The sequence below is a fragment of the Oncorhynchus nerka genome, linkage group LG19, assembly GCF_034236695.1.
Source record: "Oncorhynchus nerka isolate Pitt River linkage group LG19, Oner_Uvic_2.0, whole genome shotgun sequence".
Taxonomy (NCBI): domain Eukaryota; kingdom Metazoa; phylum Chordata; class Actinopteri; order Salmoniformes; family Salmonidae; genus Oncorhynchus; species Oncorhynchus nerka.
This window is the reverse complement of record NC_088414.1, coordinates 9,518,637-9,590,725: the sequence shown is the minus strand read 5'-3', so window position 1 is coordinate 9,590,725 and position 72,089 is coordinate 9,518,637. Positions and strand designations below refer to the sequence as shown.

The 72,089-nt window shown below is 43.0% G+C and overlaps 2 protein-coding genes across 5 annotated transcripts; both read left to right on the top strand.

Moving 5' to 3' along the window:
* Positions 1-28,565: 28,565 nt before the first annotated feature.
* On the top strand, positions 28,566-40,500 carry LOC115147174 (tubulin-specific chaperone A-like). 3 transcript variants are annotated; one of them, XM_065004697.1, is made up of 5 exons: positions 28,586-28,741; positions 30,755-30,926; positions 32,851-32,977; positions 37,890-37,976; positions 38,959-40,500. In XM_065004697.1, the coding sequence occupies exons 2-5, from the start codon at positions 30,901-30,903 to the stop codon at positions 39,037-39,039; spliced, it is 321 nt and encodes a 106-aa protein (XP_064860769.1). In that variant the 5' UTR covers positions 28,586-28,741; positions 30,755-30,900; the 3' UTR covers positions 39,040-40,500. The 3 variants fall into 3 exon arrangements, with proteins under 3 accessions (XP_029545102.2, XP_064860769.1, XP_064860767.1); XM_029689242.2 differs by lacking the exon at positions 30,755-30,926 and having other exon boundaries at positions 28,566-28,741; XM_065004695.1 differs by lacking the exons at positions 28,586-28,741; positions 30,755-30,926 and having other exon boundaries at positions 31,188-32,977.
* Positions 40,501-45,445: 4,945 nt separating this feature from the next.
* On the top strand, positions 45,446-50,808 carry LOC115146988 (homeobox protein orthopedia B-like). Of its 2 annotated transcripts, none has more exons than XM_029688979.2 (3): positions 45,446-45,482; positions 46,079-46,479; positions 49,429-50,808. In XM_029688979.2, exons 1-3 carry the CDS (start codon positions 45,446-45,448, stop codon positions 49,954-49,956), a joined length of 966 nt encoding a protein of 321 aa, XP_029544839.1. In that variant the 3' UTR covers positions 49,957-50,808. The 2 variants fall into 2 exon arrangements, with proteins under 2 accessions (XP_029544839.1, XP_029544837.1); XM_029688977.2 differs by having other exon boundaries at positions 45,446-45,521.
* The last annotated feature ends 21,281 nt before the right edge of the window (positions 50,809-72,089 follow it).

Genomic DNA, 72,089 nt, shown 5'->3' with positions numbered 1-72,089 from the left:
TCCTAGGGCTCAGGTCAGTTGAAACTGGAACAGCAGCATGGCCAGGTGGACTGGGGACAGCAAGGAGTCATCATGTTAGGTAGTCCTGGGGCATGATCCTAGGGCTCAGGTCAGTTGAAACTGGAACAGCAGCATGGCCAGGTGGAGAAATGATATTGGGAACAAACCATTAGCCTACTATAATTTATAACACAACAAGCTCTCACAGTCTCACTGCTGAATTATCCAAATGTCTAATTGAGAAGGTTAAGGTTTTGTTTAACCTTTCGGTTACTGGCCCAACACTCTAACTGCTAGGCTGTCCACCTTCTGATCCAGAATGGTTAAGGTAAGGGTTTAGGTAAGGGTTAAGGTTTGTGATAAGGTTAACACACAAAGAAAATGTTAAACCAACATACAACCTTCTGATCCAGAGTCATGAGATCACGCCCATCATCCACCCCATCCACAACACTCTTAGCAAAACCCAAGCCTACTTGATGGTAATAGCGCTCACTGTTGCCACTAGTGGCCGGTTTTGAAGACATTTACCGATGTCCTCAAGACATGGATAGACGTCCAATTTCGAAGTCACTCGAGTGAACTGCCTGTGGGAACAACCAGCTCAAACAGTGCCAAACCCATTCCAAGCACAACCACCCACCAACCTCGCCAGATCAGAATATGTTTTACAAATTGCCTATTTGTGTGAAAACTTTAGAACCGATCCAGCAGGGGACTAGGCTGTATAGCGTGTCCATGGCGGAGAACTCCATTTTTAGCATGGAGCGGCTGTAGATTATGTCACGGAAGTGCGCGCAGTCATTAATATACCTCCTCCCTGCTCCCTCTCTTTTCAGAGGCGTGAGGCCTCCCGTCCCAGTGCCTCTCTCCATCCATGCAGCTCTCATCTGAATGCTAATTTCCTATTTAAAATCCACCCTCGCGCGCGGGGATGGGGTGTGTAGGGGGGACTGAATGATTCTTCTAGAAACCACAGATGTAGAGTATCAAACCCTGGCTGCTGCTGGCCGCTCCTCGTGCTCTGTCGCATTCAGGACCAATTAATTAACCCGCGGGGCGAGCAGGTACCCTACTCCTGCGGTGGCCACAGGCGGTGGACTTGCTAGCGCTCTCAGATTTAAATGCACATCTCATTTTCACGCGATGAGCACGCGATGAGCACAGCCAGGCACTTTTGTGTAGAGGGAGAGAAAAAAGCACAGTTTTGATACCCCTCCATCCCTCCTTATCCACCCCTTAATCCCTGAGGTCCATGGCCTGCAGTTTCGAGGATCTCAGAGGCGGCTCGTGGGACGGTCCAGTCGATCAGCAGTTTTGGAAACGCTTTTTAAAGGGTTCTATTGTTCTCTCCACGCACCCGCCTGGCTCTCCATAGCACGGCTCAAATAGAAAGTGACTGGCCTTTAATTGAAGTGGTCGGTAAGCAGTTGTCATATGGAAATATTTGAATAGAGATTATGTACGGCACTTCACTCAAATCCACTCCGTTTAGAGAATTAGAAGTAACCTATTTGGAAGGGCAGCGGCGAAGCCAAGGGGATTATATAAATGGACTATATTCAGACAATTAACACTTTAACGAGATCAGGAACAGGCTGGTTAACATTTGAAAGGAGTTCGGGGCACTTCGGTAGAGACCGTCTCGCATGGTGAATGACAGATGTGTCATAATAGCCTACCAGGGATTACTCGCTTTAATAGTTGTAATTGTGTCACTCATCACGCCTATAAATCCTGTTTCCAAATCACATATAAATGGACAACCAGAAAATAAGTCCACTGTAGCCTAAATAAAACAGTAGCCATATTGAAAAAAATGTTACTAATCGTCAATTTCATCTAGTTTTTATTGCAAATGATTTCATATCTACTTTTCCAAACAACAACCAGGAAAAGCGGAAACAGCAGGCGGTGTAGTTTATATCGGGTTGAGTTTATATGGCATCTCTAATCATGGCGTTTCCAATTGTATGATTTATGTTGGGTCTCTAAATGTAGGCTATGATTAGGGGGCTTGGTGGTGGCGAGGCTTGGAGCCGAGTGCAGTTTGGATGTCTCCATGAGGCGATGCAGTAAATGGGCGTTTTATTTATTGCCGTGCCAGGGCCCCCCTTAGCGGAAGAGCGCTCTCCCAAATTGAAATATAGCGGAGTTTACTCTCCTGATTAGGGCCTCACGCAGCCCAAGGCTATCATCAAACAGAGAAGCCCCGCGCGCTCTGACACCTAATTGCGTGTGGATTAATGTGGTCGAGAGTGACAGCGGTAAAGCCTCAGTCTCATTCCCTCCCTCCTCTCCACCCCTCCCTCCTCTCCACCCCTCGCTCCGACACAATAACCACCAGCCAGACAGCAGGACCCTAAATCGAGGACTGGCCTTTTTGATAAGGACTTGTGCTAAAAAAAAATCCTTGGGACGTCAATACTCAAAACCCTAACCTTAACCCCTACCCTAACCATAACCATAACCATAACAATAACCCTTACCTAACCCTAACCTTAACCCCTACCCTAACCATAACCATAACCATAACAATAACCCTTACCTAACCCTAACCTTAACCCCTACCCTAACCATAACCATAACCATAACCATAACCATAACAATAACGTTTACCTAACCCTAACCTTAACCCCTACCCTAACCATAACCATAACCATAACAATAACCCTTACCTAACCCTAACCTTAACCCCTACCCTAACCATAACCATAACCATAACAATAACCCTTACCTAACGTAATAAAACGATTAATCCATCTCCGATTGGTAATTTATTTGATTAGGCTACATTACGTTTTGAGAAGCGATTATGAACATTTTTAAATATAGGCCACAGACAGACCCATTGTAATTGCCAAATTCTGTGAATGGCCTCTCCGAAAAGGCACACGTTTCCCAAGAGCCAATGTCAGGTGGAGTGTCAGGAGACACTTGAATGCTCAGATGATTAGAGTACATTTTTCTATATACATTTCTTTTTAAAGACTGTGATATAAACAGCACTTTGGGGGAAAAGACGGTTCAGATCCAACTCTGACCCGCCACTGTTATGACAGGTTCCTTCATTAATTCAGCAATCTATAACAAGATGATTAAAAGCAGGCCCTACGACCGTAATTACATAATCAACTTAGAATATTGTTCGCTTCAGAGCTCGAGCCAACCGAAACGACTGCAGGCTTACACGTGCAATATTGTTATTTTGCTACTTTTGATTCAGAGTTGTTTATTGTGGGCACATGGTGGAGATCCCAAGTGGTACATTTTTGTGTGTTGAATCATCAAAAAAGGCAAGCGGGGTTGCGTTCAATTCGTTGTTTTCCATTGAAACGTTTCAGTAGTAGGCTACCATTTCTGAACCACGACCAGCGACAGAATTGGCGTCTGATGTTCAGCACCACACGGCAGTGGACAGCGACGGTCTCAGGTGAAGCTGCAAATTTACTAGCCTCTCTGGAAAACCCCATTTAATGGGAGAAGAGGCCTACACAACCAGAAGGAGTTGGCTCCCGGTGCTACTCTTTTCATCCATACTGGCTTAAACCTCCGAATTGTAAAAAAGGAATAGGCCTATATCTGCGAATAATTGCAACAGACGTCTCCAGTGAAACTGCATCTACAAATAGCTCAAGTTCATTGAAAAGCCATTCAGAGCTACCCTGCCTGCCTCTGTCCCTCCCGGTGAGAAACACCGTTACGGAAATGTGTCTGCGGCGCGCGGCCCTGGAGGAGCTCACCTGAGCGTTGCTGTGCAAACCGGAGAGGGCTCCCATAAAGTCGCGGCATGCTGTGACCTTTACCGTAATTCATCAGGCGCCGCGGTGACAGGGAGGCCCTTCACGCGCCGATAATTTGATTACTATAACATCTGTAACATCAATAATGTCTGATGAGATTGTTTTGCGCAACCAAACATGCAGAGGCCGTAAAAGAGAGAGAGAGCGAGAGAGAGACCGAGAGAAAGGTACGGGTAAGCGAGAGAGCGAGAGATAGAGGGGGAGAGGGGAGAGATGGGTGTCATATCGTCATTGGCGTTGAAGCCACAGCATAAGGGCACCTAGCCATTAACGTTGAAGAGGGTAGGATTTTAAAGGTGACGTCTTCCTCAGACCATGATGACGACGACGATGGTTATGATGATGATAGTAATGATGATGTAATGGCACACGTCATGAAAATGTGTGTGTGTGTGTGTGTGTGTGTCCCATTATGCATGAATCTAAACTGTTTGGCTCGGCAGCAATTAAACATTTATCCAAACCAACATTAATCAATGAAGCATTATGCCTGATTACCATCAACATGCTCTAACTGGCATGGACAGACAAGGAAGCATCGGACAAGAGCAAACTAACTAGCCTATCCCTGCAAAACAAAGTGCATTGAGAGCGTGCTGCACTCAGGTCTTATTTTGGGCCTCATTGTGCGCACGTGCATCTCCCGAAGCCCAGTTCCCCGGTTTCCCCTCACACTCAGAGAGAGAGAGGGAGAGAGAGAGGGAGAGAGAGAGGGAGAGAGAGAGGGAGAGAGAGGGAGAGAGAGAGGGAGAGAGAGAGGGAGAGAGAGAGGAGAGAGAGGAGAGGGAGAGAGGGGGAGAGAGAGGGAGAGAGAGAGGGAGAGAGAGAAATGTGGCGGATATAAATGTTTTGCCTAACTAGAGGAAACATCGCTGCAGCTAACCGATCGCCGGATCCATTAAGCTAATTTATTAAACGCAATTTGCCTTGTGTCATTGGGCTGTGTAGCGCTGCAGAGAGAGAAGGTTGAAAACGGGGAGACAAGGGGCCGCTGGCGGGACAGCGGGGGAACACGGTTCTGACACACAGAATTAGAGGGGAATTAAGAGCCTCAACGAAGAGGTGGTTCCAGGATAAACACAGAGGAAGAATAATCATTTCACTGTAAAGGTCTACCTACACCTGTTGTATTCGGCGCATGTGACACATGGCATCTGATTTGAGAAGCGATAGACAGAGAGGAGGGGACTGAATGGCTGTTCAGGTTTTACCAGAGGATGGGTGTCAGACACAGAATAGCCCCCACCTGTAATATATTCAAATAGCCTACATAGGCCTATGCTATTAGCAATCGGTGACATTGGTCCGTCTTCTGCAGCCTGTAAACCTGCATGGCTTATTCAGTGACTTTAGGCCTGCAGGTATAGTCTATTTATCATAGCCTACTTCAGAATCCTGGATACATATCCACTGTGACTTGAGCTCGTGCTTGGCAGCGTTCCCACTTGCAGGTAATCAGGATTAGCACGTTTCTCTGCTGGCTAATGTGGTCCTAGTTGTTTTCCCCAAGCATACAGCATTAAATCATCCCGCAGTTTGTTTTGCAACCCCCTTTGTTCTGCTCGGAGGGTTCCACTCATGAGGGTTCCCATCGCTCTGGTTCCACTATTAGGCATATTTAAGGCGCTCTGTAACAAGGCTCCTGCCTCATTTTTCCAAGGTTGCCTTATTTGTTGTGCAAACCCACACCAGCTTTTTGTCTCAGCAGTCATAACTGTTAATGTTACATTGGGTGTTTGATATTTCATCAGTTTAACCAATATTGTTCCGAGATAACGAATGTAAAATGAAACCGCATGGAACGCGTTCGAATTCCCTCAGAAGGTTTCAAGGAGAAGAGTAAAAAAAAAATCCCATTCACCGTGGCTATTAGCTTGGGTGATTTATTTTGTGTATGTCAGAAAACAAGAAGGCAAGAAACAGAATATGGGCTTTATTTTTCTATTACCAAACATTACAATCGTATTTCCATCACTGCACCGTTAAGTAATTTGCGAGAAGAAGAAAAAAGCCGATGGACTCTGGCGGCATGCTCGTGGCATGTGTTTAAACCCATTACTTTGCCTTTTAATCAAACCGCGCGCTCGTGTCAAAACGCGCTATTTTCGCAATGCATCTCCTCGCGCTCGTTCCAATTCACCAAGTGACCTTGAAAATGTTTGCTCTCCTAAACGTCTTCTCCCGCTCCTTCCCTCTCTCTCTCTCTCTCCCTCCTTCCACCCTCTCTCCCCCTTTCCTCTCCCTCAGCCTCTCCAAACCTCTCATCCATGTCTGCCTACCGGGGAAATACACATCCGTGTGAAACGGGAGAGCGCGTATTGGCAAAGTAATCTATTTTTATAAGGTGATAATGATAGCGATGATGGTGCATGGGGAAGAAAGCTTGGCTGTGTATGAGAAACTTCGAGCACACTGACACTGCAACAGACTGTAACAGACTCCTTCCCGCCTGAACTAAAGTGCCATATCGAAACCAGAATTCATTCACACCTTGAGCCTGAGTGCCTCGAGTCTACATTTCACGAGTTTAATCGAGTTATCTAGATGTATTTATGTTACATAAATCATGATTAACAGAAAGAATTAGATTAATATTCGCCATAATTGTTCCACCGATGTTATCACCCCAGTCTCCAGGCCTTGATAATGGATGGGCCTACTATATTAGTAACAATTACACTGGTGATATCAATTGATTTAACCCGAGCGGACATGGGTTAGTGAATTCAAGCAACGCAATGTGAATTAGGCTTATAGAACATACTTTTTTTGTCTGTACGTGGTTCTCAGTGGGGATAGCTAGTGTTATTGGTATGTTTCACACCGACAAAAAACGCGCCTCTAAAATAGGGTATTGTTGTTCCAAGAGCTTGCCATGCACGGTTTGTGTGTGTGTTGATAGGGTGGGGGGGGGGGGGGGGGGGGGTAAACAGCAACATTCGGCCATATGATTTATCGCAATCCGGGGAAGGCAGCTCCAGTTTTGGGCCTGCGCTGTCCTAACGCATTTCGCCTCAGCCATCAACCGTGATTAAACGCCTGCTGTTGCCGGGGAACAAAACGCGCTAATCCAATATGTATTTCTGACATATTAAATATCACCCAATCCCCTGACATCACGCGCCGCTTTTCCGCGGGATGGAATTCTAAAACATATTTTTCTAATTTATGGACGGACGATAAATCAAAATTAAGCTTGCGGACAACGAAATATACATCAGTGCAAACTGACGCTGAAGCAAGCTCATAGGTATATAGGCAACGTGCCCGGAGACAGCGGGAACATATGCTCTGTTTTGTGGTAGCAAGCTGTGTGTGAGCTGAGCCGAACTATGTTCTGTTCTGTGGATACACTTGTATGCCGAGGCCACTCTTGTTAAGCAGATGGCTTCTCTTGAAACTCGTGTGTTAAACTAGGAGGTTATTGCAGTCCTAGTCCTACCTACATCTGTAAGAGACCGTGACAATATATCTTGAAGGTTAATGTCATTGCATATCGACATTAATTAGGCTTACTGAAATATCAAATGGGAATCCCTCTTAAAATAAGCGAAAGGTCAAATTAAAAAAACGTCCAATGTTTTTAGAAAACCTTACCGCAGAAAAAGTTCAGATGCTTTGAATTGCCTCCACGTCTCAGGGAAAAAAAGGCTATTAATCCGCCTTTTTTGTATTTAGCCTAATTCATTCAGTTGCATTGTAATGTATTAAGGCATAAGCATCAGCGCGTATTTTTGTGAGACCGGTCCCTACACACAGGCCCGAGTTAGAGGCAAGGAGGGAAAATCAAATGGTGTAAACGTTATCATTGGAGAATGTCTATAGAGCCCTGAAATAATGCATCCAGATATAGGCTCATACCCACAAACAAATAACATGTTAGTCCAATATCATGGATCCGTATTAAGCACAGTGCTTTCCCTTTTTCAGTAAAACGATACAATCCGCAGAGAAGTGCAGTTTCCTTCTGTGTAATATAACACACTCAGCACAAACACACTGCTAAACCTCTACTACAGATTTGTCACTGATGTTGAGATAGATCCCCTGGCCTACACTCACTTTCTCTCTCCCTCTCCCTCCCTCTCTCTGTCCCCTCACCTCAGAATGTTGTTACCATGATGACAGACACCAAAGAGCACGCGGCAGGGTCCACTCTCCCCCTCCGCCACTGTCCTCCGTGCGGTGTGACACTCATTGTATGTGACTCCTCAATTCCGCTGCTTCCCCAAATCTCCTGCCCATTCCTAACGCGCTGTGAGCTATCTGGGCAACTAGCGTTTTTGTCGCTTCTCTGCCCACTGTGCCCAGGTAATGGATCTGCCGGACCCGTCTGCCCGTCTGCTTTGCGGAAAATATCAGAGAAAGACGCATACACACATGCCGGAAATGATACAGGCCCCATCAAAAGGCAGAATTGTATTCCATTTGTTGCATCTCTGCCCCTTAAGGTAACCGAACTATGCTAAAAATGGCCTCCATATTAGTGGGCATGTTTAAAAATGATAGGCCTGCTGTGAAGTTTCTTCCGTTACCACAATGACCCATTACAGGATAACGGAAAGGCGAACCTGGGTAATTGTTTATAGTGGCCTTTAATGAATACATAATGATCGCATTTCATGCTTCCTAATGAAAATAAAGTATATTTTCAGGCGTACAAAGTTTGTGGCCAGTATGGCGGGTAATTCGCGTAATGTTTTGTTATTGATATTTATGTAAATAATCAACTATTCTTAATTCAATCATTTAAGAGAGATGAAAACGTTTGAATAGCACACGGGAATTCATTTAGCTTGTGGAAAATGAGGGCGACAGTAATTTTCAGCACCATGGACAACATGCGTGAAAAAAGAGACGTAATTCCGGGTAAATTTGCTCACTCAAATCTCGCATTGTGTAGTCATAAATCATTCGGTGTTATTTGAATGCTTTTGAAAATAAGTCCACGTTTTTCCACATACGCTCTGTCATTTTCTTTTCTCAATATTCGATAAGGGTTCTTTCTATATCTACATGCCAAGCCTATTATGTTGCGTAATGAAAATGGAGGAACTTTTAATGTGAGATGAGCAGTTGACGGATAACCAATTCATCGGGCAGTTGAACATGGAACGATGATATTTGTCCCCCAACGGGTGTTCAAAAAACACATCACCATGTCAAAATGTAATTGCAGAAAACAAAAACAGTAGGCCAACAAAAAGATAAATAGAGAGAAGGAGAGTGAAACATGTAGACATTCCTATCTGTTCAGCGACTTTCATGTCAGACAGCACAATTTAAAGGCGACGTCAGAGACGTCATGTCCAGAAAATGAATGCTTGCTTCATATATAATATTCATTTCCCTGACAAATTGCCTTCCTTTTCCTAACATGCTTCCCCATGGCTTCACTTACCTTCTAGGAAGCAGGGTGCTATTTTCTATTTCGCAGTATTTGTGAAGCAAGCCATAACAACGCAAGCTCATTATGTGATGGGCAATTTGCATACACAATACAAGTAATTCCTTCCACTTTATATTTTCTTATTTATGTATCAATCATTTGTATGAATTACAAATGAAAAGTCCTCTGAATAACAGAAATGGTGCAGGACATTCACTAAGGGCCTATATTTCCTGAATGTGGAGACTTTGTGTAAGACCGACAAAAATGAGGCATCTTAATGAAGCCAGTGTGTGTATATGTTTTACTGCCTGACCGTTGTCCTTTTTTTCAGTAAAGTATCTTATCATGCCTCCTGCTTCTCTCAGAGAATGGATTCATGGAATATGTACGGATAATGTGTTTCAAAAAAAAGTGTGTGTATGTGTGATCCGCGAGCATATATACAGTTGAAGTCGGAAGTTTACATGCACTTAGGTTGGAGTCATTAAAACTCGCTTTTCAACCACTCCACAAATTTCTTGTTAAGACACTGTCGTTTTGGCAAGTCGGTTAGGACATCTACTGTGTGCATGACACAAGTCATTTTTCCAACAATTCTTTACAGACAGATTATTTCACTTCTAATTCACTGTATCACAATTCCAGTGGGTCAGAAGTTTACATATACTAAGTTGACTGTGCCTTTAAACAGCTTGGAAAATTCCAGAAAATTATGTCATGGCTTTAGAAGCTTCTGATAGGCTAATTGACATCATTTGAGTCAATTGGAGGTGTACCTGTGGATGTATTTCAAGGCCTACCTTCAAACTCCGTGCCTCTTTGCTTGACATCATGGGAAAATCAATAGAAATCAGCCAAGACCTCAGAAAACAATTGTAGACCTCCACAAGTCTGGTTCGTCCTTGGGAGCAATTTCCAAATGCCTGAAGGTACCACGTTCATCTGTACAAACAATAGTACGCAAGTATAAACACCATGGGACCAGGCAGCCGTCATACCGCTCAGGAACGAGACACATTTGTCTCCTAGAGATTAACGTACTTTGGTGTGAAAATTGCAAATCAATCCCAGAACAACAGCAAAGGACCTTGTGAAGATGCTGGAGGAAATAGGTACAAAAGTATCTATATCCATAGTAAAACAAGTCCTATATCGACATAACCTAAAAGGCCGCTCAGCAAGGAAGAAGCCACTGCTCCAAAACTGCCATAAAAAAGCCAGACAACGGTTTGCAACTGCACATGGGGACAAAGATTGTACGTTTTGGAGAAATGTCTTCTGGTCTGATGAAACGAAAATATAACTGTTTGGCAATAATGACCCTCGTTGTGTTTGGAGGAAAAAGGAGGAGGCTTGCAAGCCGAAGGACACCATACCTAACAGTGAAGCACGGGGGGTGGCAGCATCATGTTGTGGGGGTGCTTTGCTGCAGGAGGGACTGGGGCACTTCACAAAATAGATGGCTTCATGAGGAAGGAAAATTATGTGGATGTATTGAAGCAACATCAGTCAGGAAGTTAAAGCTTGGTTTCAAATGGGTCTTCCAGATGGACAATGAACCCAAGCATACTTCCAAAGTTGTGGCAAAATGGTTTAAGGACAACAAAGTCAATGTATTGGAGTGGCCATCACAAAGCCCTGACCTCAATCCTATAGAACATTTTTGGGCAGAAATTAAAAAGCGTGTGCGAGCAAGGAGACCTACAAATCTGACTCAGTTACACCAGCTCTGTCAGGAGGAATGGGCCAAAATTCACCCAACTTATTGTGGGAAGCTTGTGGAAGGCTACCTGAAACGTTTGACCCAAGTTAAACCATTTAAAGACAATGCTACCAAATACTAATTGAGTGTATGGAAACTTCTGACCCATTGGGAGTGTGATGAAAGAAATAAAAGCTGAAATAAATCATTCTCTCTACTATTAGTCTGACATTTCACATTCTTAAAATTAAGTGGTGATCCTAACTGACCTAAGACAGGAACCTTTTACTAGGATTAAATGTCAGGAATTGTGAAAAACGGAGTTTAAATATATTTGGCTAAGTTGTATGTAAACTTCAGACTCCAACTGTAAGTACGTATACTGAGTGTACAAAACATTAGGAACGCCTGCTCTTTCTGTGACATAGACTGACCAGGTGAATCCAGATGAAGGCTATGATCCCTTATTGATGTCACTTGTTAAATCCTCTTCAATCAGTGTAGATGAAGGGGAGGAGACAGGTTAAATAAAGATTTGTAAGCCTTCTGACAATTGAAACATGGATTATGTATATGTGCCATTCAGAGGGTGAAGGGGCAAGACAACATATTGAATTGCCTTTGAACGGGATACAGCATTCGGTGCCAGGCACACCGGTTTGTGTCAAGAACTGCAGCACTGCTGGGTTTTTCACACTCAGCAGTTTACTGTGTGTATTAAGAATGGTCCACCACCAAAGGACATCCAGCCAACTTGACACAACTGTGGGAAGCATTGGAGTCAACGTGGGCCAGCCTCCCTGTGGAGGCTTTCGACACCTGGTAGAGTTCATGTAGACTGTCGTTTTAAAATAAGAATTTGTTCTGAACCGACTTGCCTAGCTAAATAGAAGTTAAATGTCCCAACGAATTGAGGCTGTTCTGAAGGCAAAAAGGGACAAAAAGGGACAAAAAGGGACAGAAAACAACTCAGTATTAGGAAGGCGTTCCTAATGTTTTGTACACTCAATCTGTAATTTTCTGTTTGCATGTGAATGCGTGCTTGTGTGTATACTTACATACATGTGTGTATTTGTTTCCAGTTTTCTATTAGCGCACGTGCGTATATATATATACATATATATATATATATATATATATATATATAAAAATTGGGAGGGGGGGCAACAGGTAGCCTAGTGGTTAGAGTGTTGGGCCAATAACCAAAAGGTTGCTAGATCGAATCCCCGAGCTGACATGGTAAAGATCTGTCGTTCTGACCCTGAACAAGGAAGTTAACCCACTGTTCCCCGGTAGGGCGTCATTGAAAATAAGAATTTGTTCTGAACTGAGTTGCCGAGTTAAATACAAAAAAATATACAGTGCCTTCAGAAATTATTCAGACCCCTTGACTTTTTCCACATTTTGTTACTGTAAAATGGATTTGTAAAAATCCTCAGCAATGACAAGGTTTTCAGACATTTCAGAAAATGTATTAAAAATGAAGAACAGATACCTTATTTACATAAGTATTCAGACCCTTTGCTATGAGACTTGAAATTGGGCTCAGGTGCAGCCTGTTTCCATGGATCATCCTTGAGATGTTTCTAACACTTGATTGGAGTCCAGCTGTGGTAAATTCAATTGATTGGACATGATTTGGAAAGGTAAGTCTATATAAGGTCCCACAGTTGACAGTGCATGTCAGAGCACAGATCTGAGGAAGGGTACCAAAAAATGTCTGCAGCATTGAAGGTCCCCAAGAACACCGTGGCCTCCATCATTCTTAAATGGAAGAAGTTTGGAACAACCAATACTCTTCCTAGAGCTGGCTGCCCGGCCGAACTGAGCAATCAGGGAAAATAGCCTTGGTTAGGGAGGTGACCAAGAACCCGATTGATTGCCACTCTGACAGAGCTCTTTGGCCTGAATGTCAAGCATCACTTCTGGAGGAAACCTGGCACCATCCCTACGGTGGAACATGGTGGTGGCAGCATCATGCTGTGGGGATGTTTTCAGAAGCAGGGACAGGGAGACTAGTCAGGACCGAGCAAATATGAACTGCGCAAAGTACAGAGAGATCGTTGATAATAACCTGCTCCAGAGAGCTCAGGACCTCAGACTGGGGTGAAGGTTCACCTTCCAACAGGACATCGACCCTAAGCACACAGCCAAGACAACGCAGGAGTGGCTTCGGGACAAGTCTCTGAATGTCTGTGAGTGGCCCAGCCAGAGCCCGGACTTGAACCTGATCGAACATCTCTGGAGATACTTAAAAAAGCTGTGCTGTGACACTCCCCTTCCAACCTGACAGAGCTTGAGAGGATCTGCAGAGAAGGATGGAAAAAACTCCTCAAATACAGGTGTGCCAAGCTTGTTGCGTCATACCCAAGACTCGAGGCTGTAATCGCTGCCAAAGGTGCTTTAACAAAGTTCTGAGTAATGGTCTGAATACTTATGTAAATGTGATATTTCATTTTTTATTTTTATCAATTAGACAACATTTCTAAAAACCCTGTTTTAGCTTTGTCATTATGGGGTATTGTGTGTAGATTGATTGAGGGATGCAAATGCAAAGTTAGAATAACAAATGTGGAAAAAGTCAAGGGGTCTGAATACTTTCCAAAGGCACTGTATACGCTCACAATTTGCTTAAGCGTGAGTGCCAGCTTGCCTTTCTGTGTTTCTCTGTGTGTCTAAGTGAAAGAGAGAAATAGTGTGCAAGACCAGAGATGATTTTTCACACGTGTTTCGCTCCAGCCTCTTCCCCCTCCACTACAGAGGATCTAATCAATCTGCCAGCTATTAAGTTTCTTAATTGATAATGCATACTAATTAGGCCGGCCGCAGTTACTTTGGAGACTCTGAGGAGGTAATTGTAGGCTCAGGTCCAAATGGAGTTTACGGCAGGCTGTGCCAGGTAAAAACCCATTAGGGGGAGGGGGCGATGAAAGGAGGGGGGAGGTTGAGAGGAGGTTGAGAGAGGAGGGGAGGAGGGAGGAGGTGGGGGGAAGAGGTTATGAGGAGGGGGAAGGATGAGATGGAGAGGAAGAGGAGAGAGAAAAAGGGTGGAGGAAAGGGAGGATGGGTCGACTCCTATGTCGGTCTACAGGTACAGAGATCTCCTCTGAACTAGATGCTCTAATTACGGTTTTCCATTGTGTCACTAGATGAGAGAGTGTAGCTACAGTTGAAGGCGGAAGTTTACACACACCTCAGCCAAATACATTTAAACTCAGTTTTTCACAATTCCTGACATTTAATCCTAGTATGTTGCTTCAATACATCCACATAATTTCCCCTCCTCATGATGCCATCTATTTTGTGAAGTGCATCAGTCCCTCCTGCAGCAAAGCACCCCCACAACATGATGCTGCCCCCCCGCTGTGCTTCACGGTTGGGATGGTGTTCTTCGGCTTGCAAGCCTCCCCCTTTTTCCTCCAAACATAATAATGGTCATTATGTCCAAACAGTTCTATTTTTTTTCATCAGACCAGAAGACATTTCTCCAAAAAGTATGATATTTGTCCCCATGTGCAGTTGCTGGATTTTTGTCTGGATTTGGATTTTCTGTCTGGATTTTTTATGGCGGTTTTGGAGCAGTGGCTTCTTCCTTGCTGAGCGGCCTTTCAGGTTGTGTAGATTTAGGACTCGTTTTACTGTGGATATAGATACTTTTGTACCTGTTTCCCCCAGCATCTTCACAAGGTCCTTTGCTGTTGTTCTGGGATTGATTTGCACTTTTCGCTCCAAAGTGCGTTCATCTCTAGGAGACAGAACGCGTCTCCTTCCTGAGCGGTATGACGGCTGCCTTGTCCCATGGAGTTTATACTTGCGTGCTATTGTTTGTACAGATGAACGTGGTACCTTCAGGCATTTGGAAATTGCTCCCAAGGATGAACCAGACTTGTGGAGGTCTACAATTTTCTTCTGAGGTCTTGTCTGATTTCTTTTGATTTTGCCATGATGTCAAGCAAATGGGCACTGAGTTTGAAGGTAGACCTTGAAATACATCCACAGGTACACCTCCAATTGACTCAAATGATGTCAATTAGCCTATCAGAAGCTTCTAAAGGCATGACGTAATTTTAAAAAATGTTCCAAGCTGTTTAAAGGCACAGTCAACTTAGTGTATGTAAACTTCTGACCCACTGGAATTGTGATACAGTGAATTAGAAGTGAAATCATCTGTAAACAATTGTTGGAAAAATTACCTGTGTCATGCACCAAGTAGATGTCCTAACCGACTTGCCAAAACTACAGTTTGTTAACAAGAAATGTGTGGAGTGGTTGAAAAAACTAGTTTTAATGACTCCAACCTAAATGTATATAAACTTCTGACTTCAACCGTATTTAAGTCATAAAGACTGGGCTGTCATCGGTTTACAAATTTTAAAAAAAAATGTGTGGCGTGTGTGTCCTGCTAGAATAGGCAATAGGCAAGTCCAGTCCTCGGGGTCTGATTGGTATCCTCCCCCCATCCCTAGCAAACACACCATTTGAACTAATTACATTCTAAACTGAAGATCATGGTTGTTGATTATTGGAGTCAGGTGTGATAGCTGGGGCTGGGGCAAAAGTGTGATGTGTGTGTATTTGAAATGTGGATCAGAGGGCTGCTTGTTAATTGAGACGGCTGTGGCGTGTGTTTACGTCTCGCTCAGTGTCAGCCTGACGACCCTGTAACCCCTCCGTCAGTCCTGGGAACAAACAGACAGGCACTGAGGGAGGAACTTGTTAAGAACATATTCCACAGCACCGCTCACTCTCTTTGTCACAAAGAGAAGATGGGAGAGGAGGGAGGAGAGGAGAGAAGAGAAAATGAGCAAGGCAGTTCTCTCTGTGATCGGTGTCATGGTTCGCGTCGCAAAGAAACATCAGAAAAGCAGTACATTTATTTTCACAAAAGCTGTATGTGGTGGGACTGAAGGACCTATTCGTTCAAACAGGAAGAGAGGTTTTGGAATAGGAGGAAGTGACATATACAAATCAAATATTTTTTACTTCCTGAGAGGGAACTTTGTGACATAACGGGTTGTTATGTCAGGCCAGCAATCCAGATGTCATTTTCTGTAACCTGCGGCTGTAACATGCCAATCTTGTCACTTTTCCTGTCTCAACAAACTGTAGTTGGACTGTTAATTAAATTACATGAGAATGGATGTGATGGAAAAAACACCATCATGGCTTTTCCTCGCTCCCCCAACTATGTGATAGAGCTTTACAGAGAATTATGTGTAAAACACTTTCTGTTTCATTTTCAGTCAGACAGATTCTTTTTAGTTATTCGATTTCACAACATTGTTTTTGCGGGTGACAAAATGTATTAGTTATCCACTTGAAGTCATTTGAAAAAGCGGGACCATTTTTTTGTCACATCGAACTCGATGAAGAGAGAGAGAGAGAGAGCGTGTTGAACTTACGCCAGTTAGTTTGATGTTGTCACATCATTTCACAAGCCCTCTCCTCCATTTAAAATGACACAAACCCTTTGTGGATTTAATCATCCATTTTGAGAGAGTTCACTTGCAATGTAAACTCTCTCTGGCCACTTGTTAAATCTCTCTATCTCGACTCTCTCCTACCTCTCTCTTTCAGTCGTGTTTGTTTCTCTCTGGCCTTGCGGGACGCCCTTGAAACAGACAGCTATTTTGCCAGATTCATTTTCTGATCAAAGCTGTTTCATTTGGTCAAATGTGCCACGTTGGAGCTGATCTCGATTACTGAGATAAATAGCCCCGCGCTAACTGTCAACGAAAACTTGTAAGCTAATCAATTATTCCAATTTCTTCCAGCTGGATTTCTCCTGGGAGTCGGCCTCTAGGAAATACACTTTTTGATTAGTACATTTCTGTGTGTGTGTGTCTGGACATTCGGATGTGTCGTATTTGATTAGTGTGCAGGCTGTTGGAGTGAGCAGGGAGGCAGAGGGAGGCAGAGGGCCTGTCAGACAGCAGAGGAGAGGAGGCCTCTAATGCATTATGCATTGACAGAGCCCTGGAACCTGGATGCTGCTGCCACCTTGGCTGGCACGCCTGGGAGAAGAGTGGAGATAGGAGAGGGGCTGGATTGGCCTTCTTACCTGTGGGGGCCTTAACTGGGATCTGGACTGTTCTCAGCTCCTTGCCCAATCTCTCCTGGGAGGGGAGAGTTTGACAGAACCAATAAGACAAGGCAGGCAGTCCCGTTGGATGGCAAATGCATATAGGCACGCGCACACGCACACACAAAAACGCACTCGCTAACAAATGCATGAAAGCACACACACGCACACACACCTTCCCCTCCCCTAGCTCCTGGCCTGGAAATGGGTGCCTGGCCATAGAAAGTGTGTCATCAGCAGAAACAGACAGAGTGAGAGGACGTGACTGATAGACTGGGAGAGAGAATTGATCGGCTCCCACGTCCCCTGGCCAACCCCTGGTCCTCCATCCCTCCATCCATCCCTCCAACTCCTCTCTCCTCTCCCCCTGTTCTCTCCTCCATGGCCAAACAGTTTGTCCTCCTTTCCATCGCTCCATCCCCTCCATCTCTTTCTCACACCCTCTTCCTCTCTCCTTTCTCTCTCTCTCCTCTCCTTCTCCTCCTCCCCCCTCTCCTCTCCTCCCTGGTCTGTCTCTCCGCTCTGCTGGTCCTGGTGACTCAATAAGTCCCAGCATGCTCCATACCTCCCGGCGCTGCTCGGCTGCGTTCGGACCAGCAGCAGATAAATAGCTGTGTGTGTGTGTACGAACGCCAAAACCACACACACCATTCATCAAGCCACCAAAACTGTCCCTAGATGATTACCTCTTCCAAACCAGCCCAGAACCAGGGGGAGGGCCAGGGGAGGCAGGGGGGAGGACGGGGGATGCAGGGGGGAGCCAGAGGGAGATAGAGGGGAGACGGTAAATGAAACTTTTGAGGGGTCAGTGGTTTTGTACTTTGGCTATTCATCTTCTCTCCCTCACCTCGTTGGGGCTTGCGGGCGGGCGCAGGGAGAGGGTGCTTCTGGGTAATTACCTCTCGGAGCGCGGCGCTGCTTCATTATGTCCCGCTATTCCAATCCACTGAAACATCTTTAATTTAGACTGCTGAAGCAGCTAGTGCGCGCGCACACACACACACACACACAGGCCAGGATATGGAGGAGGAGATGTGTGTGTGTGTGTGTGTGTGTGTGTGTGTGTGTGTGTGTGTGTGTGTGTGTGTGTGTGTGTGTGTGTGTGTGTGTGTGTGTGTGTGTGTGTGTGTGTGTGTGTGTGCGTGCATCAGCAGGGGCCTTACCTCTCAGGGTAATGTGTGTACGCATATTAAGGGGTTGGATCACTTCTATTTCAACTCAGCCCATTTAGGAAATGAATCGAAATGCAATTCATCAGCTGCAGAGATTGCCCATTATTTTCAATGAGTATTGTTTTTCAGCTCAGGAATTGGATTTTCGTTGTTTGACCCCAAGCCGGGTAGGAAGAGAGCGAGTATGTAAAAGAGCTCGAAATGTAGTCATTATTGAATAGGACTAATTCACGATAGGTCAGGGATATTGAATAGCAATCATATGATTTGTTTATTACTAATTCATTGTGACATTTAGTTATTTTGTGCAAACTTAAGTAGTCAGCATATTGGTGTAGGTCTAGGTGTTTATGTCTATAATGACATGACCTCTGTTTAATCCTTCTTGAGCTCATTTGCATACTTTGACTTATTCTTTACAGTCATTCAGAGTCAGACAGTCAGACCAGTGACAACTTCTGTATGTATGAAAAGACCACCGGGCCAGATATGACAACATGTCGCTCTGTCCTGGCCAAGTATGTGTGTGTCTCGGCTCTGGAACGAGACAAGAGGACGGACAAGGACAGAAAGAGTGGCCTTTGTTATGACAGAGCCTTGGGGACCAGGGTTACAATCTCTGGGAAGATGTTATTCTCTGTTCCCAGATCAGTCAGCCATTGCACACAGTACTGTCACTCACACGCACTCTGTAGAAGAGCCTTATGACAGAGACAACTGTGTTGGGGGTGGGATGAAAACTAGACTCATTGGGAAGTTGTTTGATTTTCCTTTGTGTACTTTACTTGCCTCTTGTGGGGATTTTGTATTTTTAAGAAGTAGGCAACTGTTTTAGGCATGTTTTAGTTCAATCAAACTTGTTTTTTTGTAGGCTTGAAAAATATGTCTTAACCTGGTTGTAATCTTGTCATCTGATGTCGATCCAAAACAAATTTTAACCAAGAAAGGTACCATGCCAAATTTTGACCGCTGGGGTGTCTCTCATATGGCTTCTCTAGCCTCACCATATCCTGTTCCCAGCACCTTCACTTCCTGTTTCTGTCCTGGTGTTCTGAGAGGCTCCTCTAACTAACTAACCAGGCTTCTAATAGACACAACCCTGTTAGAGACTACTGGCTGGCTGGCTGGCTGGCTCTGAGTATGAGTGCTAATCAGAAAACACATTTCCACACATACACACAATCAGGCGTGGGCATACACACACACACACACACACACACACCTCTTCCTGTATGAGGGACCTGCGACAGAAATGGAAGTGTAGGGAGAGAGGGAGAGATGGAGCGAAGGAGAGATGAAGGGAGTGTAGGGAGAGAGGGAGAGAGGAGGGAGAGATGGAGCGAAGGAGAGATAGAAGGAGGGATAGAGGGAGTATAGGGAGCGAGGGAGAGATGGAAGGAGTGAGAGAGGGAGTATAGGGAGAGAGGGAGCGAGGGAGTGTAGGGAGGGCAGGAGCAACCAGCTGGGTTGTAGGAGTAATAAAGAAGGAGAATCAATAGGCCATGCAATGGAGCCAAGGTGCTGCCATTCATCATGCCGCCTCCCTGACTCCCATCATTCATCATGCTCAATGAGGCAGCAAATAGGAAAATGACTATTTGTATCAAACACATCTGCACTCATCCACCGAGGTATTTCATTCCCATTAACTCTCAGAGTAAAATACGCACAGGGTTCGGGCTTTTCTGTGTTGTTGTTGCTTGTGATTGTGTGTGTGTGTGTTTTCTTTGTGCTGTGGTGTGTGTTTTTGTTTGTACAGGTTGGCGGTGGAAAATGTATCTGGCAAAGAACACATTTATGGCTGTTTTTTTTGGTGTCGTTATGGAGGTACATTTTTACAAGGGCCTGCTCATCCCTCCAGACAACTATCCCTCCCCCAATTCCTTCCTCCTTCTCTGCCTCCCTCACCCCTTCCCCTTCCTCCTTCCCTCAGTCCCTCACCCTCCCTCCTACTCACCCACCACCCAGACCCACGCCCTAGTCATCTTTTATGGGCTGTCATTGGTGAGTTTTTGTGTATGTCTTTATCGCCGTCTATCCTTTCAACTCATCTCTGCTTTGTCTCCATGCACACACACACACACACACACACACACACACACACACACACACACGGCTGCTCTGTTTGCGTTTTGGGTTTGAGAGCACTGTAAGAATGGCTTGTATTATTCCAGGACAGCGTCTTCATGTCCTCAGCCTTATAAATCCCCCAGGCTGCCAGGTAAGACAGAGGTGCTTCTCTTCACCGCAGCCGCGGGAGGCAGGCAGGCAGGATGAGATGCAAATGTAGAGGGCTATCATCATTATAGAGTAATACCCCATGAAATGGCTGGATCATTACTGTCTATGGCAGCAACATTATCATCTACTAGCTTTATGGGCTGCTGGGGCGTGGTAGAGAGGCTGTATAGAAAAGAGAGATGGAGGTGTGTGTGTGTGTGTGTGTGTGTGTGTGTGTGTGTGTGTGTGTGTGTGTGTGTGTGTGTGTGTGTGTGTGTGTGTGTGTGTGTGTGTTACTATAAACCTTTGCATTAAGCCAGTGTTGTGCATTTTTATGCGTCTCCCCTGGTGGTAGTCCAGTCACATCAACAACAGCCACTGTTTTAATTGCGTTTCAAATTCTGATTAATGTGGACCATCTTCAAAGCAAAAACATAAACAACTGGATACTCATTAAAAAGAGAATTATGAGGCTGGAGAACATTTGTAAGATAATGGAAATATCAGCCAATGCTTTGCTTATAGCCGACACATTCAACCAAAAACGACATTCTCACATTTCAGCAATGAGGCAAAAATAACATTCCTCACACAATTTGACTAAAACAAGAATGTTTACAATGCTCACAAAGAAGTGACTGTGTTTCTGGCGTGCTTTCTAGATATATATATATATATAGAGAGAGGAAGGTTTGAGCTCAACACTTCTGCTATGTTATCTGTGCATGGACACACTTCACGATCGTGAATAAGTATTTGTCCAGACATGTAAACAAAGAGAGCAGATCCATCTTCTTGTCAGATTTGCTGAGCCTTATTACATTTCAAAACATGCCGCCAATTGCTACGTTCGCACATCAAATGCTTGTGTGTTCTCGCTGAGAGATTTACGCAATTGACTAGCCTTTTATTTCTTCACTTTAAAATAGTCCAGAAATGTGCAAGGTATTCTGAACTAAGTTTGCTCTAATTTGCTGGTGGTCAACTAAAAAAGGTAGAACAAATCTACTCCCTACAAAGTTCAATATCACTCCGCTGGAGGTAAGAATGTGTGTATTGCTGCCACCCACTACTACTATCAGTCATTCTAGCGGAGCGTGGAAGGGAATAGGCAGGGAAGGTTAATAGCACTGTAATTTAGGATTTAGTTGAACGAAAAATACTGTGATTTTGCAAATGACTGAAATTAGATTATTTATTGCCAATTACCCACACCTCACTTAGCCTGCTATGGCCTCGTTCACTACAGTGTCATTCATCGCAGTATGTTAAAAAGTAATTGAGGTTCCTAAGACCATTTAGACCACGGCATTTAAGAGCTGGCCGTATGCGGTTTTGAAACCACTTAACTGCACTGTAAGTGACCGTGTCTCTGCTCTGCCCCTATAACCATATAACGGCCTATACCTGCCTTCTCGCACATTAACCCTCCTGCAATGTAGCCAAGTCTAGAAGGACCGTAATTCAATCAAAATAGATCCGCGGGTTTTTCGGGGTGATAGAAAAACAACATTCCTTTTGTGCTGCGAGAAAAAGGATGTTTGCATTTTCCTGTTTATAATATTTTCACACAATAGTTTGATTATACCCAAACGTTCCAGAGAACCCGGAGTTCACATAAAATAGCTCAAATCGTGAAACCTAAAATCGATAGGCCCTACTATTTTGACACTTAAAAGTTCCACCTGACAAGACATTCTTGGCTTGACGCGAGAAAAGGCCCGCTTCACATAGCTTCACGGTGCGCACGCATTTCCCTCTTGATCGTGAGTTGAGATTGTCATGTTCCACTCCTCGCGCTTCTCCTCTTCCCGCTCTCATTCTCCTCCTCATCCACACTTGGCGACGTGCCTGCGCCCTACTTTCCAGTCGACTCCTCCGGGATCAGCCAGCCAAAGTCACAGGCTGCGGGAACAGACCTTTCAAATTCATAAAATTCATAGGATTTTTCACAAATGAATGAACACAATTTTATACCAATTTCCTCATTATGCAAATATGCAAAATATCACATTTAGGCCAATTACGGTCCCGCACAGTTCCAAATTCACCCGTTTAAGCCGTAATTGCAGAAACTATCAAATAATTACTGCAGCTAATTGGGGATATTTGTGACAGATACAACAAATTCTAACACAAATTAGGCCTACATTTTATTCAAGGAGCTTCTGAATGCCACTGCATTTTTTTGTTGTATTGAAGTCTAATTCAACTTAGGCTACATAGCTAACGAAGTGAATTGAGTGCTTGTTATCAAATTTGAACAACTCACAACGCTCTAATGCAGAATGATGAAATAAATAGGTTCAAGGTCTATACAATATTTTCCGGATTTCTTTCTTCGGCCTCTCTATTTGAGGAAAATTAGGCCATCCCCTGCTATGATTTTAGGTGTCATAGACCTCCCATCCGAGATCTGGCTGTCGTTAAAGCTGGTAAAAGATGATGGCCCACATTTTATTTTATAACCAAGTTATGGTTCCTCCTCTGAACCGGGCTTGCATGGATTTAACGGTGAAACGTAGTTGGCGTTTTTACACATATTTGGCAATTTGTTCAAAATTATAGCAAAGCTAATAATGGAAGAAGAAACAAGAGGCAACAGAACATACATACCCCCCACCACCACCACCACCACCACCACCACCACACACACACACACACACACACACACTTTACCTGAAAGCGCCGGTGTTGTGCGCTGCGCCGGGAAGGTCATTTTTGGACACGGACATCTATCCCACCTAACCAGCAGACACCAGCATTTATAACTGTCTGGCGGGTGACCTGTTAGCGGGTTATGGGTCTCCCCTCGGGCAGTGATTAGTTTAATCCAGGGGAATGGTTCTGGCGCTATGTAAACAAGACCAGGGCAGAATAAAGGCGGCCACCCAAGTGTAGCGCGGAGGTCTATTTGTCAGAGAACCTTCATAGAAAAAGTCGGCTGGATTGGAGAGTTGACATCTCTATTTTTACGCAGAGGGCACGAAGAGGCTCAGAGGGTAGACCGTTAGAGGACAACATTAACTGGGAGATATAGGCCTACCATCATTTTTTTTGTAATAGGCCTAGCAGTATGTTAAATGGGGAAAAACAACAACAATCAGTCATAGCCTAATGTGTTGTTAACCCCAAGGCTTGACATGTATGTAGGCCTGTATGCCCAAATAATCACGCGCTTGGATTTGACTGAGGCTCGAGGTAATAGGCCAAAGGTTTAACCGCCAATTTAAGAACTCAAAACTTCTCAAGCTGCAGGAGCATAAATCATCCTTTCACATATAGACATTTAAAAGCATGCACGTGCATTTTAATTCACCACCAAAGTCGCTAAGTAATTTCTAATTGAAAAATTACTGAGTTCTAATGAACTGAAATGTATTCTTAATGACTTAAGTGTTTGCATAGGTTCAGAAATTACTCTCTTCATTAGAAGGTACATTTTATTTTATTTGTTAGAAATATTTCAGATTTAGGCCTATTGAAATAAAACTGGATATTTGTCACTGCTTCTCAATGATCTAGCGTTGACTGATCTAGCGTTTTTTGGTATAGGTCAATAATTATAAATCCACTTTGATACTAATAGGAATAATTGTCCTTTGATTGACTTTTATAAAATGTAAATTTTCACTGCATTAATAATTTATATATATATATTTTAAAAAAATTTACTAACCATATAGACCAATATCCCCATGTTCCTCTTCAACCCAAAATACATTTAGGAAGAGAACACATTTTTATAAGTTATGTTTCACTGTGATGGGCCAAATTGTTCTACTTTATTTTGTGTTTCATTTTTATGGAGCTTGAGAGGAACCGGGCCAGTGGTCCCTCTATCCAGTTAGTCCATGACGTCTCAATAAAGCGCAGATAGGCTTACATGTCTTGTCCAATATCTGATATTACTGTTTCTGAGTCTCTCTCTCTCTCTCTCTCTCTCTCTCTCTCTCTCTCTCTCTCTCTGTCTCTGTTTCTTGGGGTGTCAATGCGTGCAGACTCCAATCCTCTTCCTCTTCCTCTTCCCCCTCCCCCAGTCCAGACCGCGCGGCGCTTGGCCCTTATGGAGAATCATTCTGGGAGTGAATAGAGATGAAGGAGGGGATATTAAGTGACTCTATATAACATCCAGGACACAATGACGGAGTGATTGATGGCGGACAAAGTGGGAACAGCAGGACAGGGGGACCCTTGGAGACAGCGCACGCTGTCAACACGCGGGGAAAAAAGGAGGAGAGGAGAGAGGGAGGACAGGGGAAAGAGGAAAAAACGCATCTCAGGAGGGGCAGGCAGGCAGGCGCGTCCTGGCGGAGTTTGCAGTCTATTTGTATGAGTAATCAGCCCCCCCTCTCTGTCAGCCGTGTTTACTCACTGATTTTCTCAACAAGACAGGCATTGACACTGGATGGATGGGGCTAATCCGCCACAGAGAGGGACGGCTCTGCCGAGGTTACAGGTCTGAGATAGAGCACCACCGACACACTCCCCTCACCTAATCTTCCGGCAAATATTTATCACTATCAATTTGGCTGACTCCCTGACATTAAAATACCGCGTATAGATAACCTCTTGCTGGGAGAATCGATCGGGTTCCAGTCAGCCCAGCAGCCAGCCAGCCAGCCAGGCAGTTGGCTCTCACTATCAGGCCGCTGTGGAGGGAGGGAGGCCGGGGAGAGGGGAAGAAAGAGAAGGTCACTTAGAGAAGCATGGAAGACAAACGCCCAGATGAAACAGGTCACCCATGCTGCTTTGTCGTTAACAAGGGGAGTATGAAGAGAAAGCCGTGGCCTGCATTTTAATTCGATGGAGTGATTATATTCTAAAGATAGGCTATAATGTAGCTCACAGTTGTATTGAAATTGGTAGGCTATCATTATTATGTGTTTGTCTTTTAAACAGATGGTGGTTGATATTCAAATTAACACTTTTTTAAATTTTCGTGGCTGCGGGTCATGAAATGTATGTTATTCACCTGTCATATCTCCAACTTTACTTACTCTGAAGTAGATAGAGAGGGAATTAGAAGGAGAGAGAGGGAGAGAGAGCAGTAGACGAGAGAAGAGAGGGGAGGAGGGACATCGAGAGATAAACAACAGCAGGTGCCAGTGTCCTCGCGGCTCCACGGGCAGATGCGTCATGTGCGCGTGCATACAGCTGATTTGCTCGTCCCCTTCCCTTCGCTCTTTCTCTCTCTCTCTCTCTTCCTCTCTGTCCCTCTCTCTCGCTAATTGGCCTTCCACGTTCATACACACAATCTCACTAATTTCACATTTGCTATTCCTGAGGTATTCCGAGGCACCCTCAGTCACCGCGGACTCCATCAACGATTTTTCAGATAAATTAGCTGCTTTGTTTGATAATCAGATCTCCGTGATTCAGTCTAGTAGTTCCCCTTACCGAATATGTGCCCCCGCGCTAGCAAACGAGGACGAGAACACACACACACAAACACACACACCGCATCAATATAAACGTATACAATAATAAAATATATTTCCTCTTACAAACACCAAGGTAAGAGCAGGCTTATCTTTAGGCCTAGGCCTACCCAACATCCCATCCCATAATAATGCAGCAGGGTATTGGTTGCAGTGCTGGAGTCTGCATACCTGCACGTTTGTAAAAACCACTGTCCGTGGTGCTGAAATGATTGGCAGTAACACCGCAAGATTAGGCCAATGTACTGTATCTGACAAACATTGTACATTCCAATGTCAGGGGTTTGTAGAGCTACAGAAAAATGTATGGTTAGGTATTTATTTTTTAATATCGCATCATGTCAATGCTGTAGGCTAGACCAATGCGTGTGGGGTGAATAAGTAGGTCTATCTTTTATTTTTTTGTTGCTTTACTTCACATAAATCTTGATGGCTAAACACACACACACACACCGCACTGCACACACAACGCATTAGAAAACTCCAAAGTCATCCAGTTTGCTCTAATCATTACAATTAGTCCTGAATTATCACCGGACTCTGACAGACGTTCCTTGTAACTCTCTTTTATTTCCACCCCGTGCTAATCAGCCACTCTCATTACAAACGCTGATTAAACTGCAAATTACCCAGCAGTGGCCCCCTTCCGCGCCTACCAGCGCCTCGCTCAATATCAATTAAGTTTAGCAGCCCGTCTGTAGTCTCCCAGCGCTTCCAAATGCTTGATAGTGCCACTTATTAGTTTGGAAAACTCGGAAAATACCAATAATCAACGGTCATGGAGCTAGAGGGAAAACCGCCAACGGATTTTTTTTCTCTTCGCCCCTTGCAGTTTGAATAGATTAGGCCTACTGTAAGGCCTGGCTATTCGACCTTTGACCTTTTTTCTAGAGCTTTCCCTGTTTTTTTGTTGTTGTCGCTTATTGGAACCATGTACCAAGCATGCTGCAGGCCTCAGGTAATAACCACCGTCACCTGCACGTACGAGCACGCGCGCGCGTTCCATTTGTCTCTTGTCCATTTTTGAAATCTCCCAAAACGTGTCAAGTGCAAGGGAGGAAAAATGTATTCGACAAGGTAATATCTCTGGCTTTTTGGAGTCACTTTTGAAAATAATGAATCGCATTAAGGCATGACAAATCTAAAATCTTACATCATTAGGTCGTTACAGAGGAAGAGGGAATGGATACAGTTTTTTTCGCTGGCTTTAACCTCTGTAGTCTGCTGGAACAGAAGTTAATCATGGCTGATTTTATTTATTTATTACATTAGATAAAGATTTCCTAATAAGACTATAATTATTTCTCTCTCTCTCTCTCTCTCTCTCTCTCTCTCTCTCTCTCTCCCTCACCACATGTAAACCTGTCCAACCGGTGGAAGTGGACATGATGGAGGGATTGAGGCACAACCTAATTTTGTTTCCTCTGAATCGTGGATTGTTTTTGACCACAATCATTTGTAATAATCTAATTATACCAGTGGTTTTGATTGCGATTGTATTAGGCTACAACAATAACAATTGTGATTATAAAGACTTCAGGCCTATTGTCTATAACGACCTTTTGCGAATGTACTTATTACTATGTAGGCTAACAGTGCTATTGTTACATTATTATTTGTAGTAACCTCGCATAATTTAGTTTTTTTAATGCTTTCACGAAACGACGATAGTCTTATAGCAAATAAAGCCTAGCAGTTGTAGTAATATAAATAGTAAATTCTTATTATAATTGATCATGATAATTATCACGAGCCTTCGAATGGATACCGTAAAACAATGACGAGTTATCAGAACAGATTTTGCATTCATGATACTGTTCTTGCACGTCCTCAAATGATTTTACTTATATTCTGTGTCAAAAAATGATACAATGGGTTAAAACATGCAGGGGGTATATTTGAGTGACTTCTCTGCAACTGTTAAACAATTAAACAAATAGCAGAACATACATTACGATAACATATTGCATTGAAGGGTTTGGAGAATTGGTCCTTTGTAATATACGTTACGCTAGAACTTGTGGCTGCTGTTGGTGAAATATAGACAATGCAGCTATTCAATTATATATACGTTTGAAATGTGTGGCCTATAGATCTTAAACGGCACGCATTGCGACTGTATAGAGGCTATGAAACAAGATTTGCTGACGTGCTTGCATTTGTGATGCAAGTCAAGGGGACCTTGAGGAATGCTATGAAATTAAATGATTTTTCATGGATACCACAAATCAATAGCAGACGAGGACACAGAGATTCAAATGGAATCTAATGGGCTGTTTTGGAAGACAAACACAACCATTTGTTTATGCCCCAACTAATCAACTAGCCGCGCCAACAAATAAATGTATGGTGTATCTTGACTTTTAAGGTTCTCAGACTGAGGGCTTTGAACATCTCGGCTGTAGAATCTAGAATCTATACAGTTAAGGCGAATTCGTTGTTACAATAATTTACATGACACATATAAACTTAGCCTTTGAACAAAGCTCACGAGGCAACATGGAAGCAACCCATGCGCAATGCGTAATAATTCAGCAGTTTAAAGTTTCGCTATTGCATCTCCATACTAACATTATATAGATGGGTTTTAAAAATCGCCGTCCATGATGCTGAAATGCTCAGCCTCAACACATGTACAGCGCACATACACACACGCACACGCACACACACACACAAAAGCCCAAACCCCAAAACTAGGGGTTTGGGATTAGGCCTAAATCCATCTGCTCAAAAATGCCCACCTCCTCTCCCGCGGTACACAGTGCGCATGCCCAGGATCTCATGAGCGATATTGTTGTGCTGTGTTGGATAGCAACCGTTTCACAGTATTTAAGTAAACTAGTACTTTATTGTGTCGTTTAAGAATATCAGTTAACATGGCAGATCCAAGAATACGACAGATTCAAATCAAGACTGGCGTTGTTAAGCGGTAAGTGCAGTTTTTTTAACTAATACAATCTTAAAAGATAGCAGGCTAGCTAGTTAGCTTGCTAACTGACTAACATGCTACACCCACTAGGCCGTGGATACCTACGGATCGAGACAGAAGTCAGGCTGGGCGTCGAGAACACTTCGCCGGTATAGATTTAACTATACACCGGTACTTTAGGGAGGTGCATGTATTGTCAATCAAAATAAGGCAGTAGCAAGGACATAGGAACCTGTACTCCATAACATATTTAAATATACATTGTATGTTGTTGAATGACATTTTCGCCTTTTTATACAATGTTTTAACCATTTATAGTAAGTGCGTGTGTCACGTTAGCAAGTCATCCCGGTTGTGTTGCCTATCACGGTAAAGTAAAGCGGCTAGCATACAAGCTAGCATGCAACGTACGTTTGCATTCTCTTCTCGACAATTTATTAAGGATGCAAATCTGATGTTATGACAACCCCTCATGTACTGTTGGCCTACTTTTTAAAATTGTTTTAATGTATCTTATTATTTTCTATGTACATCTTGCTCAGGCCTTTTGTTGCGAATAAAAAAACAAAAAAACAACTTTGGCATTCTCTTGGCTGGTGCGCAATAAGCAGTTTTCTCTTGTCGTCTCTGTCTGAGGTGCGAGCGATGCACTCATCAGAGCCAATAGACCAGGCTTTGCTAGCTAAGTTTTCAAGTGAATGTAGGCTAAAGGCCTGTTTATGGTCAGTGACTGTGCAATTGTAAACATAAGCCTCAATGCAGGCATTTGATGCACTGCAGCTGATTTTCTGCAAAGCTCATTCTCATCTCAGCCAGGTTCTTTTTTGTTGACAAGGCAATCAGTTTGAGCTTAGAGTTGCACAATTAGGCCCTTGCTGCAAGTGACCGATGTTTTCCCTGACAGGGCATTCCGTTGCTACAGTCCAACATCTGACCACAATCTGTTATTTATTTCGGAAGGACAGAACAAGAATGTCATATTTTAATACATGTTCTCCTGAAAGCTGTTCAAGAGCTTCTATTCATCGAGAGATTCCCACACAACACTGGACATCATCCATATATACATCCATAAATAGAATAGTTGGCCTAAGCATGGAAAGGATTTAGTTGTTGTTGCTCTCTCCCTCTCTCATCACCTCCAGGTTCGCTCCCTCCGTGGCCCTTTGTGTAAATGTGCTATCGATTGTGTTTTGATTAGGGTCACATTACTAACGGGCTCCCTGATGATTGTGGGTAATGGCGCTGGCGGCTGAGACTTCTCCCTCAGAGGGTGACGTCACAGACAGGGTGTCTGATGTAGTGGGGAAACTGCAGGCCCGCCGGTGTAATGAGAGGTGGTGCTTTATCAAGTTGGTTCAAACGCATCTCCATTCTAGAATGGCTGCATTTCCATTCTAAAACGTCTCTATTCTCATTCCTTCCCATGCGGCCCCATTCGGAATAGGTTGACTTCATCATCGGTTGTCCTAGGAATGGTATATTTCACTGAGGCAAATTAAGTAAGGAGAGATCCATTACCCATTCAGCAGCTGGGGCCTGTAGCATGACCTTGGCATTGGAACCTGCAGCCTCTGTTCAAGGTCAGATGGAACAGACTGCCTTTTCTCTCTTTTTGTCTGTTTCTCGTGTAATTCTGTACCCTACTATGTCCTTCTGTCTGTCCTTTCCCTCTTTCTCTCGTGTCCCCCTCCCTCTCTTTCATTCTCACTCTCTCTTTCTCCCCCTCTCTCATTCCTTATGTGTTATTAGCAGCTCCCTGTCCGCTCTCTCCCAGTAAGGCCTGTTCCATTGGCTTTGTGGCGTTGTACATTCCAGTCAGTGCCTCCTCTCTGCCCTAGCGAGGCGGATGCCCTTAATAAAATGACAACAGTAATTTGGCTTTGTCATTCGGGCCTTGGCATAGGGCTAGGCCGGTGCTCAAAAATGCAGTGCTGCCGGAGGAGGAGGAGGAGGAGGAGGCGGCCGAATGTGTGTCGGATCTCTAATTCCCTTTTTTTCCTTATTTTCCAGAGAGATGCCTTTTCCATTAAGTCCTGGGTGGCAGGTCTATTTAAAACCAGCCACGACGACCCCACCCCTCATTCACACACGCACACACACAGCCAGCGTTTCCAAGACCCTGCCGGAGAGAAATAAGAAATGAACATCGGGACTGGATGAGAGGAAGAGGAGGATTGACGGGGTGGGGGTGGACATTTAGTTATTAGACTGTCCTTCAGTTTTATTCAAATAATTTCAATCCCCCTTTCTTTTCCTTCCTCTCTTCCCCTCTCTCTTGTTGCTGCCTTCTCTCCATCCAAATAACCTCAGAGGTGACATCCTTACTGTGTACAGCCTGAGAGAGAGGAGAGGAGAGGAGGAGCGCTCCTCTGCTGTTCCTTGTTGCATATGCCGCCCGTTTAAACAGCGTCTTGATGGAAACGTATTAAAATGAACGGTAATTGACATAAAATATGACAGAGTGCCGTTGGCTTCCTCGGCTAAGCAAGGCGCCACGGCAACACTGAGGGAGAGGGTGTTTCTGGGTAATGTGCCTGATTAATGAAGGATCACTCACACACACGAACCAACGCACACAGCTGATTTTATGAAAAATGAATTCCGCGTCGTCATCCCGACAAGCAAAGCTGCAGCCGGAAAAAGACTATTAGTCAGGAATCATTATCAATAGTGATATTTTCAAACTCCATTATGCCAATCAGGATCTGAATTTATTTAATAGATTTAGTTCCATTTGTCCCGTAATTGATAAATAATCAAAATGTATCAATGTACTCAAACCCATTTTCACTAACAATCAAGGAAAAGTGGTCCATTTACCACATGACTTGGTCCAAATTAGGGACTAAATTGATGATCAATTAATCGTAGAAAGGGCCAGTAGAGTGTGTGTCCTGCCAGAAGTGGCAGTTAAATGGAGAGCGTGGTGATCAGGCAGAGGAGGAAGGCAAGGCGCTGTACTGTAGTAGATCCACAGATAACCAACACACAGACGACATTGTTACATTATACCCATGCTGTACACATCTGGGACCAATGGGACAAAATGGTCAGGACTATTTTTGTTGTTTGTTTGACCATTACTTTACCTGGTGGTAAGTTGAATGAGAACTCCTCCTCATTCCTATTTGACATCTTGGGGCCTGAGTTTGTACAGCTTTGGGTTTTAGGTGTTGTTTTTAACATCATCGAGCGAATGTTGTTCACCCACACCAGACCGATCAGGACACACAGGTTGAAATATCCAAACGAACTCTGAACCAACTATATTAATTTGGGGACAGGTCGAAAAGCATTAAACATGTATGGAAATGTATCTAGCTAGCTTGCTGTTGCTAGTTAATTTGCCCTGGGATATAAACATTGGGTTGTTATTTTACCAGAAATGCACAAGGTCCTCTACTCCGACAATTAATCCACAGATAAAATGATAAACCGGGTTTGTTTGTAGTAATCTCTCCTTCAGGTTTCTTCTTCTTCTTTGGACTTTATATGGCGGTTGGCAACCAACTTTGAGGTGCATTACCACCACCAACTGGACTGGAGTGTGGACCTCAGTTCATCTTTCAATCACCCACGTGGGTATATGCCCCTAAAATCCAATGAGGAGATGGGAGAAGCGGGACTTGTAGCGAGTCAAGCATCACAAATAGAACCAAGTTCTATTTTAACGCCTGACTAAGCGGACGCTCGTTGACGAGCTCGAGCCTTGTGGTCAGAATGTTATTTAGCCTTTCTCCATTGCCAAGCTAGTCCATCCACCTGTCAGGGGTGGCATATCAAGAAGCTGATTAAACAGCCTGATCATTACACAGGTACACCTTGTGCTGGTGACAATAAAAGGCTACTATAAAATGTTGTTTTAGAGGATTTGGCAGTACGTCCAACCGGCCTCACAATCGCAGACCACGTGTTACCATCATCTGAGACCAACCACCCAGACAGCTGATGAACCCGAGGAGTATTTCTGTCTGTAATAAAGCCCTTTTGTGTGTGTGGGGGGGGACTCATTCTGATTGGCTGGGCCTGGCTCCCCAGTGTGTTGATTTGTTTTTGTACGTTTGTAACTACGCTGTGCTGTGTCTTGTCTGTTATTGTCTTCCCAGGCTGGTGAAGGAGAAGGTCATGTACGTCAAGGAGACCAGGCAGCAGGAGGAGAAGATCGAACGACTGAAAGCAGAGGCCTGCGACGAAGAGGCCGACGAAGAGGCCAAGTATGTCATCAAGAAACAGGTGGGTGACAACTCGGCAGAATAAGTAGCCTACATGAAGTTGTAAAAACATGCTTTACATATACAAACACTTTACATTAAGTTGTAAAAACATGCTTTACAGAGGACAACATATACAAACACTTTACATTAAGTTGTAAAAACGTTTTACAGAGGCCTACATATACAAACACTTTACATTAAGTTGTAAAAACGTTTTACAGAGGCCTACATATACAAACACTTTACATTAAGTTGTAAAAACGTTTTACAGAGGCCTACATATACAAACACTTTACATTAAGTTGTAAAAACATGCTTTACAGAGGCCTACATATACAAACACTTTACATTAAGTTGTAAAAACATGCTTTACAGAGGCCTACATATACAAACACTTTACATTAAGTTGTAAAAACATGCTTTACAGAGGCCTACATATACAAACACTTTACATTAAGTTGTAAAAACATGCTTTACAGAGGCCTACATATACAAACACTTTACATTAAGTTGTAAAAACATGTTTTACAGAGGCCTACATATACAAACACTTTACATTAAGTTGTAAAAACGTTTTACAGAGGCCTACATATACAAACACTTTACATTAAGTTGTAAAAACGTTTTACAGAGGCCTACATATACAAACACTTTACATTAAGTTGTAAAAACATGCTTTACAGAGGCCTACATATACAAACACTTTACATTAAGTTGTAAAAACATGTTTTACAGAGGCCTACATATACAAACACTTTACATTAAGTTGTAAAAACGTTTTACAGAGGCCTACATATACAAACACTTTACATTATGTTGTAAAAACATGCTTTACATATACAAACACTTTACATTAAGTTGTAAAAACATGTTTTACAGAGGCCTACATATACAAACACTTTACATTAAGTTGTAAAAACATGCTTTACATATACAAACACTTTACATTAAGTTGTAAAAACGTGCTTTACATATACAAACACTTTACGTTAGGTTGTAAAAACGTGCTTTACATATACAAACACTTTACGTTAGGTTGTAAAAACGTGCTTTACATATACAAACACTTTACGTTAGGTTGTAAAAACATGCTTTACATATACAAACACTTTACATTAAGTTGTAAAAACGTGCTTTACATATACAAACACTTTACATTAAGTTGTAAAAACATGCTTTACATATACAAACACTTTACATTAAGTTGTAAAAACGTGCTTTACAGAGGCCTACATATACAAACACTTTACATTAAGTTGCTTTTAAAGCTGTGTAGTTATACTACATATATGTCATACTATTGTAACTACGTTGTATTAAGTTCATTATGATTTAGCAACTGATTTGTGATTGCATATTCATGGATTTGGAGCCATTTTTGTTATTACACAAGATAATACAATGTTGCTACCCACTTGGTTACTACACAGGAAAGAGTCGGCCTGATAAAGTAACGCATACAAATAATCTTGTCCTCCGATGAGGTGCGTGCTTTTGGTACCGTTTTATTTGGCATTCTAAATGACCTGTTGTGTTTTTCCTCAACTTTTTCTTTGTCACCTTCGTGGCTAAATGTGTAGAAGCGTTCTAATGTGTTTTAACACGCCTATTGTAAAAGAGAAGTACAGTAGAGAACGGATGATGCCAGTAGCCCTACATTCACTGTAATGAGGTCAGCGTAGTATCATTATGAAGAATTAGGCTTGGGGGAGGTTTAGTGATTTAGTCATTAAACCATTTCTGATTTAATGACGTTATGTAACTTTGGAGGAGTTTGATAATTACTGCCACATGCTGGTAATTTACAGCCGCTAGGAGAGCGCTGGCCCATATCCTCGTCTGCTCCCTCCCTCTTCCTCGCTCCCTCCTATATTTTCCCTGCTTAGAGTAGAATGAGTGAGGGATGAGAGGCTGTTAGAAGATAAAGACCCAGGGTGACCTCTGTCCCTTGTGTGCCCTACCTCATAACCTTTGTTTTCATCTCAGCTATTCCTGGGATTTTACACCTTTGTGGAGGGGATCATCTGTAACGGTTTCATGCCCAATGGACAACTGGTTCTACTCTTGCAGTATGCACATTAGATAGCTCGTGTACATCTGAAATCAGAGTCAAATAAACACCGCTTTTTCAACTGTCTTGTGTTCCCCCCCCCGCTGCAGAATGACAAGTTCTCTGGTTCGACCCGTTGTTAGGTTTGTTCATTTAGTGTGGATCGGTGAGGGAGCTTTAGGTCTGGGGGGGGGGGGGGGGGCGTCCCACATGGCATCCTATTTCTTATATAGTGCACTACTGTGGGAATAGGGTATACAGTGGGGCAAAAAAGTATTGAGTCACCAATTGTGCAAGTTCTCTCACTTAAAAAGATGAGAGGCCTGTAATTTTCATCATAGGTACACTTCATCTATGACAGACAAAACTAGGGAAAAAATCCAGAAAATCACATTGTAGGATTTTTAATGAATTTATTTGCAAATTATGGTGGAAAATAAGTATTTGGTCACCTACAAACAAGCAAGATTTCTGGCTCTCACAGACCTGTAACTTCTTCTTTAAGAGGCTCCTCTGTCCTCCACTCGTTACCTGTATTAATGGCACCTGTTGGCACCTGAACTTATCAGTATAAAAGACACCTGTCCACAACCTCAAACAGTCACACTCCAAACTCCACTATGGCCAAGACCAAAGAGCTGTCAAAGGACACCAGAAACTAAATTGTAGACCTGCACCAGGCTGGGAAGACTGAATCTGCAATAGGTAATCAGCTTGGTTTGAAGAAATCAACTGTGGGAGCAATTATTAGGAAATGGAAGACATACAAGACCACTGATAATCTTCCTCGATCTGGGGCTCCACGCAAGATCTCACCCCGTGGGGTCAAAATGATCACAAGAACGGTGGGCAAAAATCCCAGAACCACACGGGGGGACCTAGTGAATGACCTGCAGAGAGCTGGGACCAAAGTAACAAAGCCTACCATCAGTAACACACTACGCCGCCAGAGACTCAAATCCTGCAGTGCCAGACGTGTCCAGGCCTGTCTGAAGTTTGCTAGAGAGCATTTGGATGATCCAGAAGAAGATTGGGAGAATGTCATATGGTCAGATGAAACCAAAATATAACTTTTTGGTAAAAACTCAACTTGTCGTGTTTGGAGGACAAAGAATGCTGTTGCATCCAAAGAACACCATACCTTCTGTGAAGCATGGGGGTGGAAACATCATGCATTGGGGCTGTTTTTCTGCAAAGGGACCAGGACGACTGATCCGTGTAAGGAAAGAATGAATGGGGCCATGTATCGTGAGATTTTGAGTGAAAACCTCCTTCCATCAGCAACGGCATTGAAGATGAAACGTGGCTGGGTCTTTCAGCATGAGAATGATCCCAAACACACCGCCCGGGCAACGAAGGAGTGGCTTCGCAAGAAGCATTTCAAGGTCCTGGAGTGGCCTAGCCAGTCTCCAGATCTCAACCCCATAGAAAATCTTTGGAGGGAGTTGAAAGTCTGTGTTGCCCAGCAACAGCCCAAAAACATCACTGCTCTAGAGGAGATCTGCATGGGGGAATGGGCCAAAATACCAGCAACAGTGTGTGAAAACCTTGTGAAGACTTACAGAAAACGTTTGACCTCTGTCATTGCCAACAAAGGGTATATAACAAAGTATTGAGAAACTTTTGTTATTGACCAAATACTTATTTTCCACCATAAAAAATCCTACAATGTGATTTTCTGGATTTTTTTTCTAATTTTGTCTGTCATAGTTGAAGTGTACCTATGATGACAATTACAGGCCTCTCTCATCTTTTTAAGTGGGAGAACTTGCACAATTGGTGGCTGACTAAATACTTTTTTGCCCCACTATGTATGTGTATGTATGTATGTATATGTATGTATATATATATATATATATGTGTGTGTGTGTGTGTGTGTGTGTGTATATATATATATATATATATATATATATATATATATATATATATATATATATACATACACACACACCAGGTGTAGGTTAGTGGTGGGACTGGGAGAGCAGATTGATTATAGTAGGAGATGGTCAGGTTGAAGGGCAGGATGGATGGACGGATTAGAGGTTTTCATTGTAATAGAATCAATAGGCTTCTAAGTGTAGTCTTTATCCTGCTGCTGCTGATGGGATCATTCCACTGCACTGGTACTGGGTACTGGTACCACTCTCCCACCTCACTGTGTGTGTCACAGCCTGTGTGTCTCTCCACCTCACCACTGGAGTTTCTTAGAAGTGTGTCTGACTCCTCTGTGCTTTTTAGGATGCCAGTCAGGGGAATTCCCCATTCGCTTTGCCTGTTGAGACACTCAGTTCTGCCTGAACCTCGGGCTCTAACTCCGCTTCCCCACAGGCGTAGCAATACCTCTCCATGCCTGATCACCGTAGTGCTACCTACCCTGGGCGTAGTAATACCTCTCCATGCCTGATCACCGTAGTGCTACCTGCCCTGGGCGTAGTAATACCTCTCCATGCCTGATCACCGTGCTGCTACCTCTCTGCTTTACTCTTCTCCACTCACCCAGGTGTGCCGGAGGCAGAGCGAGGCGAGGACCCCTGCTGCTGCCCAACTCCCTGCCCGATCAATAACTCAATAAAAAATGTCACACAGGCAGAGAGCTTGTTGTGGGACGTTAACCTTAACACAGCGTATGTGGGATACTAAACCAAGACATTGCCTATTGCCAGGAACGACACAGTGGTGCTACTGAAGCTGTAACGGGTTGTTTTTCAACCTTTTAATACATTAAGTTCTAAAGCAGTGTTTCTAAACCTTGTTTGTACTATGGTTCTTCTGCTTGGAGGAGCCCTCGAAGAAAATCGAACACACACAACTGATATGCTTGTAAATGGTGTAGATGATGGTGCTGATGAGTAGTATGTGTTGTGCTGTCTCTGGGTTCCAGTTGGAGGTGCTACAGGAGTCCAAGATGATGATTCCAGACTGTCACAGGCGTCTGACCATAGCACACGCAGACCTGTCCCAGATACTAGTAAGAACAGCTCTGTTTTCTTTCAGGGGAAAAAAATAAAAATAAAATAAAATCACATGGGAGCAATCCTAGGGCAACAGTGGCCAAGATGGACTCTGTTGGGAAGGAAGAAACGTTAAGAGGAACCGGACTCTGGAGGTGGAGCCAATCCTCCTTGGTCTTGGTTGCTACAGGTTTATCCGGGTGTTAATAGTTTGGGCTTCCGTGTCGGGAGTGTGATTTTCAGTGGCACTCTCATCATGCAGGTGCGTGTGACTGTCTGTAGTGTTGTCTATCCTGACAGATCTAAGAAGCCAGAGAAAGGAACATGCACCCTTCTTCCACACACATGCATGTCTCAGGGTCCTCACAATTAGCAGAGAGCAGGAGTCAGGCAGCCGTGGCCTCGGTGAGACACACGTGCAGAAAGAGGCGGAAGGGAGAGAGGAAATCACAGATGACTCCTCTGAGGGAGGGTGGGGAGACGTGACAGTGACTTGTCCCTCTCCACCTCACACCAAAATCCCCTCTCACCCACCTCAACCCCTTCCCGCACGCACGCACACACACTCATTACAGTTCATTAGCAGTTCTGTCACTGCGGTGGGCCACCATAGGAACCCAGCAGCACTCGATTAGCACAGATGTGACCCACACACACACACACACTCTCTCACACATCCACCCACACACACACTCTCTTCTGCACTGACTAGAAATGTTACACTGTGGAATCAACGTATGCAGATTGTTAATGTACATTTTTATTTAAATTGACTATGTAAGGGACGTGTTAGAAAAACAGGTTTTGTATGATCATTTGGTGAATAGCCACGTGATTGGACCGTGGACTTTTCATGGCTAGGTTAACTATGGGTTGATTGTGGACTGTAAGTTAGATTTGGTGTTATGCTATTTGAAGGGTTAGTCATTTTTTTAAAAGTTGTGTGTATGTGATGGGGTTAGTATTGATATCCTGTATGTGCTGTGTGTGTTTTTTCAGGAAACGGAAGAGGACTTGGCTGAAGCAGCGGAGTACAAAGAGGCCAGGACCGTATTGGATTCAGTGAAGCTTGAAGGATGATGCTCTCACTCTCTTAACGCCTCACTTAGATGTCCATTCCGTTCGTCTGGGCTTGTTTGGAATCACAGTCAAACAGAATCCTTCAGCACTTATTTTTCTCGCTCTTTTTTTATTTTTTTTTAACTTAAAAAACTTCTTTTTTTTTGTTGACTTATTTCTACAGTTTGAGAACAACGTGTCGTCTGATCTGGACATCCTTCTCTGGAGTGCACACTCTCACACAAGCAGCAAATGAACACTTCTCTTCTTGTTCTTACCACGGTGGATTTGCTTGGCTTCCACCGTGCAGCTGCAAATGAAGCCTGATTGGGTTGTTTATCTCGTATTCAAGCTATTGTACTTTAGCGTCTTGCATCAAGCGATTTAGAAGTGTTCCTCAATTTGTTGATTTGAGCATAGATTGTTCTTTATGATAACTGATACAATATTTAGTATGTATGTATTGTCTCATAACAAGCAAGGTGTCACCAGTGAACATAATTATAGAACCAAAGAATTTAACAAGAGGAGAGCTAGCTAAACCGTTATCACATAACATCCATCCTATTGTCTGTGTGGGGTTTGATGGAGAGAGAAATGTAGCACTGTTTTTGACATGGTTAGTGCTATCTGGGAGCCTTGGGCTGTCCCTACCATAGCCCCTTATTATAAACCATGTTCAATTTCATCTTCAATGGTGTAAGGATGGCCCAAGGATCCCAGACAGCAAGGACCGTTTTGGCATCACTCCGCTGGTAAATAACATCCATGCGGCCTAGTGACATCATCAGCACTGTCATCACCAACTGGACATAGCCTGTCACATCCACTGTATAAGCATGGGGTACACTTGGACACACTATTTTCAGCCACTACGATACAGCTACGACCAGAATGTGATTTTCGTAGCAGGTTTTGAGAGCATTTTCCTAATTTTCCTAATCTTCATCAAATGATCTTAAGCTGCTACGTGAATTATCTTAACCTTCTGTGTAAGATCTAACACGCTACGAAAAAAATCACTTCCGGTCGTAGCTGTCTCGAAGCAGCGTGAAAATAGTGTTGTTTTTTTTTTCATATAGGCGTAGACTGTTTGCCGAATGACCAGTAAAGCATAGTTGTTGGGCATCAAATCACTTATTATTTTGGTCCACAAGTGTAGACTTTTAAAAACTATATTATTCAATATTTTATTTGGGTTAACATATATAGTTTTTATGTTCCACTATGGAATTGTCCAAATTGTTTATTTTTACTGGACCATAAAATGTAGGCCTATCCATAGACCCACCAGATAGAGGAAACACCTATGGATCATATAAATACTATTATCCCAAAGGTAAACTAAACTATGCTTGAAGATGTTCAATGTAGGCTATATGTTTTTATAGCCGACAAAAAACATGTATTAGGTTGTGCTCATGTTAAGCCTGTTAATAACATTGGATATGAATAATATAATTGATTAAATGTTCAAACAAATCTCATGGCCTATAATTTCTTTCCGAATAAATTCAGACTATTTCGAGGTTAAGGCATCCAAGACACATGAATGCCAGTCTAATAATACAAGACAAAAAAACCTGACTGGGCAGACATTAAGAGTTGGCTTGATCCTTATTTTACAGATTTCGATAATTATCGGGATCGCCCCGAAGTCTCATTATCGCCCTAATGAGACGCGCGCCTCTCCGTGACATCCAGCCTATCCATCTCGTTAAGGAAATCGCTCTTCAATGCTGATTATTTTATTTGGAACCATAATTATATTTCTTTCGGATGACTCACGGTCTAATCGAGTCCTCGCATAGGGCAGCGGCGCTAATTGAACCATGAGATGCGGTGGCGGGCCGCAGGCGCTACCTGGATATGTGGGCGAAGGACGCGTGTTAGCGTTTTTTTGTCATGGGTCTTGTTCTGGAGGCAGCTTACAGAGTGGCCATTACCTGGCACAGCCACAAAGTCATAAAAAAGCCCAACCTTTACCCTAACCTGCTAACCGTATATGTCTAACAATATACTCAAAAAAAGAATGTTCTGGAAGGGCCAACAAGGGTTTTATGCTTTGTTCATATATGCCACTCTTTAAGGTTTAATATAGAACCGAAATTGGTTCCATAGAGAACCCTATATATATGGAACCCAATGGTTCTAAAATGGAGCCAATTTTAGTTCAGTGAAGAAGAACCCCCTACAGAAGGGTTCTATATAAAACCTTTAGGGGTGCCATAAATGAAGCAAGCAATATAACCCTTTTTGGTTCTATCCAGAACCTTTTTTTCCTAAAAGTGTAACCTTAAATCAAGACCAAAAAGCACATTTTTGTTTTCTTGAATGTAAGGGAAATCGCTCAGTTCTGCCTCCAGGACAAGACTCATAACAATAAACGTCAACCTGCTGAAGGATGCGGCAAGGCGACGCACCTGATGGATGGAGCCCTTGCGCGCACCGCGCCTCTCTATTTCCTCGCTCCTCTCTCCTCCCCAGAGCTCAAACACAACAACTTATTACTTCTAATCCCCCGACTGTCACCAAATCACCTGCACGAAACAAGAATATAATTTGTTAAACTGGCATTTCTGCAGATGGAAGATCGATTTTCTCTTTAGAATTCTCTAATTGAGTGAATACAGACGCCTGATGACTTAGATTCACCCCCAGACCTGGGAGGAGAAGAAGAAAAAGAGTCAACAAAAATCATCCTCCGTGTTATCTCTCTGCACCGTGGCCCGAGACGACAATGCACGCGGGAGAATGAAGGGCAGGCGGAGACGACCGGCAAAAGGCAACACGCGGTGTCTCTAGCGTGCAACTCCCGATGCGCGAGCGAATGCCCAAGGCCCCTGTTGAAAAGAGAGAGGTGCACTGGAAATCTACAGCTCCAATACTGCGTATAGAATTACATTTGTTTTTCTTGTGGTTTTATTAAAAGTCACTCCTCATCTCCAGAGCGCGTGAAAATGTCTACTTTCCACTCAGATGCGCCGCATTAACTTGCAGGTGGCGAATTTGTTTGTTTGTCTATTTTTATTTCTGTGCTGGATAAGATTGATGTTGTTATGGGGATCTCAGCCAGGAGAGAAGCCACTCTGCTTTGCTCCTCGTTGTTTACCCTAATTACAGCCTTTTCAATTCAGTGAAACGAGGACCTTCATCTGACACACACACACACACACACACACACACACACACACACACACACACACACACACACACACACACACACACACACACACACACACACACACACACACACACACACACACACACACACGTACATACACAAATTATAGGTTACAATTTCAAATTATAGGTTACAATTATTTCGTTGGAGAAATAGGCCTAAAAGTGTTCATAACATCGATGTTCCTAATACGAAAAAATAAACACAGTGATAATAATGATAATAATAATAGTAACAATTATTATTATTATTTTTATTATATTTACAGCGGTTTTTTTTCTTGTGTACTATAATGTGCTTTCGATTTTATGATTTCAATGTTTTCAAACAAAGATGTTTCTGTATGAGTAACTCGTGATTTTTTTTCCTAGAAAATGGACTAACATGCTAACAATAAACAATAGCATATATAGGCCTATTGGAGAGAAGCTATTCATTTTTGTTCCGTTTTTGTTCCGTTTTTATTATTATTATTAGGCTATTGTTATTGTGATTATAATTAGCATATGGCTATTATTATATTCAGAAAGGGTTAGGCCTATGGTGATACAGTGTAGGTTACTTGCAACATTCCACGGGTGTAAACCCACTGAAAAGAGGACCTTTTGTTGCACCAGGAAATTGTTACATTTCTTCCCACAAATGAATTTGATAAAATGCTTGGTTTTACTCCACGTTTCGCAAATAAAGCTTGAAATCCCTGTGCTTAGTTCTTGGGGCAGGTATTGGCTTACAGAGATTCAATCTATAGCTATTGTACGAGGTAAACTAGCTGAATAAATTGTATTAGAGGGAGCCAATGTGTTTTCAGCCGAGCTAGTGTCTTTCTTTGTCCCTGGTCAACAATCTGAAACCTATTTATTAGGGGAAAATAACTTCATCCGCCATGAAAAGTCCAACGTTGGCCATTTGCAGCACTGTAAGAAAGGAATTTAATACAGGGTCACTTTCGACACAAAGACACATTTTCATATAGCCTAAATGTGTATTTTGTAGCCTACATGGTATCAATAAAAGTGCAGTTTAATGCATTCTTGGAGCATCATGCCACTGCGTCTGCCTCTTGGCGTTTTCCCGGGTTAAATATGAGATGGCGCACGGAAATGAGTCATTCACTTTTGTGTACAGCCATAAAAGCCATGAGCTATCGAAAAGTCGTAAAAATAAGCGCGCAATCAATCACACGCAATGGTGCAGTTCTGACGGAGTGGCGAACACCGAACAAAGTAATGATTTTAAATGATCGTTATGGTTTCAGCGCACAATCCAAGACTGCCTAAACGGACACAGGTAAACTGTTAACATATTAAATAATAGTATTAGGATAATTGATGCTGAATAGGTATACGGCAAATACAATTAATATGCTCTTCGAATAAAAATAGGGAATAAACAACACAAACCCGGACATCTTGAATAACGCACACATTCTCTGCTCGGGCGCTTTAATCCACATTCTGCGATATTACAGGTATGAAAAAGAAGAACTGACAATTGTTTCCAAATTTAATCCACACTCTTCTCCTTTTTTTCTAATTTTCAGGACGAGCGGTAGATAGTTACCCTGCGGTTGCGTGGCGCATAAGGGATTGCTGTGACCCCAGTGTGTCCGAGATTGTCTGGTGCTCCCCGGTCGGTCGTGACACCAGATTGCCACTAGATAAAAGATGAGCCGAGCTAATTCAACCCGGGATGGGCTGGGAGAGGACCCCAAAGTGCCCCAAGTTTACGCTCGGACGCTTCCTTTGTGTTACTTCCAAAAAGGCACCATTCACTATAGAACAAATGAACTAGCTTTCACAAAACGTTCCAGCATCTGTGTGGAGCCTGTTGGAGTCTTTTGTCTCCCTTATATATTTAGAAAACGTGGTGTGTGACAAGAAGCTAGTGCTAATTGGTATAATGGCGGTTTATTTACAGACTGCATTACAGACCTTTTTATACCTGCTTTGTCTGACTGAAATGAATACGCTTAATTTGGGCAGATTAAAAATCAATACCGTGAAAAGTAATTGGCCAACTGCAAAGTGTTTAGAACATGATTTTGTGTTCGTGTGTGTCTGTTCTAGTGCGACAGGTTTGCGACCCACGCCTTCAGCGGAGATCTGCTCTCTCCTCTATCAAAAGGAAACATTCCCAGATCATGTTCAGCCACAGCTCAGTTTCCACTTTCCGCCGAATTATGCACTTAATTTGCTCACATATCATTTACAATAAGTCCCTCCCTGCGTGACAGTCGAGCCTCAACAGTACTAAATCACCTCTAATTTATACTGATTTTACTCTAATAATCGTAATAAAAAGCTTATAGATTTGGCACTAATTACATAAAAGCCTAATGATGTGGAAAATTACTCTGGTTAGAAATATATCGCTATTCTAAACTTTGTTGGCTGACTGAGGAATCAGAGGCATTAGCAGAGGTTCACTTCGTGTCCAATAGGCAGGACTGACTAGGACACATTGGATATAAGAAGTCGAAAATGTCTGGTGAAACTAAAAATATCCACGGCCGTTTACAATAAAATAAAAAAAAACGGAGAAAAGGGCCGTGCTATTAAAACAAAAACCATTGACCCACTTCAACAGACTCACATTACATAAACCTGACCTTAAATTTGGTTATAAGATGTAGTGTAAAATGCACACTCAATGCTTTCATACTCGGGCTATGTGTATGCTTAATCTAATTTGAGGCATTTGTTTGTGTAAGAAATATGTTGTGTCATTCACACGCCAGAAACGATGTTTATGTAGCCACAGAGGCTGTTACACGCGGCTAAATCGGTCGTTGTTCAAACCTGGCCCATATACTATAGAGGAGGGCAGAAACAGCACGCACAATTAAACAAATAGCACACTGATCCAGCTTCTCAATATTAAATCATGTGATTTTATTGGATATAATTTGGAGTTGAAATCAAAGCCAATTACAGAAATTTGGAGAAATGAACTTGTGAATGTTGCTGGATTTGGGAATTGGCGTGGCTGGCTGCTCAGGGTTCTCGAGGTGGCTGACATATCTCGAGCTTCAAATCTGATTGGCTTTCCTTTGAAGAAGCTCATGGGTTCATTCGGTTGTTAGGCGCCTCCCCGTTTCTCTAAAGGACATTATAATGCAAGGAACCTTCTTTTTTAACCACAAACCGAATTTGCTTTCATTTAGGCTATATATATTTTTTAAATAGGTTAAAGTCATAGAGATTTTTTTTGGAATAGCATTTCGCCCTGGAGCGGTGCGCAATGCTATCGCACGCCGACCTCCTGGATGCTCGCCTCGGTGAGTTATCATCGCCAAACTCCGGTCTTCAACTCTACTGTAAGCTGGAGGCACTTCTAATCTAAATCAAGCAGAGAGAATTGACAATTTGTTTCTTATTTTATCTTAATGTCATTTAAGTGAACTAATTCAATGGAAAAGTAATTATTATTATTATTATATTACTGCGTAATTTGATTTAACCGTTTTCTAAATTATTGACGTGATGGAATGGAATTAAGGAGTCGATTATTCGGTGTATGCTAGTTGTGTGCTTGTTTGAATGGCATTTAGTCTCTGGTTTTATCCATACTGCAATGTCCACTTCGATGTTTTCACCGTGTTTTTAGAAAATATCATTTTGTAAAATAACCAAATGTTCAACCTACTCTTTGCATGCATTGGCAAACTATAGCCTGTATTCCTCTCTTGCCAGACTTTGACAGATTCGTGAAAGTGTCACTTGCAATAGCTTAACTAAACAATGTATTTTCAGGAAATATCTTATAAATATAAATGATATATTTTTTTCCTTTAACACAGGGTAGGCAAAAAATTATGCAAAAAATAATTGTGACATTGCCTTTAAATTCTGACCGGGTGTTGTGTCTATCCAGGGATGAAGGATGCCGCGGCGGAGCTACTGGGTCACAGGGAGGCTCTAAAGTGCAGACTAGGCGGTGGAGTGGGATCTGACCCCGGCCACTCCGGCGAGCTAGCCCCGGGGCCAGACACCGTGGAGGGGGCTACCATGCTCCCTGGAGACGATATCAACAACGGAGGATCCAACCCTTCCGGCATGCAGGTCAACAGTAAAGAGCAACAGGACAAGCAACAGCAGAATAACTCCAGCCAATCCGGAGGAAGTCAGAGTCAGAAACAGAAGCGCCACCGGACCCGGTTCACCCCGGCCCAACTTAACGAACTGGAGCGCAGCTTCGCCAAAACGCACTACCCAGACATCTTCATGAGGGAGGAACTGGCACTACGGATCGGCCTAACGGAATCTCGCGTGCAGGTAACGGAATCTCGCGTGCAGGTTTGTTTGTGATACGGGTTGGGAAATGTGTGTCTCATAGAAAATTATTTAGAAGCAAGAATAATACAGCTGTAAGAGTAGTGTACTAATACTGCATACAAATATATAATGAAATGTGTAGGCGTATGTATTAGCCCTTTTAACCAAACAGGAGAACGTAGGCCTAAATATGAATAGTCAATGGCTATTATCATTTCGCTTTATGTAGGACCTAAACAATAACAATATTTGATATTTGTAGCTAGGCACAACGGCTAATTGCAAAGTAAACCTACATTATAGTCTAAATTAACATGAGGAAAATATCCAACTCACAGCTGTTCTCACATAAGTGCCACTATAACATAAGTAGCCTGCATCTAAAGCATATACAGTGTAGCCTATAGAAGCAAGTACAATAATATATACATTGATACTGTGTGATAAATATCTCAATGGAAATGTATAATAATCTAAAATATTTGCCCTTTTATTACCATCGAACCAAAACGACAGCGGAAGAATAATTAGCCACGCCTTGTGTTGTTTCATCTTCCTCGAAGCAACCATTTTTTTTATTTCCTTGTATCAAAAATAATAATATCATACATCTGATCCACGATTGTATTTTGTGAGTGTTTTGTTTCTGTTCAAATTATTAGAAAATGCAAAATAGGCTAGAAGGTAAAATCCCTCCCTGACAAAACTGCTTTGGGCGCGCGAGCTGTCCATGGTGCTGAAACGAACGCGCCAGGTCGATTCGCCTGAAACCAGATGCATGTGTTTGATTCATACAATACATTTGTCCCAAAAATATGTTATTCAAGACAGAAATGAGAAAACTACGATTTTAAGAGATATCATTTTCCAGAAACAAACGGAGGGAAATACAAATAAATATTAAAACAGCTTTTAACTAGCCTATTATCAAAGTTGCATTAATAAATTGATTTGGATACAATTTAAATGTCACGAGGGTACGTAGGCATATTTATAATATCTGTCAATCACAGATTTGTGGGCTACATGTGGAAAAATTAAGGACATCCAATGTAGGCCTAGGTATTTGCCTATAATTCATGAAAATAAATCATTCACGAAAGTAAGATTTGTATGTAGGCTATATTTTTGTATAAATATGAGTGTATTTTTTCATGTATGCCCCACTCATTGTATCCAAATAGATATTGCATTTTACATGGCAAAAAGTGACTTAATTTAAGATATTAGGCATGGTAAAAAAAATGTAGGCCTACTACCTATGGAATAAGGCACTTAAAACTCGGAATTGGCCAGATAAAAACAAGAGGCACTTTATTTGGGAACAAAATTGGTTCTTAAAATCTAATAACGTTTCGTGTCATTTTCCTATTGGAATTGGCACGTTCTCATGCGAGATGAAAAGGAAACGATCTTGCTTTCTTATACCCTCACAATTAAACTCAATTAAAATGTAATTACTTTATTTTATTTCCCGTTACATTCCATAGCTCGCCAAAATAGCACACACGATGACTTCAAGAACAGCGCGACATTGCAGTTGTCTTTGGTCATTGTCTGATGCATTGTCGTTCATTACCAAGTAGCCATTCTCAGGGTGATGGTGCAATAAAACCAAATCCATTATTATCCACCAATTTCAGAATAGTTTATTACAATGGGGGCTTATGAACCAGCAATGAAAAATGCAGACGAGTCGTTCACATGTGAAACAACCGTGATAATCATCATTATTGCACGGATCAATTCGGTTAGGAATAGTTGATTTACATAAAGTAAGAATTAGCGAAACGACGATCCCTTTATAAAGCCCATCACCAATGATAATAATACTTCTGAACCAGCGGGTAAAAATAGATCTGGGATGTTTCGAATGAGGAGGCGCACGCAGCTCGCGCTGTTCTCTTGTGGAATGGGCCTGTCAGAGTTCCACGTCTTAATGGCGGACTCGCTGAAAGTGTACTCTGTCTTTTAAACGGAATGAGAAATAGCATTTTTTTATTTATTTGAAGTGTAATGCATTTGAGGCTGGATTTCACGGCTGGCTACTCTGGGGGAGAGATTGGCCTCTTAATACAACGGCCCAGTTTCTCAACCAAATCTTCACATTAATCATCGTCGATAGCCGGGTTACTATAGTCATATATGAGATCTATATAGGCCTAGAACGTCTCTCCCAAGGACCCGCGGAATAAACACTGGTGATCCGTTTATAACGCCTTTATAACGCATTTACTTCCGAAATACTGATATTATTGTTGTTTTGTGTAGGCCAATAGTCAGTGTTTATATCCATGTTATTCATCAAATTTGTTAAAGCAGAATATGTGTTGATATATCAAATAAACAGATCTACTAATCATTAAAATAATAAACTGGTTTCGGATATTTTAAATTCACAACAAAATAATGATCTATAATAATAGTTGCAATAACATATTTTCAGGTGAGATGACCACCTCCCCCATAGGCGTATTAGTTTAGACTTCATGGAAATGAATTTGTGTTTTCTGACGTAGCCATTTTTATTTTATGATAACCTAGAGGTGTTTCGGTTATGCACTAAAGTAGGCATGCCACAGACGATTTACTGAAATGGATTTTGGCGTAATGACATAGAAGCTATCAAAACCTTCGTTTATGGCATATAATTTAATCAGTTATATCATGTATAGTGTTATCCAGGGATTTCCCCTGGTAGAAAGAAGACGTGTAATGGCAATATCTGAGTTATGTGCTACCTGCTTAAGAACATAAAACGCTTTCCCGTGAGTAAAAGTGAGCATATACAGAAATGTACAGTAGACCTATTCATTGTGTCTCAAACTGATGACACTGTAGCCAGATGCTAACCCATCTCTCTCTCTCTCTCTCTCTCTCTCTCTCTCTCTCTCTCTCTCTCTCTCTCTCTCTCTCTCTCTCTCTCTCTCTCTCTCTCCTCCACTCCAGGTTTGGTTCCAGAACCGACGTGCCAAGTGGAAGAAGCGCAAGAAGACTACCAACGTTTTTCGCAACCCGGGGACGCTGCTGCCCACCCACCACGGCCTGCACAGCCAGTTCAACTCTGCCGCTGCCGCCGCCGCGGCCATGGGCGACAGCCTATGCTCCTTCCACGCCAACGACACACGATGGGCTACGGCAGGGATGCCAGGCGTCTCTCAGCTGCAGCTCCCTCCAGCCCTGGGTCGCCAGCACCAGCATGCCATGGCGCAGTCCCTGTCCCAGTGTAGCCTGTCCGGTCCGCCGCCCAACTCCATGGGGCTATCCAACATGTCGTCGAACGGATCCGGGCTCCAGTCTCACCTCTACCAGAACCCGTTCCCTGGGATGGTCCCGGCCTCCTTGTCCGGTCCCACCAACGTGACGGGCTCGCCCCAGCTGTGTAGCTCCCCAGAAAATGACGTCTGGAGAGGGACGAGCATCGCCTCCCTGCGGCGCAAAGCGCTGGAGCACACAGTATCCATGAGTTTCACTTAGTAGCAACCACGAATCCAACGGCCACGTTTTACGCGTTTTTGTTTTTACTTCGTCTTCTTCTATGATTTTTTTGTTTTGTTGTTGAACCCATCCAGCCAAATAAAGCTGGACAAGGATGTGAACGTCTCCAAGCAAAAAAGCAACAGGAAAACAACAGCCCTATTCCCCAGTTTTGTTGCCAAACTAATACTGAAACCAAACCATTTGAAGGTGGATAAATGGCTAAATGTTTATCTTATTAATTTATGATGTGCATGTATTGATGACAACTTTATTTATTTTACATTTATAAATGGCATATTTATTTATTTACTTATCAACGTATTTATTTATTTATACTTTAAAAAACATATATATATATAACACCTCGTTTTCGTTTTATTCCTTTTTAACAAAATAGTAGACGACTGATATTTGCCACTGGAGTTTCTAACAGTTTCCACGGGCCGATGGTCGAGGGTATAAAAACTGTCAAAATAAATAAATAAGAAAGCTCCTTTTTATTGTCATCTGCTGCACAGCATGCGACCGACCATTATGGGCCACGGGCATGCGCCGTGCACGTGCAGATATCACACTTGGAAGTTTTCTTTTTTTTGTGTGTAAAAGCGTCAAAAGATGAATAAAATGGAAAAGAGGGAGACACGTGACCACCTCAAAGGAATCACGCAACATGGAAACGAACTTGACTGCATGTGCTGGCCATGGCAAATGTACGGAAACACCATAAATAAGACAAGAAAATCGACTTGAATATAATCTGTTATATAGGATGTTTTGTGTAGAGGAAGCATTCTTGACTTGTTCCCATTTGGTCAGTTTGTGATATGTTCTAATCTAAATTATTGTATGTGCTTATTATCAAATCTGAATTTCTTAAATGTTTGATCTTATACTGAACAAACCATTTCGTTTCATGGACATGTTTATATCAATTGACTGTAAATGAACAAATAAAAATCATTTTCAATATGTCACATCACGAATCAACCTCATTTTCTTGAACGTGACGCATGCGTCCAGCCTGTAGAAATCGATCAAATAGTGTGACCTAATGTTTATTTTGACATCCCTGAAATGAATCACGGGGACGCAGGCGCAGTCCCCGGTTTCCGGTGATATACGGTGTAATAAACAGGAAGAACGATGATCAAAACATCAAACTCTATCTAACAACGAGCTGCAATTAAACTATATCCGTCCAATATGTATTGCTACTGATATTTCACCAACGTAGGCTACTTATGGAATTCCACCCCCAGACTCAAGCAAAGCGAGTGGACAAAGATGTGGGTGTGTTATGGATATGAAAGCTCAAAGCAATGGAGAATTTATATTTTTGTATTTGTAGATGCAAGTTCTATAACATAAATACGTGTTTAGCAGCGCACCCCTTTCAAAACAACAAGGGTTTTTGCAGAACCGAATGACATCCTATCCAACCAAATATGTCACGTACGTGCGACCCAGCCACGAGCCCTCCGTCTCTTCCCGTCTCGCTCCGTTGACGGGTTTGACCTTAGAGTTGATTGATAGCCTACTACAGCGCTGTTAACGTTGATTGTACAGGCTTATATTTTGTTTTGTCATGTCAATGTATATCACGGATGCATTCATCAAGCCCAGACTAGGAGCAATCTCGCCTGCATCAACGCACGTCCATACGGATAATCTCCCCAACAAAACGGCGACAAGCACTAACACGTTGTGTACAGCTGCATCATTTACACCGCCACTATAGCAGGACATCAAATAGGGGAGCGAGCTACTCAACTCTACACCTATTTTATCCCCTGTGTTTGTGTGTGTGTCTTTTGGAGCCATTGATCTATGTGACCTTCTGTTCGTATGACAGTATACTGTGTCTATGGTTGGATCTTGGGAGCATGGGACTATCTAGAGAGCAGACATACAGTACAATACCACTGGGCACAGACGTCAGCGTCATTGGATTTAGGTTCAAAGTTGGGTGGAAAAAAAAATACGAAAATACCTTACATTTATGACTTTTTTCAAATCCAATCAGGTTTCCATTTTGATTCAACGTCATCACGTTGCATTTTTTTTTTTTTGACGTGGAAACAACGTTGATTCAACCAGTTTTTGCGCAGTGGGATGTCACGGTATGAGAGGCATTGGGCCTGGATTCATTCCATATCGCAGAAGTTTCGCGATATGGATTTGAATCCAGCCCTTGGTTAATCCACTATTGTATTTCATCCACCACAGCCAAATGAGTTCATTTTAAATCATCATCATCATCATCATCATCATCATCATCATATTAGAATGGTAATGTTGTCTGGGGTTGGGCAACAGAAGATAGTATGGTTAATAAAACCCAGTCGCTTTTCTTTGACTAGGCTGCGTTCAAGATCTACCCATTGTTGCCTCAACTTGCCTGTTCTTTACTTGGATCTGAACATCCAGCACACAATGTTGAGTATCACTGTTCATCTCTGGTTGCTTTCCCCCACACAAACTAGAATAAATAAATAATCAAGTAGAAACAAGTGCAACAACTGGCACTCAACAGCCGAGCGAATACCTGTGTGTGTGCGTGTGTGTGCGTGTGTGCGTGTGCGTGTGTGTGCATGTGTGTGTGCGTGTGGTGACATCTGGATGTGTTAATACTCACCGAGCATCACAAGACAAAACAGGGGAGTTGGGGAGATTTGCACGTGGATAAAGATTTTGCCAGTCCTGGCAACAGATGTGAAATAATATTACATAAATGTAATAATTTGTTTCACTATCACCCAGGTTAATTACTTTGTGGAAATGGGTAACCCATTTCTCATTGGGTAATTTGTCACACACCGAAGCTAGAGCCAATCAGTGACCCCGCTGTTGGTGGGATCATTTCTCCCAGAATTCTGTGCAGTGAGTGTGTCATTGAAAATGTGGGAGAAAGCCAATGTTTACCTCCTATTTATTTCACACAAATAAATGAAATCAGTCAATAAACCATCCGAGGGTGAATATGGCTCTCTCTATCCAGGAGTATACATTTTCTCTCAGTGTGTGTGTGTGTTTATGTGTGTGTTTGTGTGTGTGTGTGTGTGTGTTTATGTGTGTGTGTGTGTGCAGGGGTGTTTGTGAGTGTGTGTCATAAAAAAGTGTGAGAGAAGGTGTTTGAATGCTTCCTGAGTGTGTGTGTGTTTCTGTAATGGGAGACATGACGTGTTTATACATATATTTCCAGACTGAATTGTTCCACCCTCATTTACCTACCTATTCCTTGGACAATTTCACTGCAGACGTCGACAGACATCATGACAACTGCTATAGCCAATATTTCAACAAGCACACCAGTATGTCAAACGTTCTTAACGCAACGTTGACAACCATTCCCTCTAAAACATAGACCAGCATAACTGAGAATACAACAGCAAACGCAACTCTGGTCACCAAAAAGACATATATGACTAGTGTTGTTATACTATGCACAGCGTGTACAAATACGACAAATATTATCACAACCAATGGGCAACTTTGGTTGGAACACTGTTACAAACAGACAGGGAAGAGTGTCCAAGTCGACTTGAAGACCCTACAGCCCCAGGGGATTGATCTTTGCCTCGTACTCTACTCTACTCATGGTGTGAGTATACAACGCCACTGCACAAGTCTGAAAATGGGAAAGCATGCTTATAATGGAGGAGAGCTATAATACGGGTTGACAGACAGACAGACTCTGCAGGAGAGGATCTTGGTTGGGGATTGTTGTTACAGATGGTGCATGACGATGAGTTTGGTCTGAAGGTTTTATTAATTTCAGTCTAAGTGGTGAAGAGGCTGGCTCCGACCGCGTTTGGTCCAGTCTGACGAGACTGACTGACACCTCGTAGCTCCCGCCATCCGTCATCGTTTGAGAATGTCTTCATTATATCACATGAAAATGAAGAGATTCGATTTTGTGCCCATTATCTGTCCATAAGAGCAAACGAATGGAGCACCGCTGGGGTCATAGAGAGAGAGATAGAGAGAGAGAGATAGAGAGAGATATATAGAGAGAGAGGAGATAGAGAGAGATAGAAATAGATATATATAGAGAGAGAAAGAGATAGAGAGACAGAGAGAGAGACACAGAAAGACAGTGACAGAGAGACAGTCTTTGATTCTCTCTCTCTCTCTCTCTCTCTCTCTCTCTCTCTGAGAGATATTTTAATAATTAGATGGTTGTAATATTTGGCATTTTGTATCACCGAAATTCTAGAGAACAGAGCACTCAAAGTGTGTGTATGATAGGTCAGGGTTGGATAATTAACCTACGATGATGGATACACAGCAATTACAGTGATGCTCATGTGACAAATTGGAGTGACAGAGGCCTGAATGGGGTCATGCATTCTCCTTAGTCTGCTCTTACAGTAAAGTCTCAGACTAAACATCCCAATCACTATCCCTTGTAATGCAGTGTGAACGTGTTGAAACAGTGTTATTACAGTATATTCTATATATGCATATATTACCGGTACAACAATACTTCTGTATACAACACATTCTTCTTATCAGTCCTGAGATGCAAGCTTCTTGCAATACCTCTTGTATTGCACTGTGAGTGTAGTGTGTCTCTCTCTCTCTGTCTCTCTGTCTCTCTGTCTCTGTCTCTCTCTCTGCCTCTCTCTCTCTCTCTCTCTCTCTCTCTCTCTCTCTCTCTCTCTCTCTCTCTCACTCTCTCTCACTCTCTTTCTCTCTCTCTCTCTCTCTCTCTCTCTCTCTCTCTCTCTCTCTCCCTCTCTCTCTCTCTGGAAAGTAGTGTGTATCAATAGTGCTTATAAAGTAGTGTGTATCAATAGTGCTAATAAAGTAGTGTGTATCAATAGTGCTAATAAAGTAGTGTGTATCAATAGTGCTAATAAAGTAGTGTGTATCAATAGTGCTAATAAAGTAGTGTTTATCAGTGTGACTGAAGTATGTATCAATAGTGCTAATAAAGTAGTGTTTATCAGTGTGACTGTAGTATGTATCAATAGTGCTAATAAAGTAGTGTTTATCAGTGTGACTGTAGTATGTATCAATAGTGCTAATAAAGTAGTGTTTATCAGTGTGACTGTAGTATGTATCAATAGTGCTAATAAAGTAGTGTTTATCAGTGTGACTGTAGTATGTACCAATAGTGCTAATAAAGTAGTGTTTATCAGTGTGACTGTAGTATGTATGTACACATGTAGGATCTTAATTTGAGCCAGTTTTCAACATCAGGAAAAGAATCCTGCAACCACAGGAAACATGAATTATAATTACAGTTTTTCTCAATTGCTAAAACACTAAAACCCATTGGTTGAATAAAGTTCTCAGTTGCCTGGACTCATTTAGCTAATTATTCAGTCTGCTGTCAATACCTTAAACCATTTCACATGGTAAAACACAATTTGCAGATCTCACTTAGACTTTTCAGCGAAACTCTTAAACTCCTTCTCATTCTCAAAACACATTCTGCACTCTAATGGACATGTCATCCATACTGGTAAACACAAGTGGCAACAATCATATACAAATCGAGAACACATGTCATTGATTGAACACAACCACTCAACATTGATTTAACCTGTTTCAAATGATGCGACACAACCAATATAAGCCAGTTCAGAGAGCAAACAGGTTGTTGAAGGTGGGAAGGAGAACGTCTGAGAATGGAGACTGTAGTACAGTGCATTGTAGGCTGTATACTGTACAATGGACAAATTGTATGGCCCTGAACATTGTGCTTTCCATTTACAGTTTTTCTCAGTCGCTTTGGTGCATTTTTCACATCATCCGTAACATGTGCAAAATAATAAGTGCATTTCTCAGAACTATTTGTACAAACTGCAATATACAATATATATGTTTCTAAAGCTAGTCAGTCACTAAAAATCCATAGTACATCTCTCAAAAGTAAATATTCATGCCAATGATCATGTCAGTGTCATCAGAATGATAAGTCATTGAGTCATTGTTCACGAACAAGGTCGTCAAAATGTTTAGGCATGTTGTCAATGTAACTGTGTACTTTGACAGTATTACCTGATGTAAACTTAGGCTACAGTTTGGATGACAGTTACTGTATTGAAAATGCACAAGGCTGCACTTCTATGGCATATATCAATTTCAACAGTACTATTTACATATTACTGTATGTGGGTTATTGATTGAAAGAGACTGGACAACCCAAGGGGCACAAAGGGAAAAAACTAAATTAGAAAGAAACACAGGAAACCACCCCAAAGGCACAACTTTGCCCACAGCACTGTTGTGCTGTCTCTACACATCCAGAAGTTCCTGTCTGTCGGCCCACATATTCTCATCCACATCACACCGGATATTTTCCCTTCCAATGCAACGTGGAAAGGATATTTTGGAATGCCTTATCCCATCCTCTGCAGGCGTCTACTGTGATGTCCTCACATGCTGCATCCATTGCAGGCAGCAGGGTCATCTGTGTGTGTGGCTGACGATCGTACACCTTCCACCTCCATGTTGAAAATAACTACTCAATTGGATTAAGGAATGTTGAAGAAGGTGGGAGGAATTCTATGAGCATCCTCGGGTGGGTCACAAACCATTGCCTTATGATGTTTGATCGATGGAAACTCACATTATCACAAATGACCATATACTTTGGCAAATCCTCTCTAAGCAGACCCCTCTCATCATCAGGGATGAGAGCCCTGTAGAGAGTCTCTAAAAAGTTGAGTAGATGCTGGGTGTTGTATGGCCCTATAAGGTGGATATGGGTTAGGACACCATGCTCCGAAATAGCAGCACACATGGTGATATTTCCTCCCCGTTGGCCTGGCAAATCCACAGTAGCTCTGTGACCGATGATATTCCGACCCCGCCTTCTGCATTTGGTCAGGTTGAAGCCAGCCTCATTCACGTATACAAAGTTGTGAGAGGGTTCACTTGATTCCAACTCCATTATACGCTATATCCCAGAACACACAGTTTAATTTGTTTTGGTAAGGAAGAGTGACATAAAATGTACATATATTTCATGTTCCTTACACAGCAATGGAAATGTGTGCAGTTTATGCTTACTGTACTATGTATCACTATAAAATGTTGCTGTAAAGTAGTTACATAGATATATGTTTTAACTGTACATACTGGTACCGTAGCTCCTTAACTCTGTCCTCATTCCTTTGGAATGGTACACGGTACAGCTGTTTCATACTCATCTGGTTTCTATGCAGCACCCTGTCGATGGTTGAGATGCTAACCGTATGGATGTTTTCAAAGACATCGTTGTCTTCTATAATGGTCCTTTGTATTTCCCTGAGTCTCATGGCATTGTTTACTCGGACCATGGTGCAAATAGCCTCCTCCTGTTGAGGTGTGAAAAGGCGTCCTCTGCCACCGGTTTGAGGTAATCTTGCAGTCCTATGTGGGGAAATGCAGTGATGCATCGCACACTTTCACATAGACAAAAACTATGCGAACACACATTTTACTGTAAAACATACAGGTGGGTGCATGTAAGGTGCAGTATGTATCTGTATAGAGTATATTTCTGTATGCTGTGAAATACAAGTGGACTACTGTAATATGAAGCATTGTACAGTATACTGCTTATATACAGTAACAGTGCACTGTACATTGTTCTCTCTTGTTCTCTCTTCGAAACGTTTGAACTATTGAGGACACGGTTGATCTCCCAATATTCGGCTGCACCCTTCGACCCGTCTCAGCCATTGTAAGGCCATGACTGACAACATGGTCTACAATAGTGGCCCTTATGTCATCAGATATGCGCCTATGTCCTCTTCTGCCTCTTCCTCTGTTTTGCCTTCCACCACGCATCCTTGCTCCTCTTCTTCCTCCTCTTGGCTGTTGACCCTGTTCGTTTCCTGGTCCATTCATTATTGGAAAATTGCAACTCTGTGTTGTGGTCTGTCTATATATGCTTGCCAATTGATTCTTCATGAGATGCAACTTTGAGCAATTTAGACAACTGGTTGATTGTTGGTTGAACTAACACTTTACATTCCTTCATGAGTGAGGGTCAATTTCACCTGCACGATTCATCAATTCACGTTTTTGTACAAAAGGTCTAATAGAAATGTGTAAAACTACGCTTGACAGTTTATGACAAATAGTTCAACAATTTAGCATGTAATGGCTTATGCAAGGAACTAATGCCTAGATGTTTTGAGGGGACTATTCAACAGAGAACCATCTACTATATTTTGATCAACATGACATGAGCAATTGATAATGTGGAAAAAAGCTGACACTTGTACATTATCAATTGCAATTTGTTCAAAAGGAATAAGAAATTGCTTTAATGATGTGCACAAGTGACTAGACGATTTGGAATTTGTACAACTAGTATCAAGAATTGCACTTTTGATCTAAGAAATGCACCAAAGCGACTGAGAAAAACTGTATTAACAGTACTGACTGCTCAATAGATTTTGACTGGTTGCAGGTTAATATCAAGAAAGAACAAGAATTACAGTATCACAGAGACAAAGGACAAGTTTGTGAGATGCAGGGTGAAGTACTGTAAAAATAGGGGTACAAGGAGGAGGAAGAACAAAAACTAAATTGCAAAGAGCAAAGCAGAGTAGTAGTTTCTGATCAATTTTGAGCTGCTATGATAGAACATGTTTTCGTTCATCAAAAGACAATGACGGAAAAATATGAATATTATTTTAGATTAAAAATGTACTTCTCCCTGAGAATTGTATGTTTTGAACAATGTGTCTTCTATTTTTCGGTGTGTTGTTTACTGACTGCTTGATGGTGTATATCATTTTGATCACTTTGTTCATGATTTGAGAGCAGTGTTTGATTTTGAACACAGGTAAAACTGTTTTGAGGCAAATGTTTCATTTTGCAAGAGGAGTCAGAGGTTATGTAAATAGTGCTTGAGATGAGGTTTTGTGTTGAATGTTTTCAGGAAATGGAGCAAGGTTTCAGAAATTGTGTTTTAGCAATTGAGAAAAACTGTAATGGAAATTTTTTGGAGGGGTTGATACATTTTTCGTAAGGGAAAATGAAGTCTGAAATTTCAAAGTGGAAATGACAAATTTCAGAAGCCTTTTCAAACCTCAAATAAACTACACGGTTTCACATTTCCTGTTTTAAAGTTCTCCTGCTACAGGGTGATCAAATTAAGATCCTAAATCTATGTACTGTGTATCACTAGTGGAACTGTAGTAGTGTTTATCGGTGTGACTGTATGCATCAGTATAGTGTGAATGTAGTGTGTCTCAATATACAGATGTATGATCTCAATTCAGGCCATTTTGGACTTGCAGTGTATTTGAGGTTTAAAAAGTCTTCGGACATTAGTAATTTCCATTGACCCCTACAAAAGGGGGGCGATACTGAGTCAAGGCCCGAGACCGGGAAGGGAACAAGGGGTCCGGGACTGAGACCAGAAAAATGCGAGTCCAATTCAAGACCATGATCAGAATTGAGTCACGTAACCATCATATTGAGAACTCAGAATATAAACGGTCACTGCGCAATAGCGAGCAGTAGTTTCCCCAAGGTCTAGCTAGCTAGCTTAAGTTATTGGCAAGTTGGCAGCAGCTGCAGCATGTGTTATTAAAGAGGACGTTGTTGCTAATTTGGTAGCTTCTATCTTTTCAAGAATAACTTTCAACAAGAAGTTAAGTAAAAAAGAAAAAAAAGAAATCATCATCTGGCGAGTGGAACTGTGCTTTTTAAAAATTGCAGCGCACTTGCTGTTGTTCGCCGTCTCTTTGGGAATAACTTGTGTGTGAAACATTGTTGCATTTAAAATGGAACTGACAGCCTTGTGGCAACATTAGATCTTATTCAAATCTGTTCATTGACACTTTACACTTTGCAGTCCTATTGATCAAACAACTATGAAAAAGGTGGGCTCTCTCTCCCTAAGAACATCAACAACAACAAGGTCAACAACTAATCCTAGGCAGAGCAAGATGAGCTCAAAACAAAATAACGAAATAACATGAGGTAAACCCCCTCAAACCTTTTCAGCTAGTTGGCCGTCAAAAAATAGCACTGATAAATGATTGTAGCCTCCTCGTCCTTCTTCAGTTTGTCTGCCAATACATGTTGGTTCCAACCAAGCACTAAAGCTAAGTGGCTTAATGAGAGTACAAATGAGAGAACACCTCACTCGGACCATTTTACAGTGGTGTAGTGGTGCTTTAACATCATGCTGTGTGTGACTGCTGTCTTTCCATCAGCCCTATTCAGTGGTGTAGTGGTGCTTTAACATCATGCTGTGTGTGACTGCTGTCTTTCCATCGGCCCTATTCAGTGGTGTAGTGGTGCTCTAACATCATGCTGTGTGTGACTGATGTCTTTCCATCAGCCCTATGCAGTGGTGCTCTAACATCATGCTGTGTGTGACTGCTGTCTTTACATCAGCCCTATGCAGTGGTGTAGTGGTGCATTAACATCATGTTGTGTGTGACTGCTGTCTTTCCATCAGCCCTATGCAGTGGTGTAGTGGTGCGTTAACATCATGTTGTGTGTGACTGCTGTCTTTCCATCAGCCCTATGCAGTGGTGCTTTAACATCATGCTGTGTGTGACTGCTGTCTTTCCATCAGCCCTATGCAGTGGTGTAGTGGTGCTCTAACATCATGTTGTGTGTGACTGCTGCCTTTCCATCAGCCCTATGCAGTGGTGTAGTGGTGCTTTAACATCATGCTGTGTGTGACTGCTGCCTTTCCATCAGCCCTATTCAGTGGTGTAGTGGTGCGTTAACATCATGTTGTGTGTGACTGCTGTCTTTCTATCAGCCCTATGCAGTGGTGTAGTGGTGCTCTAACATTATGCTGTGTGTGACTACTGTCTCTCCATCGGCCCTATGCAGTGGTGTAGTGGTGCATTAACATCATGTTGTGTGTGACTGCTGTCTTTCCATCAGCCCTATGCAGTGGTGTAGCTGATTAGCCCGTTTTCACGTTAGCTAGAGCATTTTTTTGGGGGGGTCTACATTTACTAACCCCGGTCATATTCAGCAGGTGTTGCGCGTTCGTAAATCCATCAGTTGTTCTGCACTCTGGCACACTCAGATGAGAGTGCTCTGAAATCGGAGTAGATAGCTAGAGTGAATTTGCAAAAGCAGAGATATGCTAACTGGATAACAGTCGTTGAAGTTCTTGCTAGCTAACCAACTGTCACCTGCATCTCTAGCTGTGTACAGTAGTGGTGCTCTAACATCATGCTGTGTGTGACTGCTGTCTTTCCATCAGCCCTATGCAGTGGTGTAGTGGTGCCTGGAGAAGTGGGTATAACTCTAATAGAGCCGAAAAAGTTCCCAAACGGTCCACCAGTTTAGGAAAGGCACCACAAAAATCTATAGATAACTCAGATTTTCACTCTCAAAATTGCACTTTTTGTTATAGATTTTTGTTTGTTTGTTGATGTTCTAAGTCCACAACAATGCCTAAACCACATGAGTCTGATTGGGTGAGCCTGTCATGGCCTGGCTCCCCAGGGTGTGGACCTATGACCACCCAGGCCCATCCATGTCTACCAGTGGCGCTCAATGTCGTTTATGATGAGGGAGGACAATTCTTATTTCTATTACAGCATATTGGATGACTTTCATTCATATTCCATTCACCCAGTTCATTGTAACATCGATAGGTTTAGGCTACTTTGTGATACTTTAATTTTCCCTATACCCATCATGAGGTTGCTACAACCTAGCCTATGAATGAAAGATTACAACGTACTGGAGGTGCACACACTGGGGCCACATCACTGGGGCCAAGCTTCTTGACATCCAGGACCTACAGTACCAGTCAACATTTTGCACACAGCTACTCATTCCAGAGTTTTTCTTTATTTTTACCTATTTTTTACATTGTGGAATAATAGTGAAGACATCAAAACTATGAAATAATACATATGGAAAATATGTAGTAACTGTCACGCCCTGACCATAGAGAGCCCTCGGGGTTCTCTGTGGTGTTTTAGGTCAGGGCATGACTACGGGGTGTTCTAGTCTTTAATTTCTATGTTGGTGTGAGTATGGTTCCCAATTGGAGGCAGCTGATGATCGTTGCCTCTAATTGGAGATGATACTTAGTGTGGTCCGTTTCCCACCTGCGTTGTGGGATATTGTTTAGTGCTATGTGCGCAACGAACTGCACGTTTGTTTATTTATTTGTTGTTTGAAGTTTCACCTCAATAAATATGTGGAACTCTACGCATGCTGCGCTTTGGTCTGCTCATTATAACGGACGTGACAGAATATCCCACCACTACAGGACCAAGCAGCGTGCCCTGGAGGAAAAGGAGAGTTGGACATGGGAGGAAATAATGGGTGGATGCGAGACCCTTCCTTGGCGGGAATCGCCAAGGAGTGTAGGAGGACAGTGACGACGCCGGGGTCCACGACCACAGAAACACCAAGATTATTTTTGGGGGGGAGATCGGAGAGAGATGTTGGTTAGGTGTATTCTGCAGCACACTCACCCTGAAGAGCGTGTCATCAGTCCGGTGCAACCTGTGCCGGCTCCACACACTAGGTCTCCAGTGCGCCTCCCCAGCCCGGTACGTCCTGTGCTGGCTCCCCGCACTCGCCCTGAAGAGTGTCACCAGCCCTGAGTCCTCTGCGCCGGTGCCCAGTCCAGGCACGGCGTCCAGTCCCGCTCCATGGCCGGAGCCTTCCTCTGCACCGGTGCCCAGTCCAGGCACGGAGTCCAGTCCTGCTCCATGGCCGGAGCCTTCCTCTGCACCGGTGTCCAGTCCAGGCACGGTGTCCAGTCCCGCTCAATGGCCGGAGCCTTCCTCTGCACCGGTGCCCAATCCAGGCACGGCGTAAAGTCCCGCTCCATGGCCAGAGCCTTCCTCTGCACCGGTGCCCAGTCCAGGCACGGGGTCCAGTCCCGCTCCATGGCCGGAGCCTTCCTCTGCACCGGTGCCCAGTCCAGGCACAGCGTAAAGTCCCGCTCCATGGCCGGAGCCTTCCTCTACACCGGTGCCCAGTCCAGGCACGAGGTCCAGTCCCGCTCCATGGCCGGAGCCTTCCTCTGCACGGGTGCCCAGTCCAGGCACGGCGTCCAGTCCCGCTCCATGGCCGGATCCGCGGTCTGAGCGGGCGCTACGTCCCGCATTGGAGCCGCCACTGACACTAGTTGCCCACCCTAACCCTCCCCACCCAGGTTCAGGTTTTGCGGTCAGAGTCCGCACCTCGGGGTTCTCTATGGTGTTTTAGGTCAGGGCATGACTAGGGGGTGTTCTAGTCTTTAATTTCTATGTTGGTGTGAGTATGGTTCCCAATTGGAGGCAGCTGATGATCCCTGGGATATTGTTTTTGCGCTTTGGTCCACTCATTATAAAGAACGTGACAGTAACCAAAAAAGTGTTATATTTATATATGAGATTCTTCAAAGTAGCCACCCTTTGCCTTGATGGCAACTTTGCACATCCTTGGCATTCTCTCAACCAGCTTCATTAGGTTGTCACCTGGAATGCATTTCAATTAACAGGTGTGCCTTGTTAAAAGTACATTTGTGGAATTTCTTTCCTCCTTTCCTTGAGCCAATCAGTTGTGTTGTGACAAGGTAGGGTGGGTATATAGAAGATAGCCATGTTTGGTAAAAGACCAAGTCCATATTATGGCAAGAACAGCTCAAATAAGCAAAGAGAAACAACAGTCCATCATTACTTGAAGACATTAAGGTCAGTCAATGCAGAAAAAATCAAGAACTTTGAAAGTTTCTTCAAGTGCAGTTGCAAAAACCACCAAGGGCTATGATGAAACTGGCTCTCACGAGGACCGCCACTGGAAAGGAAGACCCAGAGTTACCTTTGCTGCAGAGGTTATGTTCATTAGAGTTACCAGCCTCAGAAATTGCAGCCCAAATAAATGCTTCGCATAGTTCAAGTAACAGACATATCTCAACATCAACTGTTCAGAGGAGACTGTGTGAATCAGTCTTTCATGGTCAAATTGCTGCAAAGAAAACACTACTAAATGACACCAATGAGAAGAAGAGATTTGCTTGGGCCAAGAAACACGTGCAATGGACATTAGACCGTTGGAAATCGGTCCTTTGGTCTGATGAGTCCAAATTTGAGATTTTTGGTTCCAACCGCCATGTCTTTGTGAGATGCAGAGTAGGCGGACAAACGATCTCTGTGTGTGTGGTTCCCACCGTGAAGTATGGAGGAGGAGGTGTGATGGTGTGGGGGTACTTTGATGGTGACACTGTCAGTGATTTATTTAGAATTCAAGGCACACTTAACCAGCATGGCTACCACAGCATTCTGCAGGGATACGACATCCCATCTGGTTTGCGCTTAGTGGGACTATCATTTGTTTTTCAACAGGACAATGACCCAACACACCTTCAGGCTGTGTAAGGGCTATTTGACCAAGAAGGAGAGGGATGGAGTTCTGCATCCGATGACCTGGCCTCCACAATCCCCCGACCTCAACCCAATTGAGATGGTTTGGGATGAGTTGGACTGGTGAGTGAAGGAAAAGCAGCCAACAAGTGCTCAGCATATGTTGGAACTACTTCAAGACTGTTGGAAAAGCATTCCAGGTGAAGCTGGTTGAGAGAATGCCAAGAGTTTGCAAAGCTGTCAATCAAGGCAAAGGGTGGCTACTTTGAAGAATCTAAAATATTGAACAATTTTTTAGTTACTACATGATTCCATATGTGTTATTTTATAGTTTTGATGTCTTCACTATTATTTTATAATGTAGAAAATAATAAAAATAAAGAAAAACCCTTGAATGATTAGGCGTGTCCAAACTTTTGACTGGTACTTTATATACGAGACGTATCAGAGGAAGGCCCCAAAAAATTGTCAAAGACTCCAGTCACCCAAGTCATAGACTGTTCTCTCTGCTACCACATGTCAAACGGTACCAAAGCGCCAAGTCAGGGCCAAAAGGCTCCTTAACAGCTTCTAACCCCAAGCCATAAGACTGCTGAACAATTCATCAAATGACCTCGCTTTGTTTTTTACACTGCTGCTACTCCTTGTTTACTATCTATACATAGTCACTTTGCACATTGACTCGGTACTGTATACATAAGCCTCCTTAGTGTTATGTAATTTTGTTTGTGTTACTATTAGAATATATATATATATTTTTACTTTAGTTTATTCAGTAAATATTTTCTTAACTCTATTTCTTCAACTGTATTGTTGGTTAAGAGCTTGTAAGTAAGCATTTCACGGTAAGGTCTACCTACACCTGTTGTGTTTGGTGCATGTGACAAATACAATTTGATTTGATATTCTAAATTGAAACGTCTTTCCTAGGCTATTTGTGTGGCGCTCACGTGAATATATTTCAGGTGCTTTGCGATTGTGTAAACTACTTTGTGCATGGTTTCTCAGTTGCACGACACAATTGATAAGTCGTATGCCTCCACTACACTACTTTGATACGCATCATTAGGGATTAAGAAGTAAGTGTAAGCAATGCCCACTGAAAAATAACTGGGTTTACGGCTTATACCTGCATATTACCCTCCACAACTCCACTGGCCCTTTATGTTTCACTAAAAGTGTCCTCCGCTACATGAGTGGGCTGGTATTACGGATCCCTTCAGAATCACCAACCTGTCACACACTGAGGGACTATAGGGTCGCCACTACGCAAACAGGCCTATTATACCAGATAGATATAAAGGCTGTTAAGATATTCATGTTTCAAGAAAAGAGTGTATTTATGTGGCCTGGCGAAGCGGTTTTATGGACTGACTGAATAGAAGCTGATAATTAGGAGTTTTTTACTCAGCTGGTCTCGGAGTCAAGACCTAGAACAAATGTATCCGACACCAGGCATGACTGAGACACTCAATATGGGATCAAGTACTACAACACTGTGCTGTAGCAAACAAGCTTAAATGAAGATGCTACATCTGTAGTGTGAATGTAGTGTGCGCCAGAATAGTGTGTATGGTGTCGGTGGTGTGGATGTAGTGTGTATGGGCATGGAGGAGGCAGGGTTGCGAGTGAAGCAGGACACAGTGAGGAGGTAATGAGGAGGGACAGTGAGGAATGTTGGTCAGGAATGAGCCTCTCTCCACTATGAGGCTTCTACAGTCACAGCACAGACAGCACAGGGTAAGTGTGGGAGTGCTCTTATCGAATGCTGTAGCCGGCTCTGTTAAATCACACCTTAATTCCTTTTCCATCACCATAACCATCTGTTTTCCTTTCAAGGAGGACGAGACGGGATAGGATGGGAAGCAGGAGGGAAGGGGAGGAGGCACACTTTGATCTCGTTTTCTCTCTCTCTCTCTCTCTGTCTCTCTGTCTCTCTCTGTCTCTCTCTCTCTGTCTCTCTGTCTCTCTCTCTCTCTCTCTCTCTCTCTCTCTCTCTCTCTCTCTCTCTCATTAGTGGTCGTGTTAGGTGGTCCAGTTCCTGCTGCTGCTGATTCCTTCTATTGATCATGTTGACATATTGTGTGTGGATACTGGGTCCTTCTCCCTTGATTCTACTCCTCTTCCTTTATTTTCCTCTCAGCTCTCCTGACCTCCTCCTCTCTCCTTCTACGTGATCCGTCTTCCTCCTCTCTCCCCCTCTTTCACTTCACCCTTCTTCCTTTCTCTCTCCCTTCTCACCCCTCTTCAAAACCTCTGTACGTCTGATCCACTCAACTCAGATATTCGACAGATAGTTACACATTCAAGCCTCGCTCACCCCTCTTTCACCCCTTCAACCCTCTCCCTCCACCATTACCACCAAGCCTTCTATCTCTGTCTCCCTCCTCCCTTCTCCAGCTGCCCTCAAGCTTTTCTATTACCGCATGGAAAGCACCTCGCAGCCCCTGACAAGCGCGGCGGATCGACACTAAATCAGAAATCAGTGCCAGCCGCCGATCTGAGCCACCATGAAGGTCACAGACCCTCTGCCGCCGCGTCTCAATCTGGAGAACAGAGCAGGAACACTGACACTGTTAGAGCACACAGCCACCAGCCAGAGAGGTAGAGGGGGAGATAGACAGGGGAGAGCGGGAACACAGACACTGCTAGAGCACACAGCGACCAGCCAGAGAGGTAGAGGGGAGATAGATAGGGGAGAGCAGGAACACAGACACTGTTAGAGCACACAGCCACCAGCCAGAGAGGTAGAGGGGGAGATAGACAGGGGAGAGCGGGAACACAGACACTGCTAGAGCACACAGCGACCAGCCAGAGAGGTAGAGGGGAGATAGATAGGGGAGAGCAGGAACACAGACACTGTTAGAGCACACAGCCACCAGCCAGAGAGGTAGAGGGGGAGATAGACAGGGGAGAGCGGGAACACAGACACTGTTAGAGCACACAGCCACCAGCCAGAGAGGTAGAGGGGGAGAAAGACAGGGGAGAGCGGGAACACAGACACTGTTAGAGCACACAGCCACCAGCCAGAGAGGTAGAGGGGGAGATAGACAGGGGAGAGCAGGAACACAAACACTGTTAGAGCACACAGCCACCAGCCAGAGAGGTAGAGGGGAGATAGACAGGGGAGATGTTAGAGCACACAGCCACCAGCCAGAGAGGTAGAGGGGGAGATAGACAGGGGAGAGCGGGAACACAGACACTGCTAGAGCACACAGCCACCAGCCAGAGAGGTAGAGGGGGAGATAGACAGGGGAGAGCGGGAACACAGACACTGTTAGAGCACACAGCCACCAGCCAGAGAGGTAGAGGGGGAGATAGACAGGGGAGAGCGGGAACACAGACACTGCTAGAGCATAGCCGAGCTAGTAGCCACAGTGGTAGAGAGATGAGGAAGTAGGGAGAGAGGGGAGGTAGAGAGCATATAAAGAGTGAGATCGAGGGTAGAGGGGCAGGTCAATGAGGACCTAGGGGAGATTTGGGTGAGTGGTTTTCATGTTATGTTAATCTACAAATACTACTGAGGCGCATAAACACAATCACTCTCCATTTAGAGAGAAAGAAATGAATAAGAATCTAATAGCGCAGTCTTTGATAATGTTGTTTCAAATGTAATGTCCAGAGAGATGCACTGCAATTTGACTGAGATGAATAAGCACATTCTGTGTTTTGTATTTCAAGCCAAATATATTTGTCTAAACACTTCATGGATAAATAGCAAAGCAAACATTTTGGTTCACTATAATTCTCCAAACAGTGGCTTTCACTATGGATTTCGAAAGAGGGCTGGAGTTGTTGTACACTGCCATCTAGTTGTCACTGATGATTGTGTAATTACAAGGTAACAAACAAAGTAGCTATGTGGTGCATATTCATGTAATAACATGCTATTCAATTATTTTCAAATCTCTCCTCTGTTATTGTATATCGATAAAAAAAGAAAGAAAGTACAACCAAAACAGTAATATCAATTTGTCAAGAGGACGTTCTGTTTCCTGTTTTTCGCGTTTGCATGAATTTGTCTTGCCCAAAGGCAGATGGCGATATCGAGTCCTTTCCATTCTACCAGCCAAATGCAGCCGGCAATACACTCCCCGACCTTCTCACTATTAAATCGAGTTGCAGCCTGATTGGAGGATGTTTTAGGTACGAACTAGTCCACGGGGTATACAAGTGAATTACTGGTGGCACATAATGCGTTTGGATGGTAAGATGAAACCATCAATACCAGATCGTTATCGCCATCTGCCGGCCTTTAGGCTATAATTTGTACATCCTGTTAGTTGCTGTCACATGAATGTTATGTTAAGTTGTGAAAGCTCAGCTTGACAATTTGATGTAAAATCTCACGGTTCTTAGCTTGCAAGCTGGATATCGAGTGGCAGATGTTCCTGCTAAATAACAGCGAGATATCCCCGACAAGCGATTTTAAAAGCTTCAAAGACGACCGTTATCTGGGAAAGTCTCACGCAAAATGATTGGTAAGTAAATGAAGATGGAATCCCATTCACTGCTTGTTAACCTGAGTAAGCTAGCTATAGCTTGTCACAATTGTTTACATGCATGGGTCAGCTGTTTGCCAGGCACAACAGCAATCGCATGTCCTTGTGTCACGGGAATGACGGTAAAGTGGTCATGGTGCAACATCCAGGGACGCAAACCAGTCACCTTTCGGCAAAATGTGTCGTTTTGAATCCAAAATAAGTTACCTACGTGATTCAGAGGGTGGCCATTTGAAGAATCTCAAATGTAAAATATATTTTTTCTTATTTAAACTTTTTTTGGTTACTACATGATTCCATATGTGTTATTTCATAGTTTTGATGTCTTCACTATTATTCTACAATGCAGAAAATAGTAAAAATAAAGAAAAACCCTTGAATGAGTAGGCGTGTCTAAAATGTTTGACTGGTAGTGTATACAAATAACTATCAATATAAAACAGATAAAACGAAACGAAGTGAAGCTAGTTTGCTGTCTTTCCAGCTTCAGTTGGAAGTGACTGTGTTAGTTGTGTTGTAGGCTAGCACCTCTGAACAGCAGTGTCCTGACGAGAGAGCACATTTTCTACGCCAGAAGAAATCGCGCATCATTAGCTCATTGTTATGGATGTATCCAAATAAATGTCACTAGTAATGTCACTCTACATGTGTACTTGGTGCATTCTGTTGGTTGGAACTTTTCCAGCTCGCTAATAATACAATATGATTCATTTAAGATGGACTTTGAGTGTCCCTGTGTAGAATTTTCACGACGGGGTCCCCCGAGTGGCGCAGTTGTCTAAGACAGTGCTAGCTGTGTCACTAGAGATCCTGTTTGGGGTCCAGGCTCTGTCGCAGCCGGCCGCAACCTGGAGACCCATGGGGCGGCGCACAGGTATATGGTGTTTCCTCCGACACATTGGTATGGCTGGTTAAGCGGGCATTGTGTCAAGAAGCAGTGTGGCTTGGTTGCGTCGTGTTTTGGAGGACGCACGGCTCTCGACCTTCGCCTCTCCCGAGTCCGTATGGGAGTTGCAGAGATGAGACAAGACTGTAACTACCAATTGGATACCATGAAAGTGTGATTAAAAGGGGTAAAAGTGATAAAAAAATAGAATTTCCAAGGCACACCTTTGGCAGCGATTACAGCCTCGGGTCTTCTTGTGTATGATGCTACAAGCTTGGCACCTGTATTTGGGGAGTTTCTCCCATTCTTCTCTGCAGATCCTCTCAAGCTCTGTCAGGTTGGATGGGGAGCGTTGCTGCACAGCTATTTTCAGGTCTCTCCAGAGATGTTCGATTGGGTTGAAGTCCGGGCTCTGGATGGGCCACTCGAAGACATTCAGAGACTTGTCCCGAAGCCACTCCTGCGTTGTCTTGGCTGTGTGCTTAAGGCCGTTGTCCTGTTGGAAGGTGAACCTTCGACCCAGTCTGAGGTCCTGAGCGCTCTGGAGCGGGTTTTCATCAAGGATCTCTCTGTCCTGATGCTGCCGCCACCGTGCTTCACAGTAGGGATGGTGCCAGGTTTCCTCCAGACGTGACGCGTGGACATTCAGGCCAAAGAGTTCAATCTTAGTTTCATCAGACCAGAGAATCTTGTTTCTCATGTTCACAGAGTTGCTTTTCAACCCGTCTTTCTCTCCTCTTCTCCTTTGGGCAGAAAAAAAAACTGGTTCACTGAACTTGCAGGTGGCGAAGGGGACATTTTGACATTGTTTGATTTCTGTTGCAGATTGATAACTTCAGGTAAGCATTTCTCCTCTCTGTCTCTTCTCTGATCTCTACCCGTTGCTGGACTCCGTCTCTCAGCGTGATTGACAGCAGATCCTCTCCAGAAGCAAACTTACAGAGCGTGACCAAGAGCTTAAACATCACCACTGCTGGACTGTGTGTCTGAATGTGTAGTTTCATACTGTATGTGTGTGGTTACACTATAGCCTACCCCTTTTATTAACCCCCTCCTCCCCTCACACATACACATGCTACCCCACCTGCTCCTCCACCCACCACTGACCCCTGAATACATAGTTAACAGCCGTCACAGGTAATGCATTGCTTGGCGAAAGCATGCTGCGTCCCACTATGGTACATAAGTGGTCACGTAAGTGCTTTCTAGCTGATCTGAGCGATGTGTGTGTGTGTGCTGCACGAGTGCTGTTATTGTGTGTCTGTCTGTCTGTGTGTGTGTGTGGGGTGGGGGGGGGGGAAGCAAAAACTATTGATTGCAAAGTGTAACAAACCATAAACCTATATGCAGAAGTCTACATTTAACAATTGCCACTGGAAATGTGACTAAAGCAAATTTACTTGAGGAACAGTTTGGAAACTAAATGAAATCTCCCTCAGTTTTCATCTACTCCGAATGAAGAGCAACTAATTGGTAGGTCTACCTTTACCTTTACTTATAATTCTGCCTCCTTATGAGGGAGAGAAATGAGAAAATATCTTAAAGATTTAGGTTTTTTGGTAACAGTATGACAAGACACTAGGCAATACTTACGGAACGCAAATCATTTCAGCAAAACGAAATATAAGTGTTGATAGTAGTTGGCAGGGGCCTTTGCTTAAACATTATTGTGTTTTGATATCTATGTTTTTTAAGAACCACTTCCCATCAGTGTGACCAGAAACGTCAGCCTTTTCAAGATGGAAAATGGTTGAAAAACATATCTATGCTTTCATTTGCTAAAAATATAGACTTTCATTTGACACTAAATTTGATATGGTCCTATACACTTCACATGTTGGTGCTCATGGGCCCTTTTACGTGGAAATTATATTTAGGAACACCTGCTCTTTCCATGACATAGACTGACAAGATGAATCCAAGTGAAAGCTATGATCCCTTATTGATGTCACTTGTTGAATCCACTTCAATCAGTGTAGATGAAGGGGAGGAGACATGTAGATGAAGGGGAGGAGACATGTAGATGAAGGGGAGGAGACAGGTCGGGGAAGGATTTTTAAGCCAATTGAGACATGGTTTGTGAATGTATGCCATTCAGAAGGTGAATGAGCAAGACAAAATATTGAATTGCCTTTGAACGGGTATGGTAGTATGGTAGTAGGTGCCAGGCACACCGGTTTGAGTGTGTCAAGAACTGGAATGTCAGCCCCCAAAAGGACATGTAGTCAACTTGACACAAGTGTGGAAAGCATTGCAGTCAACATGGGAACACTTTCAACACATTGTGTTTAATTATATTTATTTTAATATTCATATAAAACTTTATTTAACTAGGTAAGTCAGTAAAGAACAAATTCTTATTTACAATGAATGCCTACCATTATAGAGTCCGTGCCCTCACGGATTGAGGCTGTTCTGAGGGCGAAAGGGCCACCCTTTAAGGAA

Excerpts from the sequence above, each read along its gene's own strand:
- LOC115147174 (XM_065004695.1), top strand. The coding sequence starts at position 32,693 with ATGAACCCGAGGAGTATTTCTGTCTGTAATAAAGCCCTTTTGTGTGTG. Across the intron at positions 32,978-37,889 it reads AGTATGTCATCAAGAAACAG|TTGGAGGTGCTACAGGAGTC; the intron begins GTGGGTGACAAC and ends TCTGGGTTCCAG. Across the intron at positions 37,977-38,958 it reads CAGACCTGTCCCAGATACTA|GAAACGGAAGAGGACTTGGC; the intron begins GTAAGAACAGCT and ends GTGTTTTTTCAG.
- LOC115146988 (XM_029688977.2), top strand. The coding sequence starts at position 45,446 with ATGCTATCGCACGCCGACCTCCTGGATGCTCGCCTCGGTGAGTTATCA. Across the intron at positions 45,522-46,078 it reads CTCCGGTCTTCAACTCTACT|GGATGAAGGATGCCGCGGCG; the intron begins GTAAGCTGGAGG and ends GTGTCTATCCAG. Across the intron at positions 46,480-49,428 it reads TAACGGAATCTCGCGTGCAG|GTTTGGTTCCAGAACCGACG; the intron begins GTAACGGAATCT and ends CCTCCACTCCAG.